General features: G+C 44.9%; 1 long non-coding RNA gene across 1 annotated transcript; it reads right to left on the reverse strand.

The window, feature by feature from the left end:
* Positions 1-16,636: 16,636 nt before the first annotated feature.
* Positions 16,637-21,211, reverse strand: LOC133213381 (uncharacterized). Its single transcript, XR_009725799.1, has 3 exons — positions 20,935-21,211; positions 17,584-17,684; positions 16,637-16,867 (listed from the first exon to the last, which is right to left on the reverse strand). It is a non-coding gene; the product is annotated as an uncharacterized LOC133213381 (long non-coding RNA).
* Positions 21,212-72,089: the final 50,878 nt, after the last annotated feature.

A 72,089-nucleotide genomic window follows, 5' to 3' on the forward strand; every position in this document is an offset into this window, starting at 1 on the left:
AGAAGAGGGGAAGCTGCCTGCCTGGTTACACCACTTCCCAACCCTCCAGCTCCTCTCTCTGCAAACCACCAACCCCAAATGCCTTTTGACAGAGCAGGGAAAACACCTCGATCCCTGTAAAGATCGGCAAGCCTACAGTTGCTTGGCATTGGCTATATTCAGGTGTACCCAGTGTTTTTCCAGCTCCAGAAAGCCAGTAAGTGCCAGGCAAGCGGTAGTGCTGAAGGCTCTGTTTTTATTATGTTTCCTAGTTTCATTTTTCTCCTGTGGGAGACAGAAAAGGAAATTGTTTTGGTGACCATTTAAGCCAGTGGAGCTCCATAAATACTTTTCCACTGTGTTTATTTTTCTTATGCTGCTATGAATGTTTTTCTAGCGTCACACTAATGCCCTTGGAAGTTGTATGTCACATCCATCTCCTCATCAATTTTCCTTTTAAATCCTGTCACTTAGGGAAAATCAGAGAAGTCAGCTGCTGCTTGAACATTATCTGCTTTTGGACAGTTCACTTTTCAGTTTGATAAGGGATTTGGAGTACAGATGCTCAGTCACTGTAGTAGAAGGTTTTGATACTGAAGTACTGCAGCTCTACAGCACTTGCACACCTCTGCACAGCTGCTGTCACCCTCCTCTGCAGCCTTCTAGATGTTCACTGCTCCTCCCCACCCCAGTTCAAACAGCTCCCCTGACATACACACACACTAATTAACATTAGAGACAAAGCTCTGAGCCTAGACATGACCTATATGGAATGGCTTCAGGCCAGAAACAGCATTTTTGGCAATTTAGGACCCTAAACTGAGTGTTTTAAAAGGTTGGTCTTAGATGTGGGTTGTCAGCACTTGAAAATCCATTCTTGTGGCCTTTTAGGAGAACATCAGGCTCAAGTGGTAGCCACAGGGACCAATGGGAAGCAGTGTTTGTGGCTTCCAAAATGGGACAAACAGCTAAAAACTGAAAGCTGAGAGAAGACCAGTTGAGACTCATGGACACTCGGTGCAAACACGGCCCCGAGGAAAGCCAGGGTAATATATGGGAACACAAACCCCCCCTCCACCTTGACTGCCTTTGCATCAAAGACTCGCTTGCTTCTGGTAAGGCAGCCCCTGGAGCTTCAGCAGCTCTTCCCAATCTTTCCCTAGCTACGAACTGGAGAAAACAACATGTTCATTCTGGAAGCAAGAACCCTCCAGTGACGAGGAATAAGCAATGTTTGGTGCATTCATAATATAGATATTATTTGGCAAACTAGTTAAACAAATTGTTTCCTTTCAGGATCCCAGTGATGTGTGTGGTTGGCAAATCTTCCTCCCTGCTGCTCGGCCACCTGCTCTCCCTACTGCTAAGCTAGTTCCATCCCCAGCCCCAGCTGGCTGCTGCTCTGGCTGCAGCCCTGTAAGAACCTGCTTTGCTTCAGCCAGCAACACTGGGCCTGCTCTATATCCATGGGGCAAAGGTCTACTCCATGTATGTCATGGGCATCTTTTGACTAACCCATTACAGACTTGGCAATGGTCACTGTCTCCCTCTGGGAGCCTGGCTGTATGGATGGGCTGGTGTTGGCATCACACCAGACTGGTTCGTGCTAGTGAGATCCAGTGGAGATGGACCAGCCACAGCACTGCTCCACCAAAGTCCTGCCCATGCTGCAGGGCTGGGGGCAGCCACAGCTCACACTGAGCTGGAAGTGGGTTGGTTCAGACAGACCATCTGACACAGGAGCACTCCTGCCAGTGCCAGGGACAGGGTGAACGTCTCCCACTGGCACAAACCTCCCTCAAACCATTTCCCACTCTCTGCTGTATCTACTGGATTATTTGTCATCCTCATTTCTTGTAATGATAACATCCTCTGAAGACCTTTGGCAAACAAGACAGCATAGTCCTTATCCTGAAGATCTGCTGTGTTTGCATAGCAAGACTGAAACACACAGGGCTGAAAAGCATGGACTTTGGTCTTCCGCCTACAGGAGAGAAGTCCCACTGCCTAGGAGTTTAAATTAAATCACTTCCATGATAACGCTTCCTCACCAAGTGCATCTTTGTCCCCCTCCTGTGGCTGGATCTCATCATACATGTGTTGGCATGGTGGCCAGCGTTTGATGGATCTTCCACAGTGAAGAAAACAAATAGCTTCCACTAACACTAATGATGTTTGCAGGCTGCTCCTGCCTATCGTCTTCTCCAGAAAGCATGGACCTGAAGAACTGGAGTGGCTGATCTCTGCTGTGAAAACAAATTATTGCTCTCCCCCAAATCCTAACTTCAGTCCCTTTGACTCTCTCAGCCCCTGTTCCTCTGCAGCGATAACCCAGAAGAGTCCAGCCCACCCTGGCTTCTGCACTGGACTTGCAACAACCGCACTCTGCCACTTTAAAATAATCCTTCTGGCACCTCTGAAGAGGAGATCAGCCTTGAAAATGAAGTTAGAGCTGGCTGCCTGTAGGGATGACTACAGCCACATTTGGAAACTCTTTAAAGTGTCTCTGGAGTTTGGGGAAATAAATAAATAAAAGGATGGCTCACATGGATGTATCTGCTCCGGGTTCCCACCATTCCCTGGGTGCAGCCGTTGTGTGAACTCTTCTGTAATGGGACAGGAACAGAGACATCCCAGGAGGATCTACCATGACCCCGCCGCTGCCCTGCCTGACCCACCTTTGCCCTGTGCAGAGATTCTGGCAGCCAGTGCTTGAAAAACAGCCTTTTATGTTCATACTTTCCCCCTCTTTTATTAATTTGCAGTCACAACCATTGCCATTTGATACATGCAGCTAAAAATGGCCAGCTTCATTATTCACACTGCAGCTGAACAGACCAGAAAGCCAAGTGCACACACACAAGCTCTGCAGACCTCTAGGCAAGCCACACATTTGAAGTTTAACAACCAATTGCCTCAGGATGTTTTGTACCTTTTGCAAATGCCTATTTTTCTGCAGTTTCTGGGCCATTTGTGCTAAACTTCACTTCCTAAAGGGTTTTATCATGTGACATTTTGTTACAAGAAGGCTGTGTAAGGACAGGGAATTAAATCTGTGTCTCCCAAATCCAGATCAGTACCACAACCTTTGGCTCATCTTCTCGCCCCAATTGTCTAGCAAAGGGAACTGTACAAAGGTACACAAGAATACATTATACCCCAAGGTCAAGAGCTTCAGATGAAAAGGATGAATATATACAAGCCCATGTCCTAGAAATCTGCTCTGTACCCTCATGGGTTTGCAAATAGCACTACTTAGCAGCAGAAATTAAATTCACAGCCTTTCAGCAAGGCAGGAACAGCACGTTGCTACTGCTGCTATTCTACGAACCTCAGAGGGTAACACGTCCAACATCACCGCCTGCGCTAGGAGGGATGTGTTAGCTCTCTGAATATCCCTGATTAACACAGCTTTAGCCCAGCATTTTGTAGCATCTACAAACGCACTGCAACAAGGCTTCTGCAGACTAATAATATCCTGAACCAACACAGCAGCGGTTTGAGTAATGGCTAATTCAAGTGGGTCTGCTGCCAGGCAGCAAGGCTGAGACCACCAGGAATCCCTTGTGTCACAGCCAGGCCAAGAACAAGGTCCTGTGCTGCACCTTGCAGGACCCCTGGGGGTGCATCAGGCTTTGGGCAGCCTGGGGAGCTGCTTTAACACACTACAGTTTCCCTCAAGTATTTCTGTAACCCCCCACTGCAGGGGAGCTGGTGTGAGGCCGAATCCAGGCACTCCACCTTGCCTAAAAAATAAAGGGTGTACTGGATAATAATTCCTCTCTAAGGAAAGGCTGAAATAGGAGGTTGTATCCACTGTGGTACCCAACACAGGTCGGTTGGATACCACTCATTCTTACCTACACACCTTCCTCGCTTAATCTCTTCCCTCTCAGCACACCAACCTACTCCTTAAACAAGCACATCCTTGCTCTACAAGGCAGGCGATTCTTTAAAATGCAGAGAGAAGCCAGGCTCCTTCTCCATGCAGGGAAATCCTTCAGCAGAGGTAAAGCCCCAGGATGCTAACCTGAATCACCAACTCGGATATTAAAAATAGACACGCAGCAGGATAATGGAGCCAGCCCTGCAGCTCACTGCTGGTTCGGCTGCTGCGTCTTCTCCTTGTGCAGAGCCTGCCCTGCCAGGAAACCTCCCTCCAGCTCTGCTGCGAGGGCTGTATATATGGATATCACCACTGAAACAGCCTTCTTTCATGAGCTCACATTGAGTGGGCACCATGAGTATTAATTAATCATAGAACCAGAGAGTGGTTTGTGTTGGAAGGGAGCTTAGAGCTCATCCAGTTCCAACCCCTGCCACGGGCAGGGACACCTTCCACTGGAGCAGCTTGCTCCAAGCCCCTGTGTCCAACCTGGCCTTGAACACTGCCAGGGATGGGGCTGCCACAGCTTCTCCATGGCCTCTTCTGGACTCACTCCAACAGCTCCATGTCCCTTTTGTGTTGCTGCCCCACAGCTGGATCAGGACTGCAGGGGGGGGTCCCCCAGAGCACAGTAGAGGGGGATAATCCCCTCCCTGAGTTGCTGCTCATGCTCCTTTTGATGCAGATCACTGTGTGTGGGAGAGCTGCTGGGTCTGCAGCAGTGAGTCAGTACAATGAGTGTTCAGTCTGAAGGAGAGGCCCTGGCCCACTAGGTAAATCATGATGGGACTGGAGGCTGGATCTTGCTCTTTTCAGTGGTGGCAGCTTTTGGTTTTTGTAGCTGTTTCTAACACCTTTCCTTTGTGTGTCTCATACAGAAATACCATCTCCCTTTCCTCAGATGAGAATGTGCTGCTGAGGAGGTTGTCCCAGCATGTAACCCTGTACTTTCAAGACATATAAGAACAGGGTGCTGTGCATTGCGTGGCTGTGTACCCATGTGTTGATGTCCCTGCTGTGACTTTGCCAGCTCATGGCTGCCTGCAATGTTGTGGGAGCAGGGCAAACCTTGGGGAGGGCTGGGAATGAAGGGCTAAATGAGAGAAGAGGAAGGTCAGGGGGTGAAAAAGGCTCGTGAGATGTCTACAGCCTGTGGGTTCCTTCTGAAAACCTGCAGCGCAGACTTCAGGGTTTGGTGAAAGACCTGCCCCACCAGGACTGCACAAAGAGAACCTTGGAAGCACACTGAAACTTTGACAAAGCGATGCTGGAAGAGTCCCGAGAGGATTGATGGGGTTTTCAAAAGGCCTTGGCATCTGTCTGATTCTCTCCCACCTCCAATGGATGGGTGTTTTATCACTGCCTCTTGCAGGAGCAGCAGTATAGAAGGTCTCTGAGTCATGCTGGTCCTCACCCACATGGCACAGCCTCACCTCTTCAGTGCCTGCAGCAGTTTCCCTTCTTGCTGCTATCAGCAAGGTGCACTTCCTGAAATGCTACCCCTTTCCTGCACTGTATCACGCTCCATTATGCTGGGAAGCAACCTCTATATTGCTCTGTTACTGAATCAAGCAATTCCCCTGTATGCAGAATGAGAGCTCAAACAGCCTCTTTCATACAACTGCTAACCCTTCCTACCCTGCCTGCTCTGGAAAATCACTCCCATGCTGGGCACTGTGTGCTACAGGTCTTTTTTCTGCAAAACGTTATTAATCCTCTTTCTGTGAGCATGCTGCCTCCAGAATCCTTCCTTCAGCATTAGCTGTTGGCTTCGGCCTGCAGCACTCCCTGTGTCTAGTGCTGGCATTCGGTACCAGCAGGAATGAGACAGAACAAACCAAACCAAAACCGTATTTGCTTCTCAAGATGGCTGCATTGGGAGCATGGCACAACACACAGCCCTAGGGGGGAGCATTTGGTTCACTCAGCCTCAGGCTGGCGGACTGTGAATGTGGGCACAGTTTCACATAAAGGTCATCAGATTGTTGGCACAGCTCCTGTCCACTTTCTTCTGCTCTAAAATCTGCAGCACAGTGTGAGACGAGGGTTTGCACTCCCGGGACACACCATCAAGCTGCCAAGATGGCCCTGAGAAATGGAAGTCTCCAAGCACACAGCTGAGTAGCAATAGTGGAGCACTTGCCTTTGGTTTACCTGGGAATTTGGGGATCCTCAGCCTGGAACTCCTGGCACTGAGCATACAGCATGGGTCATGCTGAACTGCTTCAAAAAGCCTGGTTTAAGGAATACAGGGAAACAAGGTATACTGAGACCTGCAACTGTAGCTGTGCTCTGTGTTTGGCCACAGTAAGGGCTGGCTTCCTTCTCAAGTCAATCTCACCCATGATGGTCCCAACATTGCAGTGATGAGGCTTCTCAACTCTTCCCGCTCCAGGGGATCTTCAGGACGTCCTATCCCACGTCATGGCAAGATTGCCTGCTGAATTCAGCGGGGAAGAATTAGGAGAAGGAGCTTAGCCCAGAGAAGACAGATGTGAGCTCAACAGAGAGAGCACTTGCATTTTCTGCCATTGGGAGCAGCTCAGTCTGGCTCGGCAAGAAAGGGCAGTGGCAATGTCTCTTTAAAAGAAGACATCAGTATCACTCAGAAAACTTAGGTTTCATTTAGCCTAGTTAAAACTAATACTCTCTGTTATGTTCTACAGCAATCATTTAAAACAAAGCAGTTCATCAACACTTTAATTCTCCAGGTCTCGACATCACAGTGTCTGGGAATGGGAATAAGCCAGTAGCTTTTTGTTTAAACACCAAAAGAGTGTCAGAAAAGATTAAGTGAATTTCTACAGAGGAAAGCACGCCCGGATGCAAGTGTCAGCTGAGCTGATGCTGTTTGCCACTATAACAAATGAACAATGGCACCTCTCCATGCCCTGAACTTGCCATAGTCAAAACCGAACCGCTAAAGCAAGGACGGGGTATTCTCATGTGTCTCCATGCAGCAGACTCTAAAACAAGCCAGCAGAACAGAGAGATCATTTGAGGGTAAAAGCAGGCTGGTGCAGGCATGAGCATTTACTTGGCTATTTTACAGCTGCAGCACACGAGCATTCTCTGAGGTTGTAATAATCGGGGTTATTGGTGAGGGAGGCAGCGGACCAGAAGCCTAGCTTGAACAGTCAGCGGACCAGGGAAACTTCTACAACCCAATTTGAGATGTCCATACCAGCAAAGTGCCAACGCACAGCCCACCAGATGCAGAGATGAGATGCTGAGTTTCTTACCCAAGTTTCTTCACTGAACAAACATGCCTCTTTCCTCCAGCTACCACAAGATTCAGATACCACCACTCAAACCTGCCTTGAATACCCTGAGCTAATATGACCTTCCCAATCCAAAAGCAGAGGTAATAGAACAGGAAAAAAAGGACAATGAAAGGTATAGATCAGCTTTACAAAAGCTGCACTATCAGGGACACAAATGCAACCTCCAGTTCCTGCAAGCTCGGAGGGTGGAGGTGGAAAGGGGTGCTCTGTACGCATATGGCCTGTGCACTCTTCCTGACTTTCAGGCTAAACTAAAGGCAGCCACTCACACAGCATTACAGCATATGTGAATGACAAGTACTTCTTCCCCTGATATGAGTCACTTTTCTGATCTTCATGCAGAGAGTGCCTGTATCTCAGCCCAGTTCCCAGGATCTAGGGACCAGATGATTAAAAGCACCTAACTGAGATGAAGTTCAGGCACCCAGACTCCTCTGAGCATTTGGGTCGAGTTGTTTCCATGTGCTGCTAAAAGCTCTGTCACATTCAGGGTAAACCTGAAGGCTGCAGCACAACCACATCTGTGGTGCCACTGGGGCAGGACCAAAGGACTTTCCAAATCTTATCATGTTATATTCCACTCAGAGAACAAAATGGGGAATTTCAGACTTTACTTTGTCATTTTACATGTAAATTAAGTGTTGGATATTTTCACAAGTGAATTCAGCCACTGTTTTTCATAAAGGAAATGTGCTGCTTGGATTTGCCTGTGCTTCCCTGCACGAGCTGTCTCATTTTAGCTTTTCTGTGCTCTCTCTTTGAGACTGCCTTGAAGAGTTTCTGGAGGGGGGAAGAAGGAATGAGAGAAAACAAGAACAAGAAATCACTGTCAGGATTACTCAGCAGGATTGCTGCACATTCTGTCCCTCTTTTTAGTGGGCAGAGCTATTACAACGCTTAAAATTAAGCACATGCTGGAGTGTTTTGCTGATCTGAAGCCAGAATACTCAAACTGTACCTGATTAAGCCCTCCTGAGCTGCCCCAAAGCCCATTAAAACAGTTACAAAACTTCATAATGCCTAAAATGTGCTAAAATGCCCCAAACATCACCTGAGATCACTTGGTGCAACCAGAGCCCTTCCTCAACAACAAGACTGATTACATTTAGTCCCCTGGAAACCAGGGGAGGAAAAGTTATGCATGCTGATGTTCTCTTTCAAGAACTAAGGAATTGGAAAAATAAAGCATCCATCAGGAAACGATGCCTTTCAGGAACCTAGAAAGACAATATTCCTACCTCATCTTTCCCTTCTGTCTCAGGATTTCATTGTTATGGGGCTATAAAGCCACTTGGGAAGCTCAGTGTATAAAGCCTCATGAATTACAATACATGGAGATTGACTGGGTTGTAACCTGTAAGATCTTACTTATTTTCTATTTTAATTGCAAGCAGTCTCTGAAACATTACAGAGCATATAGTGCTAGACACAGCAGAAGTAATTAAAACGAGAGGGCCACATGCAGTCGGCAGTAAAACACCAAATGTAGGCAGCTTAGGAAAAATGTCATTGACTGAGCATCAGAGAGGCCGGGAGAAGAAGAGGCAGGATTGAGGCTGTCAGCAACAGACCCTCCTCAAAATGCCACAGCCGTTTAAAGCAAAAGCAGTCAAGGGATGTATTGCCAGAGAGCTGCAAGAGTCTCGGAGAGGGATGGCAATGTCAGCTCCTGAAGGTGGTGTCACAGAAACAAGCCAAGCCTAAACAAGCTGCTCTCCTCCCATCTCCACGAGGAACAATCTGGGTCATGATTTCTCCTGCAGGAAAAGTGAAATGCTTTCACAGCATACTAAAAATGGTAATAATGAACTAAAGGAGGTAGAAGAATCCACAGCTGCTTGTTTGAGGTGGATGTACAGCAATACAAATGCAGTTTGATTAAATGCAAGGCCAGCAAGCTCATTTGAGGTGAGCAAACAACTGTTTTGTTCCACTGGCTTGTCCTCCAGGACAGACCCAGGGTGAAAATTACTTCAAAGCAGTAACTTACCCACGGTCCTACACACCCTAACAGGGTGTCACCCTGACTTGTGTTAAATGGCATTGACCGCTCCTAATGTAATTGGCTACAGCAAAGGTTAATGATCATTTCTACCTTTAAATAGTTTATGAAGATGTTTGATGTCTTCTAACAAGGCAGCTATTGGAACTTGCTGCTCTTTCCACTGACATGCATATCATTGATCTTTCTTCTTGAAATGATTATCCTCGGGCAACCCATAAATCTCACTTACTCTGGCTCAAAAATACTGGACAATATAATGAACTGTTATGAGGGCAGACAGTGGGCAGGGTCACCTCTTAGGAGTTAGCAGCGTATATGCTTAGGCTGCATGCTTGAACCTGCACAGCTTTATGTATGTGTCAGAGAAGCAAAGAAGGAAACAGAAACCTTAAGGCAGATTTTATAATTAAAGAGCATGAATTAGTTCTAAGTATATCCCTGTATGACAGCTTTACATGCTGCTAAATACAATAGGCTTGGTAGCAATCTGGGGTATAACATCACAGCCCACCATTTAATTCCAAAGCTCTCCTGCTACAAAAGTATGTGCAAAGGCAATTCCTTCCCTCTTGCTTCACTTGCAATGAGCATCCTACAGGTCTTTAGCGGAGATCCAGAACTGAGAAATGAAAAGCTGCAAATGTCCACAGCAGTCACAACTCTCCGAGCCCCAAGACACAGTGCACGAGTGCTTGAGAATTTTACAATGAAGGGGTTCGATGGTTATAAGATCTGTGAAGTTCTGTGTGAAAACCAACCAAAGATGACAAAAGGTCATGCAGTCCTACCCCCATGGTTGTTCTGGTTTGGGGGTTTTTGGCCCATAGAAAAGCTGTTTATCTCCACATACCTTGGGAACAGCTCACCAGCAAGTCACTTCTTACTGCAGGAAGCATTGCTTGCATTTCCTATATTGGGAGGACATCTTAAAAGAACTCCAAATCTTTGAACTCTAAACTTGAGACATGTTTGCCCTTGGAAGTTTGAAGTACCAGGTCCATCACCTAAGCTACCTACATGCTTAACCCTTTGCTCCTAGGTTAGAAGGAAACTGAGAGTAGCATTTCACAGGTACCAGTAGAAATGACCTCTGTTTTTATCTCATTTTTTAGTTAGAATTGTCCACAATTGAGGAAAATTATTGAAGCAGATGTTTGTCCACACCATCATTTTTAATAGGTCCACAAAAAAACCCATGGGCAGTTCTTAAACACCAGGCAGTGAACACAAACACAACTCTCCCTAGGCAAAGCAGGGTAAAGCCCTGATGCACTTTACAAGCTGTAAATGCTGCTTTTATTAGCCATTTATAGGCCACTTTTCACAACACAGCCTTAATATTAAACAATAAAGCTCACGATACACTTACAAAATAAAACAGACTCCCTCATTTACTCCTGAATTGGAAGTGTGGCATCTCCTGATCACAGTATATCAGCAGAAATAAGTTATTCAGTTTAGGCAGCATATTTTTCATGCTTGATGCCCCACACCTTGCATACTGTGCAATGAGACACAGATATCTGGAAGCCACTGGAGACCACTGTAATGAACTTTTGGAAGTGTTGAGCAGCCTTGTTACCCACATCAGTATGCACACAGACTTCAAGGAAACATGTCCTTGTGGCTATGGGTGTTTATCATTTATAATCTGATACATCAGATGTCTTGTGTAAGGTAAGGCCTGACTGCACCAGGGACTGCATGCAAAATGCATGTAGTTTATACACAAAATAAGAGTGATTTCTTATGTTGAGCCTACAGTGAGAATGGGAAAGGGAAGTACTGCTAATCCGGACTACAAATGGAAAACAGGCTCAGGAGTGAAGCAAGCTGACCAAGATTACACAGGAAACAGGAGTATGGACATCAGCGTCTCAACCACACAAAACCCATGTAAAACATTTGCTGTCCCTCAGCAGAGCTGATGTGAAGGTCACCTTGTGCCTCTACAGGATTTCACTGGACCTGGCCATGTGCCACCCAAATCACAAAGGCCCAGAGCTGCTGGTGCAAGCAAGAGGACTTTTAACCCCACTGCACCAGCTTTAGCCCTCCACAGGCCCTGATCTGCTCAAGCTTGACTTCAAGAAGGCCAAAGAAAATCCAGCTCTTCTTTTTTTCATTGGCAGCCACAGATACACGTACATTTGGCCACCCTTCAACCCAAACCATGCCAGGCTGGTCAGCAAGGATTAGGGCTTGTGAGAAGAACCTAAACCAGATTCACCAAGTCTCTCTGCATCTGGTACTTGCTAGAGATGGCTCAGTTAACCAAAGCACAGGGACTGAGATTCCGTCACTAAGTAGATGACTGCTGAAGCAAACCCAAGCTCCCATGAGCTTACCCCACCACACTGCTCTGCACAGGCATGCATTAGGAATAACCCAAACTAAGGAGCAAATTTTAGTGTGGACTAAGCCTGGTTCATCCAGCTGGAGAGGAAAACAGAAGTATGATGTTGAAGATTCGATCTGTGGAGACAACTGCTCTACAGGGACACTCTCCATGGGGTCCCGCAAGTCTAGTATTGGGGTCTCCAAAGCCCAGCTCAACCAACTTGCCTTCAAACTGACCTCAACCCCCTGAACTGGTGTAGAGGGTTTAATGAGGCAATGAAACAAGTCTGTTCTTCCTTAAGATGCTTAAGGAACATCTCTGTTTGGAAAGCAGACTGCCCAATTGTTTGTAAACTAATTTGAAATCCTTTAACGTAGAATGTTCTAACCATTTATAAGAGAAGTGAACTTAATGATGAAAAACAGGCCTCGACAGTGTGCTGATCCAAGTGTTCTGAAGCGTGGCAGGGAGCGTGATGCTGCACATGGACCACAGCCTGGGTCTGTGAGCTCCATGAGCAGAGCACACACACAGAGCAGTGCCAAAGCACAGGCGAGATCAGAGCTTTGCCTATTGACTCATTTAACATGTTTATTAAATCACATCAATACTAATTATTATGGAAAACTCCAATGATTTTATAAGGAACCATTTCCGTGAAAAATGCTACTAAAATCCAGATAGCTCTGGAAGGGAGAACACAAGTTGAGCCAAGCCCCAGCTTCCCTGTGGTGACACACACTTAACTGCTCATGCACCACTCTGCACAAGCTGTAGAAGCAGCACTCAAGTCACACTTATCTGTAGAGCATATTCCTGAACAACTCTGCCATAAAAAGTGGCTTTTGGCTACGATGCCTCTAAATCTCTTACTTTCCACTTAGCTGACTGCATTCAGGTTGGGTTACCTAGTGCACAAGGATGGCTCAGTGCATGCTTACCTCCAGCACTGCGGATGCTACAACTCTTCCAAAGGCAGATGGCTGGCATGAACCCATCTGTCACTTCAACATCCCTCACCTTAAAAGCAGCAGTGGGATCTGCCAATATGCTGCAAATATGCCCACCTGCAGTGCTGTGTCCAGCTCTGGAGTCCTCAGCACAGGAAAGACATGGACCTGTTGGAAAGAGTCAGGAGAAGGGCTACAAAACTGATGCGAGGGATGGAGCACCTCTCCTATGATGGAGCACCTCTCCTATGAGGAAAGGCTGAGAGAGGTGGGGTTGTTTAGCCTGGAGAAGACTCTGGGGAAACTATTCCGACCTTTCAGTTCTGTCGCTTCTGCTCTAACTGAAGATGCCCCTGCTCATTGCAGGGAGGTTGGACTAGATGAGCTTTGAGGGTCCCTTATAACCCAACCTATTCTGTGATCCTCAGTGCCAACCTACAACCAAACCAAGAGTGCAAACTGATGGTGTCTGGCATGGCCATGTCCTGTTTGCACAGCATCACCAAACAGTCACTGAGCTGTGACCACACACCCAGGAGCTTTGTGTTGTCTTAGTGACCAGAGAACAGAGACTGCTGTTTTCTCAGCAGAGTGACTGCGGCAAGCAGCTTGTTTTACATGGATTAAACAATCATTGACACTGTCACAGAAAGGGGCTTTTGGATGGAGCCTGCTACAAGGATAATACAGTGAATGGATTTATTTTTTTTACCCTGAGCTCTCAGAATGTTTAGGAAATGCTGGTTATTAAAGGGGCCTAAAAAAAACACTGGGGGGAAGGGAGAAGGGGTCATGCAATTAAAACTGTGCCATTCCTAAATGTAGCCACAAATCAGTAACTAGAGGAAGAGGAAACTTACCATTTAAAGACAAACTGATCCTATTAGGAAGCCCAGGAGCTTGAAGCAGCAATTGTCAAGAAGAGAATAAGGAGTATTACCCTTGAAAATATATACAAATTTTAATTACAGCTGGCAATTTTGAGACTGGTGCTGAGGACTGCCATCAGATGGCAAATTGCTGTCATCTTCTTCCCCTTGGGGACATGAATGCTCAGTGGAAACAACTGTAACTGTAAACCAGGCTCCAACCTGTTCTGATACTGGCTTTTCAGTTGGAAAGGAAACCTTAAGCTGTCATACTTAGATAAGCCAGTGTCAACTGAGCAAGGCCTCTCCACAACATGACAGGGGATGGTAAAACCTTCCAGCTATTAGCACACAGGTCAAGTCTGACCATGTGGGGTGAGAGGTTCCCTTCAGCTCTGCTTCTCCACAGCCCTGGCAGCAGCAACCACTGCAGAGCAGGGCCTGTAAAGCAAACCCTGTCTTCCCCATGGATTCATCCGCATTGGGCTGCCTTTGCCTTCAGAGGATCCCTGCTCATTCCAGGTGTTTGGAGTTAGGCTCTACCAGGATCATGAGTCAGTGCTTCCCACTGCTCAGAGCAAACCTCCCACCTAACACAGGAAAATCATGGAAAATCAAAGCCTGATTTTTCTGAGTTTGGGCAACCAAAAGCCAGCAAAGTTCTGCTAAAGAAGCCCAGGCTGTGCTGGAGCACCACTACGCAGATCCGCTCTCAGCTCTCTTATACATGGCTGTGATGGCAAATTCAGTTCTCCATCGCTCACAAGCTGATGTATGGAGAGCACAGGCAGGCATCTGAGGAAGAAGAGGCAGCTACAAGACACTGTCCTTTGAAAATAGGCACAAACTGCAGACTTCAGCTTCTGAAATAAGGACCTGGACTCCAGTCCTCTTGCCCTGCTCTTTCCAGTTCTCTGCAAGCTTGGAAGGGGGTAATGCTAGAGAAAAATGGATCCCAATCCAGTGTTTAACAAAGACAAAGATGGCATTTCTATGAGCTGACTTACAAAACTGCCCACTGAACCAAAGACTGAAAAATAGCAAATATCTTCTCCAAACAGGAGGTGGGTTTAAAAGAGCCATTTCTTATTTAACAGAAGGAAGTGAAAGAAAGCAGCAGCATTTTAAAACCAACACAAAAGAAGTAAGGGGCTTTGATATTGATAACAGAGTTAAAGAAGCGTGTGCTGTCAGTCAGCTCATCCTTCTGACCCACAAGACACCTTGCCTGCTTTTTGGCTCTGTCTCTGGGCAGCGTACCAAAGATCTAACACAAAATAATTGTCAGTTCCTTGTGACTTTGAGTGGAAACCCCAGCGCCAAGAGGGAAATCTGCTGAGCTTTGATGTAGACATTTTGGTAGCATCTATGCCTTCCCACCTCCGAACACTCATTTGATGTATTGTTGAGTAAGGTATTTGTTATCTTCTCAGAGAACATGCATGTAGCTTGGTAAATCTATTTCCTGACTGCCTTCCAAGACAGATAGTACACGGGTTGTTTCTGAGACATGAGTTTATCTGATACAGGGAACAAGGCTGGAGACAAATGGAGAGACCTCCAAAGTGCTGGCATTACCTGTCACTCTGAGGTCCTCCTCTGCTTTCTTCCAGGTACACTGCACAAAAAAGCAGGTTCCCTGCATGTAAACTGTGCTGTAATTTCATTTTCATCTAACACATCAAGGGTTTAGGAGATAGCCTCCCCTAGATCAGGAACACACATCGGCAGCAGCAGGGATGGCATTGTTTCCCTCCAAGACTATGCACTGTCCATCAGCACAGGTTCAACCGTTCCTGCATTGGGATGGACTTTTCCCACTGCCAGTGCCCCAGCACACTCCAATCCAGCCATTACAGCATGAGGCTGGTTATTCTCCTGCCAGCATTAAATTGTGATAGGTTTTTCTCAGCCTCTGCCAGGCTCTCCCTTTGATGAGCATGGAAAGGGCCACACTTGACACTTTATTCCACAGCCTCAGGAAGCTGGGGCTCTCCAAAGATGTTTTGGGATTTTGCCATGAGCCTCTTAGGAGTATTAAAGCATCCTGGATGAGCAGCACTGCAGCATGGCCATACCAGTATTAGTGGCAGGTCCTTTCCACACTGTTCCTGTGTTTCTATATATGCCAGATACACCAGTAGCTTTTGCAATGACCCTTTATAACTGCACCAAATTCCTTATGGAAAACAAAACTGAGGGCGTTTCTATAAGACAGGGAAGGGTACCAACATACTGGCCTGGCTGTGGGGTCAGCAGCACACCCTCAGTGCTCCCCCCTCTTCCTTGCTGAGGCCTTAACCTAATCCTTTTATACAGGATTGCTGTGAGGCTGTAATTCCCTGGGTCATCCCTTTATCTCTTCTGAATTATCCTGGCAAGCCTCTAATCTTAGAATTTTCTTCTTATTTCCCAGGATTTGATTTACTAAGTTTCACCCCCAGAGCTCCCCATTAGCTGGTGTAAGGTTTGGCTGGGCTTTGCTTCTTGTTGTTCCTGTGAAGTTTTAGGAATGCCTTTCTCTGTCCTGTAGCACTTCAGTTATTTGTAGCACACACGTATTTCTACCCTGCCTTACCATGTGAGAATGATGCATAAATACGCACCAAAGAATGATTTATAAATGAGAAGCTCAAGTTCTTTCACAAGTGCTGATTACCAGTTTAACCACACAGGTATGTTGATCATTACATCCAGTGCACAAAAGGTAACTGAAGCCCTGGCAAAGCACGACACCCCCCTCTAGAAAGAGCAACTCACATCCATCACTTGGAAGTGATCAAAATGCCCTTTCCCAGCAAATTATACAGTCACCAGTGTCCACGATTTGAACAATTCCTGCTTGCAGCAGACCTGGGTTGCCCTCCCTGCCATGCCAGCACATCCAGAAACAACCAACCCAGCCTTGCACAGGAGATAAGGACCTCTTACAAAGGTACAAAGAACTGAGCGTGTTTAACATCTCGCTGGATCAGCCTCCTAATGTGTCTAAAACAATGGAAGAGGAAAGCATGTGTTCTTTTCAGCACAATCTGTGCCTTATAATCAAGTCTAAACATTCACAACCTGCTCAGATCCTAATGAGGAGAATGACTTAAATGGCAGAATGTTCTGCTCTTTCTACAGGTTTACAGAAATGAAATCAAACATAGGCTTTCTATTACAAAACAATAGGCAAATTGAAGACCAATTACGCAAACCCATCAGAGAACCTGGTGAACTGTGGAGAATTTTGCATTTCTGAGGCAGAACGACTTCTTAGATGAAAAAAACAACCCTCTACTCGAAGAAATTGAGAACATCTGTGCCATCAAAGAAAGAATGCAGTGAATAATTGGACAATCATAGGCAGGCAGGCATTTGAATATGAAGCCGTTTGTAATGGCGCAGTGGAAGGGGAGCTGCAGCCCGCCAGCACTGCTTGGCTCTCAGACACCCGTGTTCTTCCCTTTGTGCCTACTATGGCACGCTCTGTGCTCACTTTACAAGAGGCTGTGGGTCAACAGCGGGGTCTCTGGGGTTATCTGCTTCCATTATTTTGCACATCAGGCACCTGAGGAAAAAGGAGCAGGCAGAGAGGTCCTTGAGCATTTCCTTCCTCCAGCATCCAAGTTCAAGTCCACCTTTAACCTCTCCCTGACAGACAGCTCAACCTGCAGTCATCCCCCCAGCCAGCTGACACATAGCATAGAGCAAATATCCTCTCTCTGTCAGCAGACAAACTTCTCTGACTCCTTGCCTCCAGCAATGATGATATCCTCATTTCCAGCCTGCAAATCCCATACAGACACTCCTGAAGGGGAGACACACTAAGACACCTCGCAGCCTGAAACCTTGCAGATGTGACCCTTCACTGCACCAGTTGATGGCACCTAACTGCAGGCTGGCCTGCTCTGACACACAGGCACAGCAGCCAAGGAGATCCAAGCTACTGAGGCCACAGTCCAGCTCTGACTGGGGAGATTTAGGTTAGATGTAAGGCAGAAGCTCTTCCCTGTGAGGGTGCTGGGGCGCTGGCACAGGGTGCCCAGAGAAGCTGTGGCTGCCCCATCCCTGGCAGTGTTCAAGGCCAGGTTGGACACAGGGTCTTGGAGCAAGCTGCTCTAGTGGAAGGGGTCCCTGCCCGTGGCAGGCAGTTGGAATTAGATGAGCTTTAAGGTCCCTTCCAACCCAAACTATTCTAAGACTCTATAACTGCAGCATCCAATATTACTTTTTCCCAGGAAGAAGAGACTGAGCTGGACGTATATTGCTTCCAGCATCACATACCACTGTACCAGCTCCAAACCGTTCCACAACCTCTCTTGCAACACAAAATGCTCTGCTATGTGTTGTGAAGCCACAATATGAGGGCAAATGTTTCAGGCCATCTTCCAGGACAAAAAAAAAGGGGGACAATAAAAGTGAGCAACTTAGTTGTGATTTCATGGCTAGTTGCACAGATATTCACATGTTACTTTGCACAGTCAGTCTAATAACCAGCTTTCAGAAGGACAGACAGCGTAATGAATGGGTTGTAAAACAGGCTCATAAAAACCATTATAGCATGTCTTGGAGCATTTGTTGGCTGTTTGTGATTTACTGGATTCCCTGTTTTACATTTTCTTATAATTTGCACATTTCCTATGAAAAATAAGCATTCAATGTGCATGCAATTTATTTTAATCACCCTCCCCCCTCACAAGATGATAAAACTTTTACAGTCAGGCAAGAATGGCAATGTTGTAGTCACGAGGTTCATTATACAGTAATTAATACATGTTAGTATCCTGTAAATATTATGTTATAATGGCTTTAAGTAAATACATACTGTACATTAGCAGTACCTATTAAGTCAGTGCCACTTAGAATGAAATGGGACTAATTAATCTGTTTAAAAACTCTAATGTCAACTTGGATATTCTTTCAAAATCACAGTACAATGTTGCAAGCACGAGTGGTGAGTCAGTCAGCTTTTCACTATGGAACTTTGACATTAATGGCTACTTTCCTGGTTTATTTAAGTGGATTGGACACATGAGCCAGCACTTAAGAAGCAAGAGGGGTAGAAGGAAGGTTTCATTGTTACCAGAAGCTAGAAAGATGGAATAATATATCCCATTACAGAATAATATATCCCATTACCCTTACTGTGGAATGGCTGCAAACTTGCACGTGGATTATTACCGCGGCATCTCACTGCAGAAAGCCCAGCCTCTCAGCACCTGATACTGCTCCGCACGGACAATGCAGCCAAGCAAAGCTGCCATCCTCTGGGAGGAACTGTGGGGACTCCACTGTGGTTTGTCCCTTTTAGGCATTGTATCACTTTATGAAGGGCTGGTGCCTGCCACAGCCACACAGTAACAGAAGCAGAGGCTTTGTTCTCTTCTCAGCTAGACGGTTAGACGCTGCCTTTGTCCTGCACAGTGTTTTCCTTCCCTTCCTGAACGGCAGCCCCTCACAAGCCTATCGGCCTTTTAATGATTTCAGTCACTCTCCACTGTCCTAAATACACAAAAGGAAAAAACCCCACAATCAGATTCCCCCAGTTCTTTCACTTTTTTTTTTTTCTTATGCTCTGCCATGAAGCACAAATGCAAGACAAGGTGAAACATGCTGAATGTGGGACCCAGGAAAGGTCACCTTTCCCTCACCTATGCACTCAGTGAGAATAGACAGCAGAAGGCAAAGTTTTTTCCAACGTATCTTTATGTATTCATTTTCCATAGAAGTCTTCATCTTAGGACACAATTGTCTAATGAATGCCTTACTCTAATGATGAGACATTCTCATTCGCTGCTGGATATGCGTAGGCAGCTATCTCCAGTGTTACAGATACCAAAAGATAAATAATACAGCTCTCCTGATTGCAGCCATAATCTTTACCCAGAGTGGGGGACAGACATTTCATAAACACACAGTGGGGCTGTCACAGAGCAAGAGATCAGAGCCAGTTCTCCCAAGTTCTTCATCAACATCTGTGGTCCCAAAGGTAACTTCACTGGTAACTTCAAAGGTAACTGTGCTCTCCAAAGGTAACTGCACTGAAACATAATTGCATTAATAGAGTTCCACCACAAAGTTTCAAGATTAAGAAGCTTGCTTTTAACTAATGGAAACTGTTAAAGTCCTCCTTCCAGATACTCAAACATAACGCCAGGGCCACAGATACAAGAGGTCTTGGGCTCTTTCCATTTTCCACAGTCAGTTCCTTCAGGCTTTACCATCAAACACAACCTGAATACGCTTTCTTTGGAAGACTGATTTCTCTAGGCACTTATGTAGCCCATTCCTTGAGATAATGGTTTTGGTAATACATTTTGTGGGGTATCCACAGCCTTCAAGGTAATGCTGGAACCAACACATCCTCCCTGGGTGGCTGGGGAAGCACAGCCGAGACAGAACTCTTAATGCTGGAAGGAATTTCAAGATGATGGGGATAAATAACAAGAGCTCAAGAAAGACCAAAAACATATGTGTAAACAGCAAACTGGTCTAGAAGCTGTGGTCTGGCTGAGCAATGCTGAACTACACTGAAGACAAGAAAATTTAAGGTCTATTTTCCTTCCCTTCCTCCTGAGGTCAGCAGCTGCTGCCTGGTCTCTAGCAAATCAGGGCAGTGTGAAACTGCAAACCCTTGCCTCAAGCAATTACCCATCAAAAGAGATCACTTCAGGTGTGAAGCACAACCTCTGGCTTTTCGGCTACTCTGCAGAGAGAAAGGGAACAGGAGAGCTCCGAAACGTGGCTCCTCTGTGTTACAGAAGCCCCTGAATTCTTGCTTTCTTTCTAATGCAGTGGGTTTAGAAATAAAGAACAGCATTCCATGGCTTGCTGGTGAATACAAATGCATGGCTAAATAGCACAGCAAAGAGGCAGAGCTACTGGCTGGAGGCGGGAGATCTGCATCCCATGATGGGATCTCCCATAGCTTTCTTCAAAGGTAAATCACTTAACAACCCGGTGCCTCAGTCTCCCTACTGCTAAATCACTGTAATGTTTGGCTGCCTCCTAAGATGTTGCTGGGCTCATCTAATTAATATTCACAAGGCATCCAGAGATAAAGCAGTTTTGTAAGTGTATTGTGTGGCTTGTAATCTTTTGATGCTGCCATGCAAAGGAGACGTCACAGAGCATGGGAATACCCCGGGAGAGCTCCGGGTCTGCTTTTTGCTTCCGAGAGCTCTTTTCTTGCAGTGACCCCTTCTTTCAGCAGCACATTCACCTTGGCCTCTCATGAGTGGGAGCAGTGTGCAGCATCTCTGCTATAGACCTCCATAAGCCATGAAAACCTGCTGTTATGACCAGAGAGAAGTAAGCAGCACCATTATTTGTATTATTTGCTGAGGTTTGTAACCTAGAATTAATTTTCAAATCGAGTCCAGCTGCTGCCTATTTCACCCATATCTGGGTAGCAGACAAGAACCCTTTTAGCAACAGAAGCAAAAAGAGCTCCAATCAAGCAGCTTAAGGCACAACCCTCTAATAGTTCAGTAATCAGTAATAATCAACCCTTCTCTTTATGCTCAGGGAGACCTAATAGAACCCAGCTACTCTACAGCGAATACATTTTCATTTCTAAGACTAAATGCAAGCATACGTTATCTACTTAATTAAAATCTAAATTCTCTAACTAACCATTTGTTGTTTCTCCTGGGTGCACGTTACATACATTACTGGTGTTTTCCTGAAATCCATTGCTAATGGATTAAAGTAACTCAAGGAAGTGTTTCATCTGCTGCATGCGGTTAGGAAAGAGCACAACATCCTCTGTAGGGAACTTCTGCACTGTTATCCCAGGACTGCAGCTCTCACTTCTCTGTGCTAGGAACCCCAATCCTTCCTGCAGGTCCCTCTTGTCTTTGGGGACAAGGAAAACAGGACTCTCCCAAACACCAGCAGAACCGCTCAGACTTGGAACTCAGCTTTTGAGTGCTCAGTCCAGAAAACTTCCACAGTACAGCCCTGATGGGGTCACAGAGTCATAGGGGCTGAAGTGGAGGTGGGGAGGGGGAGTGTGACTGGTGGGTGTGAGCGGAATTATTAGCTACAGAAGGGGAGAGACTAGAGATCCTAAAGGTACAAGTCTACTGTCAGGCTTGACAGACGTGACACAGACCCTGCACCCTCTGAAGTAACAGCTCAAATTTCTCCTGTAAGGATTTGAACATCATTGCACCCCTGGTGATGAAACATCCCTTTCCTTGCTCAGGAAGCAGGGCATTTTTCATGCCTCTCTTTCCCAGGTGAGCAGAGAACCTCCATCCACCCTCTGTGGGAGGAGAGCTGCTCCCTTCTCCCATGAGAGCCTGGGCTTTATGTACAAATTATGACTGTATTCAAAGGGTCACAATCTTTACCACTGGTGCAAAACCTGCCTTGTTCCCTGGCTCTCGAAGGTTATGTTTTCTTGTTCCTGCAGCTCCTTTGCATAGATGTTAAATACCAGTAACTGTTTTGAGTATCATGAAGAAATGTCTTCAGGAAACAGGAAAGCAGGGAGTGGGAGAAGAGGGGTATAATATCAAATCAAGACTCATGGCTACTGCTCTTGAATGGAAGGAACCTCCTGACAGCCTCACATCATTACTGCAAATCACAATATTTAGAGAGATGCCACCAGGAATTCTGCTTTGCTTCCAGCAGACACAGAGTAAAAGGGCACCTCCTTCAAGCTATTCAGTCTATTGTGCATATAATTAAAAACGATTTCTATCCTCAATAGGGTTTTGATTCAGGTAACTCATTACCCCCAAGAGCCATTTGTGAGACTAAATTGCAAATGCAAATTAACACCAGCTTTAACAATGATGCTTTTTTTCTTCCTCCTTTCTGTCTCTTTTACTAAATCCCTTTTATTTTTTAAGTTCTCTTTCCTTTGCTCTCAGGCAGGTGTCCAGATAGATGCAGGTGTACCTGCCAGGGGACAAAGAAGGGCTTGTGCTCCTCTGATTAGATATGATTTTGTGCTCCCTTGCTGCGTGCAGTATGGTCATGCCGGCCAATCCCAGTGCAGTGCTAGAGCTGCAGTCCAACACAGAAGAACCTGCCTCTTCCCACTGCAGCCCCACACCAGGGCTCTTCTGTCAGCCCAGAGAGATGAGCTACTTGCTGAGGATAAAGGCAGGAATTCCCCCAGATGTCTCTGCACACACAACAAGCAATTGTTCTGATTATTACTGCAATAGGAGTAAAAGCATCCATGCATCCTCTGCAGGGAAACCAAACCTCTCTTGTTCACCTGTACTTGACGTGCTTTGCTCTCTAACAAGCCATCATTTTGTTTTATCATGTCATTCTAATTGTGTTGCACGCAGCTCTTCACCTCCTGGCTGTACATCCAGTCTGACGCTGCCTCAGATGAGGCAGAGCCTAAGGACGCCTGCTATTCTGCACAAAGAGGAGAGCAGTAAATACAAGAACTGAGAGGCTTTGCTTCTGTTCCTTGCTTAGACAATACGTGACCACAGCAGCAGCGTGGAGTGACAGGAGTTTTTGGATTTGGTTTGAAAGGGCAGAAGTGCGTGCACAGCGAGGCTGCATTCATCAAACACCACTTACCCACATGCTCACATCAAAAGCAGAGGCAGAGTCCCTTGTGCTTCCCATCAAACACACACAAAAGGCCAAACAGGTAAAACTGACCAAATAATTATTGGTAAAAGCTAGAAGCAAGCCAGAAATCCAGACCCCAGGGGATGCCTGAGATGCAGAGACAGTTGCTGCTGTGGGTCCCTGCTGGTATAGTAACAAAAAGGCAAAGGTGTTATTTATTGCCCTTTATCCCTGTAGCATTTGATGTCTTTAATGCAGTCTGCACACAGGAGTGTGCTGAAGTGCTCTTACTTCCATTTCCAGTGTGAGGAAAGACAGACAGCCTCATATACTCAAAAGGTACTTGAGCACCTAATGCCCTTGGAAATCAGTTGTAGTGGAGCTCTGAAACACCTCAGAAAAGCACACACACCTGAGGGGCTTGTCCAGATTCCCAGTGCTGTGAGCTGTACATTGGCACCTCATCAAAAGCCCCGAGGTGGCACTGAGGGGAGAGCACCTCCCAAGGGCTAGGCTCTGCCACTGTGGTACCCACAGGCCCAGCTGGCCTTATCCACCCAGCAAGGATGCCTGGCAAAAGGAAAGCTGCATCTCAAGCATGGAGAGCACCAGTGTGTCCAGAGTCAGAGCACCAAGGCTGGAGGACGTGTTTTAGAGCACCCCTTCTCCACAGTGTAAATTTAGTGGGGGTCCCAAGGATTATTTCCTGTTTTACAGCAAGTGGAAGGATTCTGAGGATCCTCTAACTCCTACGTGAGAATCCCAGCTCTGCTCCTTGTTTTTCCCATGGCCTTCAGCAAGTGATTCTTAATCTTTCCATGTTCCCATCTGGAAGAGCCAGCTACTGGCTCCAGCCTTAGATTTGATGGATTAACTTGCTACTAATTCCAACGTGTTCGACAAGTGCTGAGTATCTCTTACTAATCAGCAGAAACTTATTAATTCTCATTATGAGTGCTTCTCATGTCCTTTCTGATAAAGCTCACTGGGAGATACAATAGTTCTAAAGAACAGAGGCACAGTCCCTTGGAAAATCAGCAGGAAAAGAAACAATCAGCCTATTTCTCTGCAAAAATAACTGCATATCATTATGGGAATTTGCCCCACATTAGATTTCCAAAGGAATTTTCCACTCACTCAATTTCTTAATATTAGAGCTTTTTTTCCCCACAGAGAAACTGCCTTTTTAACCCACATTTTCTGGGTAATTGGACTGGAAATGGGTTTTCCATGGCAGAGGATGGAGCTGGCCCCTCACAGATGCCAGCCCAGACCCCAGAGGCTCTTCAGTTTCTCCCCTGAACATGAAGCTGATGCCAGCCTTCCCAGTGGGTTGCCAGATGCTCCTCACCACTCCATTCCCTCCCAAGACAAAGTGCCAGAAAGCATCCCACAAAGCAGAGCTCCTCAGGAAACTCTGTCCTGCAGAGCAATACAGCTGCTTGCATTTGGGATGAAGGGAAGCATCTCCCACTTGTGAGGGTTATTCATCACAGCTATGAAGGATACCATGTATAAGGCTAAATTCACAAAGTGCTCTCAGGACTGAAGTCAAACTCCCACGTCCAAATGAATTTGAACAGAGACAATCCCCTTGTGATGGTATTTGCAGGACTCTGGCTGGGATGCAGGTGGTGCCATGAACCACACAGGGAGCTCCCATTCCAGATACTTCTCTTGAAATGCAAATTCATGACAACCATAGTCCTTGCTGACACATTGGTCACCTCTGGAGCTACAACACTGAACCACTACAACCTGGGGCAGCAGCAGGCTCCCATGCTCTACCTGTTGAGACACCAGAATAAGTAATCTTAAAGCCAAGAGGCCACTTTTCCATACTAGAGATGGAGTTTTCAGTTTGACCAACCAGTCATGGAAGAGTCTGGAGGTATAGGGCAGGGAGGAAATCCCATAATTTCCTTTCTAGCAGGCAGATGCTCCCTTCCCAAACAGCACACAACAAAAATAAGAACTTCCTTCAGACGTTTTCCTATCAATGGAGCAACCTGCCTAGACACCCAATACCACCAGTGAATGCTGAGGGTGGCAATTGCGATGGCTGGACAGGACAGGAGGAGATCCCAGCATGGGGAGGTGTCCAGTCTTGCCACCTCCAGGCTGTACAGAGCTACTCTTTTAAGAGCTGCCTGGATTTGGAGCCTCCCAAAACAGAGTCATTTCCACATCACCTTACTGAGCTTATTTGCAGCCGCAGGCTCACTGCAGCAGCAGTATTTTGCTTGCAAGCCAATGCACAGCAATGTTAATAGGGTATCTGAAGAGACATTTTAGTTGTGAGCTGTTGTCTTTCTTAGCTGAAAGTACACCAGTGCACCCATAAAAGTAATATAATCTCAGAAGCAGGAGTACTGCTGCAAGGATTGGTTAGAGCCAGGCTTATGTTGCTGTATGTTCCCAGGAAAATCCCCAGGATGACTGTGCAAGAGCCACTGAGCCAGGTAAAGGGCTCAGCATGGCTCTCACTGAGGGTCTCCTGAGTCCCCTCTGCTCTCACAAGCACTTCTGAGGTTCTGCTCAGTGCCACCTAAGGCCAGAGAGCTGAGTCCTGCTGTATTATTAGATCCACCACCTTAACCATATGTCCATGCTGGTTAAAGCACAGCTCTGGTCCCGAGACAATCTTTCTGCATAACCCTTGGCAGGAGATTAAACATTGGTGAACTCCAGTTCTCCTTCTGCTAAACAAGGAGCACACGGACTGGCAGTGCAGTGACCCAGAGACTGGGCAGGGCTGGACACATCAGACACACTGATGGATGTGCATACACTGAGTAAATAACAGTGTGACCCTCTAAATGCCACTGCCATGCAACTGAACGTTATACTTTGGGGGCATCAGATGGATGTTTTAGGCAACCCAGCCACTGCTTAGCCTAAACATTCTGTGTACTTGTCTGTAGCCTCACAATTCCTGTGGTATCTTTTACAGTCTACATAAAAGCAAGCAGAAAGAACATCCCGCCTTGCTAATACATCCAAGCAAAGCCATTAAGGTATCCCCAGCTGCAATCTAAAACCATGGGAACAGGCTGACAGCCCAGTGTTGCTGTTTCCTCTATGTCTAGACCTCCTGTGCCTTACTCTCTCCCCTGTGAGACCCATTGCAGGAACAAGAGTATTAGTTATGGTCACCTAGCAATATAACTAGGTCTTAAGGGAGTCTGCAGTCTGCCTATCATGTAGAGCTCTAGCCTGGAGGATCTGCTAATCCACCCGTGCTGCTCAGCAGAGTGTGAGAGAAGCTTACACACAGGGAATGGAAGGCAGCTCAGCCCCAGAGGTTGAGTCCTCTGACCCTGGCTGAATCATTTCACTCACTATTAAAACAGCTACGTGCACAAAACCCAGACACTGGCCAGGGAAAGCTCAGAACTGTGCTGCAGGACAAATTAGGACAAAAATGAAAGCATTTGTCCACAGCAAAAGTGTCAGGCTCCATCAGGCAAGATTCAGTTCCACACGAGTGTTAAATAACACCGTTGCTTAAGCTATCCATCATCATGCTGAAACCAGGAGGTGCCTCCAATGTCAGTTTGAGCTGGTAATGCCCATTTCTGACTAGACAGATGGGACACAAGGACCCCTTAGAATGAGCTGGGAAAGCTGTAGGACCTGTCCCTAGACAGACTCACAGCTGCAGACACTCGTATGTCTCCACTAACTACAATGGAGTTACTCCAGGTTGTATCAGATGAGAATCTGACTCAGAACTGCATTTTTCTACTCTCAGCTCATAACATTTGGATGGGATCTTACAACAGGAACACAAACAGCTCGAGTCACTCAAACCTCAAAACAAACATCCCCTATCCTAAAGTATTTTTCTTCTGCATTTGGGGTAGCTCAGGAGCACTGGTGGGGAACCAAAGCCCCCAAGTCTAGACAAGGTGAATAAATCCACAGCTTGTTGAGCTGGCAAGGCAAAAAGGCCTATTTGTTTTCTGAATGAATAAAGTTCAGTTCAACCTTTGTTCCACTACACTGCAATTCTGCAGTGTGGCAAATTCTTGCAATGGGAGCAGAAGGCATCCAGCAGGCCCCAAAGCTGTACTTTTGGATGAATTAACAAAAAATCAGTGTTCTGTGCAAACCTCGTCTGACTGTAAGCTGAGCTTCCTAACTGAGAAGCCCCTTTTTCCCCCCTCAACTAGAGAACCTTCAGAATCCAGCTCCAAAGCCCTCATTCTGAAGGACAATTAGCCCCATTTCCAGGATATATCTAGCCCAGGTGCCACACTGCCTCCACTCTCTGTTGTCATCAGCTGTAGTGATAAGGGGCTCCCAGGGAGTGGGATGGCCATGGAAGATTCAGGTTTCAACACTACCAGCACTCAAGGCTTGTCCCAGCTTTCTGCCCACGTGCAGCTCTAAATCTTCCTCTATGATTAACCAAGCAAGCCCAAGTCACGCAGATTCTCCCACCCCCAGCATCTCCTTCTCCCATTTACTGTACACTGGAAGCACGTATATTCCTCACATCAGATTACAGTCACTGAGCTCACTTGAAGATCGCAGAATTGGTTAGTTTGGAAAAGACCCTTAAGACCATGGAGTCCAACTGTTACCCCAGCACTGCCAAGGCCACCACTAAACCACATCCCTCAGCCACGTCTGTTAAATCCCTCCAAGGATGGTGACTCCACCACTGCCCTGGGCAGCCCGTTCCAATGCCTGACAACCTTTTGGTGAACATATTTTTCCTAACATCCAGTCTAAACCTCCCCTGGTGCAGCTTGAGACTGTTTAGTCTCGTCCTATATAGCTTGTTACCTGGGAGACGAGACCAACTCCCACCTTGCTACAACCTCGTTTCTGGTAGTTCATAGAAAGTGATAAGGTCCCCCTGAGCCTCCTTTCCTCCAGGCCAAACCACCCCAGTTTGTTCCAATTATGGTACATGAGGTAGCATGAGGTTATATCCCTGAAATCAGCTCCTGGACTAACCACACATCCTTCAGAGCAGCAGTGAACACTGATGTCAGTATTCTGTGGGATGTAATTGCATTGTAGGTGCTCCTACTGCTAGCAAACGAACTCCTTAGTTTGAGCACTTTCGGGTTTTGTGGGGAAAAGGCTGCAAAGGCAAACACACCATCACCTGCAAGCTGTGCAACCTACATGGATTTGTTCCTTCTCTTCCTACTCATCCCAGCCCTGCGTCCTGGGGGGAAACCAGCAGAGCAGGACACTATGAAGAAATATGCAGAGATGAGGAGTTACCATTCTCCTCTCCCAAGGATGAAGGAAAGCTTTCTACTATACACTAGTAAGGCCAGAAGGAAAGACTGGTCTCAAGCTATGTATGAGATGGACATACCGGAGGGAAATGGTTACAGAAGCAGAAAGGTTTGTGTGCTTAAGAGGTTGTGAAGCTCATTACTTTTGTTAGAGTGTTATCTGAGTGCCATTACTGGGATTATGCTCTATAAAGAATTAGATGCTCTTCTGCTGTGCTTCACAGTGGCTATTAAGAGATACATTGCAGGCTGCCAATTCGTTGTATGAAGCTATTTTAGTTTTCTTCAGAGGAAACCAATGCCTTTTCAACAAATAAAGGAAAAGAGAAAAGGAAGAGTTCTCTTTTCTTTCTGCCATTGTTGCTAGTGAAGACAAGGACCTCTAGCTCTCCTCCAGGCTGGATCGTCAAGCACTGTATACATGATCAGGTCATTGCCTTCAAAGCCTACCTACCTTATGCCAGCTTGTGATTTGGCCCTGTATATTCAAGCCCACTTCAGCTCTCCCCACAACCTCACTTGCTATTAACTCTGCTGAGCTGTGGCCCATATCACTGTTTGCTTTGATTTTCCTTCATGTTTCATCTCTCTGACCTGCTTTGGAAGACATCATAACAGCTTGCCTCCTTGAAAGTCAATAGTTTCCTTCACATCAAAGTAAAAAGCAAGGTCAAGATCCAGCTGCTACTAACTGATAGCTTTAAAACAATAGCTTTTGGTGGAGACCAAATTAATCTGCTCTGAGCTCTTCTTGGGGATAGGTGGGAGGAGTGGGTTGAGAATGGGTCTTTACACCTTCTACTCAAAGCAGGCAGCCTGCTTTGGTGACAAACTGGGATAAACAGGAGAGTGCTGATAAAAGAGACCAAGGGGCTGATCACAGAGAGCACAGAGACAACCCGCTGTTTCCCACAGGAACTGATCCAATACAAACATTTCTTTAGAGACTAAATGCTTTACTTCTGCAAGAAAAAAACCCCTTCAAAATCTACATATGACACAGCCATTGTCACAACACTATGTTTTGTTACTTTGATAAGGCTGCAAAAGGATGCAGCCTAAAAAAAGCCTGGGAGACCATAATGTAGCGTGTAGAGTCCTACAAACTGATGGCTTCCAACACTATCAAGATATAGGTGTGCGATGTGGGCTAAATCACATATAAGCATATGATGTGACCAAGTTACACTCTCAGGGATTTAATCAATTCATTGTGCTTTAAAGCTAGTGTAAAAACACCCAGGAGAAATACCTGGACCAGGAAAAGAGCAGCAGAGCCATGAAGGGACCCCAGAAGCCATCACTCCTGCTGAGAGCAGCCCAGTCTGGTGTCTCAAACCAGCTCACCCAGCAGGCAGAATGACATGGTGTGACTGGCAAGAGCTCCTCAGAAAGCACTCATACAACCTTCATCACAAATAAGCCTGCAGAGCTGTCAGAATACACACACCACATGGGGCTGTTTGTTATGTGCTGCTCCCCATTAAATCTGTTCCTCCAACACCCTCCCAGCAGCTGCAGCTCCTGTGGGCTGGAGCATCCTCCCCATTCCCCACCGGTGCCTTCTGATACCTGCCCAGGTGCAGAGCTGGCTCCTGCTCCCTCCAACCTTGGAAACGAGCCTGAACACTTCAATAGGGTGCCCATGGAGAATAAAGCAACACATGACTCTGGCCCTCAGTACGGAGGGTTGAGCAGCATGTCTCTCATCAAGTCCCTGTCTGAGGGGTTTCACTGGTCCACCCTCTCAACTTGCAAGGTTGCCTCCTGAGCTGCTGCTGAAAGGCAGCTGTCTACCATTTATATCATGAATTCATTAAAGGCAGTTCTTTATCCTCTCAGGAATCAGTCCTGCTTCCTGGCAGACAGTAACACGCGAGAGCTGCAATCGCTGACAGTATCAATTATTTAGTTTTCTGCCAATTCCTATTAGACTTTTCAGGCTGGAAAATTTACACTGTGTTATTGAATTAAAAACCAGCTAAAAGCTTTAGGGAATCCAAACTAATTAGCCAATGTTTGTAAACCCCTTTGTTCATGGTAATTTGTTTACAAGAGTAGCTCAACCTTTTAATTCTGGGCACACTGATAGGCCACGTTCTGTACCATTACAGGCAGGAGATTTTGTTTGGTGTAAGAAGGGCAAGTGTGGGGAAGGTAATTTTGCTTTAATGAGCTGTGATGACCCTGCTTGGCACTGAATGACCTTAAAATATGTGTGTCTATAATTATAACAAGAAAAAAAAAACACACTCCAGATGCTTTGAGTGGGAAAGAGATCATCAGCATCCAATTGTGTCAGCAACACAGCTCCACAGCCCTGACTCTCACTCTTCAGCCTCTTCTAAAGTTCTCAAGATAGCTCTTCACCCTCTTGCCTATTCCTGTCTTATTTTTCTCCTTCTGCTTTAGACCTGAAAGATGAATGCTTTAGTTACAGTAGAGCAAGAGACATCCACACCTGTGATGACAATCCTCTCATGCTAATTTGCACTCATCTCTCTCCACAACTCTGCTCCACAAACTTCTCCCCCTCTGCTGTGCTCTGGGGCTTTGAACAGGGGGCTGTAGCAGTAGGACAAGGGGAATGGCTTAACTTGCCAGAGGAGAGACTGAGATGAGCTCTTAGGCAGAAGCTCTTCCCTGTGAGGGTGCTGAGGCGCTGGCACAGGGTGCCCAGAGAAGCTGTGGCTGCCCCATCCCTGCAGTGTTCAAGGCCAGGTTGGACACAGGGGCTTGGAGGAAGCTGCTCTAGTGGAAGGGGTCCCTCCCCGTGGCAGGGGGATGGAACTGGATGAGCTTTAAGGTCCCCTCCAACCCAAATCAGTCTGGGATTCTGTAAAACCACTGCTTGGCAGGAGCACCATCAACATTTTACAGGTCCTTTCCCTTTAACACAAGAGCAAGGTTTTCATTTTGGAAGAAACACCACGGTTCTGATTGATGCAGCTGAAGCACACTGTTTGCATTCTCTTTTGATCACTTTACCAGACAGAGCTATTGGGCAGAGCTGTTCCATGGGAACTGGGCAGAAGTGTTTGGGCTGAGATCCCAGGAGTAGGTGGCTTCCTGCCTGCAGTCTGTGACTGTCTCTCCTTATGCAGCAATGCATGGACATGTAAATAAAGAAAGTAGCCAAAGAATGTTTCCCAGCTGCATCTTGTTTCTTCAGTGAAAAGCTGATGGCCAAGGCTCCAGAGCAGAGCTACCCAAAATCAACAGCGAACATCTTGACATTTGTCTTGATGTTGAATAGAAATTCTGAGTATGTTCATTTCTGGGGTAAGAGAAGGGAAGACTTGCAACAGGAAGAGTGCAATAAATTCCTAGTTTCTTTTGAACTCAGTCCCAGTGACAGCTACAGCCTTATGGCAGCCTGCACTGCTTCCTCACACCAGCAACACCAGTTCAGGTGAGTTACAGACACACCTGGGTATCCCGTGCACAGCATGGTCTAACCAGAGGATAGATCAGACCACTGTTTTCTCCCAGTCTCTGGCACTGGTTTGCTGGGTCTGGACAAGGTTGATTTTCCACTCTTTTGTTCTGTTTTCCAACCTGGAAACTGCTCCCAGCTCATCTTCTATCCTATGTCTTACAGGCACTTTATGGTCTGCACGGGGAGCACATAGCTGGCTGGGGCTCGGCATGGCATCTGACAGCATTGCATTCAGCTCTGCTTTAAGGGCAGCTGAACATTATGTTTCAGTAGAGTGGCTGATTTAATCTCTTTAGGAATTTTGTTATGAGGCTCAAATAGCATCCATAAAAATGGAGATGGGCACAACTGTCCCTCAAACATCCAGGTCTTCCAGATCACATTTAGTTAAAATATCATTAACTGTGCAGCATGTCTGACAAGAATGTATGACAGCACTAGCCATATGGAAAGCATAAATATTAAATGCTGGATATTGCAGCCATTTGCAAGAAACTGCATTAATCCCTTGAAGGTTAATGAGAATTATTCATGTGCATCTGAGGGAGAGAAGTACTTCACTTTAGAAACTGAACAGCTTGACATGCCTGATTTTTCACTTACTGATAAATAGGGAAATGGGAAATGGATGGACATCTCAGCACTGGGCCGGAGCGAGCGGCTCAGGAAACAGCTCCCAGGTTTGTTTTCTCAAATCAATATTTTACATCATTAATATCTGCAGTTCCAGGAATGAGAGAAACAATAAATCCTGCCTCATCACAGACATTTGCCACTGTGCAGATATCACTGCAAGAGGGGAAACAGACATCAAGGAGTCAAAACAAACCTGGTTTGTTTAGTAAGTCCTGAGTGAAGTAAGGAGGAATCAAAATGTGAGTAGGGCTTGGTCTGAGACCACATGTAAGAACAAAAGACAAGTGAGGCAGAATTATCCTTGATGGGCAAGATCTCCAACTGATATATATGGAGACAACTGATCACACTATTGAAGCATCTCCCCAGAAAATATTGATAGATTTCTGCAAAGAGTGACTCATAAACTTGATTTCTTGGAATCACTGTTAAAACTATTTGAGATGGTTTTAAAACAGTCTTGTTTTGTGCAATGCAAGTGCTGGGAAGCTGCTGAGATAAAACCTGGGAGCATCCTGCCCTATCTCTGCATCAGAGCAGCCCCGTGCTGGCATGTAGTGATGTGTGTGGGTCAGGAACAATCGCACACACAGCCAGCCTCCAGTCCCAGCAAAACCTTGTGGAATCGTGTACAGATCCACAGGCGAATTCAGTCTTATGCTTATCATTAGCTGGGCTTCTGAGGAATTAATGCACCTGATTCCTCTTGCACTGCCCAAGGTCAGGAAAGCAGCTGAGTGAGTGTTTTGCATTCCAGGTATATTTATAAACAGCATCTGAGGGGTTAGTTAAAGGGTGTAGTTAATCAGTTTGCATGAGTATTATAAGGCCAGCAGATGCACAGGTTGCTAATGAATGCCTTACAATATCAACTACTGATATGCATGCAACCATTTGATATAACACATATTATTAACCACCTCTGTAGCAGCTATGCCTAAGCATTTATAAAACCAGCACTAATGTGAATACTCTCACAAAACCAGCTAATCCATATGACTGGGGCTCACTGACCCAAACCAGGCTGCTTAGGAGAAGACAGGCAGGAGGCCTCTCTCTGCCCTGGCCAAAGGGTAGTTTCTCTTTCAAGACTGTCTCATCACTCAGAAATTTGGCAACCTGTGAACTCCAGCAGAAGAGTTGTGCTCTGTTTTCACTATCAGACACAGCACACAATCCCTGTTAGACCCTACAAAGGAAAACACAGCTGGTGATTCTGGACTAAGTTGTATTTTTATTCTGAGTCATTTACCACCTCCTTTAAATAATCCCAAAAGCCTCCATGGGGATTTCCTGCTACAGCTCTGGATTGCTCAGGAGTGTGTCTGTCTCTGGCCTTTTCCTCCTGCTTTTCAATTTCTGTTCTGGCCTGTGTCCATCAGAGCAGAGGATGTGCTCAAAGTCACTCAGAGGAACATTTTTAGGCTCTGGGGATGATCCACCACTGATACAAAGCAGAGAAGCCATGCAGAGGGCCATTGGGTTGTAAAGTTACAATGGGGAATATCCCACTTTTTTCTTTGTGCAGATATGGATGGTTTGGAATATCAATGTTCTTAAAGACCACACTTAAAGAGAATAGGTGCTACTGTTGTGTAAAGGTATTTCATGTGAGACACACCAGCTCTTACTGTATCCCGCTTTACCTTATGTTTTGGTGTTCCATGAGGCCAGAAGACTCACTTTGCCTAAAATTCCTTTGGAAACTCACAGATAGGGGGAAAACCAACAAGAAATGGAAGTAAAACCAATCCACCCCTTCCTCTGCTTTGCTGTAAAATATTCACTTGACAGGTTCACAAGGTGAACCCACTGTGAGCTCCAAGATCAGAGCCGCAGGAGGAGAGGAATTTTCCAGAGCTGTTTAATATCCATAGTGGGAATAACCTGCCAGGAAACCATGTTCCTTACCTCGGATCTGTTACGACCTCTTTGGTAGAAAGGGGGCAAACAGAAAGTCATCGGATCATTCCCTCCCTTACTGGCTTTTGGAGGGGCTGCCCAGCTGTGAGGAACTGCAAAGCTCTGCTAAAGGCTGCATGCTTTATAGACTGAGGATTTGTCTTGTAGCTCTTTGGCCTCAAAATTAGAGATACTGATCAGTTGTAAGTTTTTAAGCAAGTTCACCTTGTAAGTCATGAGAGAAATACCCCTTTTAGTCAATCTGAAGGCTGTATCTTCCCTCAGCTTTTGTGTCCATACCCAAATGCCATCCTCTAATTTTCCAGATGATTAAAGCTTTCATTTAACTTTGGGGAGAAAAGAACCTGTGCAGTTAAAATTCAAGAAAGCACAGCTCTTCTCTGGGAGACATTTTGTGTGCTGCCCACAATCAGAGCAATTGGTCCCTCTCCACGAGGAAAGCAATTCTTTATGGCAAATTAGCTTCTTCTTAATGAAGACTTGTTATTTTCATTAAGTCAGCACTTTTGGTGGGGAGATTTAATAAACTTTATTCTTCTTCCTCTTACTGTGATAAGGAAATTTAATTTTACTCGTATTATTAATAATAATTTGAAGCATCTCTTGAACATGTATAGTAGGCAATCTGAAGCAGTTTGGTCAGGAGGAAAATCCTCTTCTTTGACAGAACATTTGGGTAAATGGAAAACATTCCATCTCAGCCATGCGTGTTGAGACAGAGTGAAGATAAACGAAGCAGGGAATACTGACCCTCTGAAGGTGGCCAATGGCCCACTCATATCTAAGAACTTTGCTGACATTCCCCTTGCCTCCAACAAGGTAACCACTGAATAAAAGGGCTGCTGCCCTGAATCCACAAAGGTTATTTTTAAGCACTTCTTTCCTGCCTGCCTCAGCCAGGGAGAGGTCACCTCAAAGCCCCTGTGCTCACCCTCCTGCAGCCTGGCTCCGGGCTTCGGTTGCAACCCTTCCTTTCCCAACAAACCACTGCAACGCTGAACTTCGCAACATGATGTTAAGCCACAGTGTTCTGTAGCAGAGTGCAAAGCATTCAGTAAGGCATGGGACTAAGCCAGGCAGGTACAGAACATCATGCACCCACACAGAAGCACTCTCTCTCCACCTTTGCTCTGCACAGATAACCCACAAGTGATATCTGCCACCTACCCACAGTCTCCAGCACATTTCCTTTCCTGGCAAGTGCTTTCTGGGCTATCACATCTGTGTATCATCAGGCAGTGCATTCTCCAGGCTGGCAGACAAAATGAGGCTTAACACACATTGATGAAAGGGAATATTCATCTTATGCAAAAGGTGAATTGGGGATAAATTCAAAAGCTTTCTGTGGCATGACTACAGGAAAGTGCTCCAGAGTTTAATCATGTCTATAGAGAACTCAAAGAGATACAGAAACTACCCTAAAATAGGCTGTCTCCTATAGAGAATGAGACCTTTTCTGTGGGTGCCTCCACCTGGCCCTGCTGCATGGCTGGAAATTCTACAGGACTCTCACAAAGGAGCAATTTTATTCCCTTTTCTACAATGCATTAGTATAATGGCTTTATCAGCAGAGATTCTCCTTTTAACAGAACAACAATATTTACAGAGCCTGCGAAAATCATTTTCCCCCTCCCTTGCTGACCTAACTGTATCCTGGGGCTTCACATACATTCAAAGGCTTTTCAGTCACTTTGTATGAACGATGGAGGCTCTGAATGTATCATTTCTTCCCTCTTCAGAGAGGCTTTTCAACACAACACCTTTCATTTCTTTTGGACATACTCTTTTCTCTAAGTGTTACTGGCACAGAGCTGTTGTTCTCCTTACCTCAGTGTTACTAGTCATGCCTTACTGGCTCATTTGGTCCAAACATGATAAATCAATTTCCATCCAATTAGGCTACGCCTGAAGAATTAATTTGCTACACTTTAGACTGTAGCATTTGGTATGTTCCTCAACGCAATTAGAAAACTTTAATTTAATCTTACATGCCCAATATGATCAGCTGGTACATAAGACAATCCTGTTGCGGCTTGTTCAGCATGCAATGGTAGTTGTAATTGATTAAAATTGGTTTTGCAAGTGTGTCCTGATGTCATGCATAACTTGATTTGCTTTGGGTCTTACTCCTGCAAGTGTGTATGCACATTAGAAACTTTCTCTGTGTGGGCAGCTCATCAAACCCTGCAGCATTTAGGAGCAGAGATAGGCCTTTTCTCCTCAAATAGCATTAAGGGCTAGATGGTAAAGATGCTAGATTGGAAACATGTTCAAGGGCAAGTTGGACAGAGCCTTGTGCAACATGGTCTAGTGTGAGGTGTCCCTGCCCATGGCAGCAGGTTGGAACTACATGATCTTAAGGTCCTTTCCAATCCAAACCATTCCATGGTTCTGTGCTAGATGGTGAAGATGCTAGATGGATTTTCAAAACAAAGGAGGTGCTCAGGCCGACATCCACAGAGGCAGCAGCAGGGAGGATGTATCCTCCTTGCTTTCAAGATCCACTCAAAGTGCTGGGCTCAAGAGCTTGGCTCACAGCACAGGGTTTCAGTTTGCAATTTCCTCCTCTATTTGTGGTAACAAGAGTTTAGGGTGACTTGTCAAAACAAAGCCTGGTGCTTTGTGAGGTATATGGGGATCCCATCAATCCATGCCTTGCTCCCCAGAGTGGTGCACAGTGACCACAACCTTTAAAGTGCTGTGGGCAATGGGTACAGGAGAGGTTGATGCTTGTGTGAGATCGGGCCAGGTCAGGAGTGAGCAGCCGGCCCAGGTGGGCTCTGGCAGAGGACGAGACCCCAGCTGCTGCTCTAGCTCCAGCCTGGGCTGTGCTGGCTCTGGGGACACATCCAGAGACTGGCTGCAACCCCTGGCAGGGGCAGAACACACAGATATGGTCCTCAGCACTCCCATCACCTCAGCCTTGCTGACTGAAGTACTGAAAATAAAGTCACAGAAATCCCATTCCATCACCGATGAATACTCTTGAGAAAACAGGCCCTAATTCCACCAGAGACACCGAATCCATTCCCAGGTATCCAGCCACTATAACTGGACCTTAACTGAAGATCTAGCATTTTATTAAGAGATCTGGGAGGATATTTCACTCCTGGAAAACACTGTGCAAAAAAAGCCATTTCTTTGAAACATATCAACAACAAACCAGCTGCTTCCCTGAGCCAAAAATGACTGGATCAAGCCCCACAGCTTCTTATTTTCAGCAGCAGGCAACAGTGTGGAGGTTGACTGTAACCGGACATGACAGAATCCTAATGCCTTCAATTTTACTTACCCACTTCTGAGAAGTGTTTATATTTGAAATCATGGTGAGTTAACATGAGTTAAAGGCACATGCTCTCACCTCTTGATATAGAAGTAATGGATTGTTCCCTGGATAATACCAGGGCTTGTCAGAAATATATAACATAGACACTGTGATTTTTCACAGCATGTAGTTCTCACTATGTCAGTAGGTAAGAGAATTTCAGAGAGGTGGCAAAAAAGCAGAAGATACAACATGGAACTATTTCATCCCTTGAAAGATACGGTGCCTGTAAGTTTGCTTCTGATTTATTTTCTCTGTTGTGTTAAGAACAGAAGCTAGAAGAGAATTTCCATTGCATATGTATGATATACTTTAAAAGATAGGAGGCTTACAAAGTAGTAGACAGCACAATGAGACATAAAATGACATAACAAATGCTTCTGCTTTGGAAGACAGGTTGGTAGAGCCTGGGAAAGAGGATGAAAACCTCACCCAAACCTCAAAATGACTGAGAACCGGGGCCTCTGCTAACCATGCTGCTACTTATAGGAAAACATACCTGCCATGTTTCTGTAACTACTACCCCACATATTGAAAAAGGAAAAAGCAGATGTTAAAATGGCAATGATTTTCTGTCCAAGGCTTCATATGTTCTTTCTTCAAATGAAAGCCAGCATTTCAAGCCTCACTGTGTCCCTGCCCATGGCAGGGGTTTGGAACTGGATGATCTTTAAGCTCCCTTCCAACCCAAACCATGTTGTGATTCTGCGATTCATTCTCTGCTGGTCTGTCTTTAATGGGCAGACTGGCAGGGTGAATACCCAAAAAGGAAGGTTCTTTCAAAATCATTAGCATTGACATTAAATTGGCAACACTTGCACCAGTCCTGGTGAAGACCATGCTGCCACCTTTAGATTTCTGATGACACTGAAGAATAACATACAGCCATGAAAACGGAGGTGCCAGCAGTTCTTTTCTCAGGCCAAGATATAACTGCTGCTCCCACAACATCCAGAAACACTGTATAAGTCTTTTTCCTCCCTGCTCACAGCTTGGGAACCTCCCCATCCTACAATCTGTCTCCACTTCACCCTTCAGCCACTTGTAGCAAACTAGTGCCCCAGGCAATGCAAAGAACCTTGGGCTGGCCAGAGCTAGGGCTGACTAGGCTTGGAGTGATTAACTTCAGCATCATTACTTTCAGCATCATGTGCCTGTGGGTCCATTCTCCTGGGATTGCAGGAAGCAACCCTCTCCAACAAACCTTTCCAGAAACAGAGCAGCTTTGCTATAAAAGTGGGGAAGTTTGCATCCTACACTCCTGCTATACAGAGCTGCTCCAGAACTTACTTCCTGTGATAGCTTGAGGTTTCCAGTTTACTGATTGCCTGTCTATACCTATTTGTTCTGTTCAACAGCTCTTCGCCATCCAGCATAAACTCCCTTCCTCCCTCTGGGCTTAGAAAGAGCAACCATATCTCTGCTCAGCCACGCTACCAAAGCTTTCTGCTTGACAGAAGCTCTTCATCTTCCTGATCACCCTTAACAGCCCATCTCTGAAGCTACTCCAGCACAGGTTCATCCCTCTGTAGCTGCCTAACCTAAATGTACTACTGAAAGCCAGTGTATCTACTACAGGTAGAGACATGTCACATTTCTTTCTTTCTCTCCATATCGTTAACCTTCAAAGCATGCTTGAAGTTATCCCGAGCAGCTCTGGATGTGTCTCTCCACACTGCAACCAGATGCCTAGGGTGCAGAGTAAGTCAGTCCTGGGTGGGTGTTCTGTATCAGAGCTGTATTCAGTCACACAGTCCCTGCTGCTACCACTTAAAACTTCTGCACCAGACTTCCCACCTCTGAGAAATCATACCACTAAAAAAACCCCATTTACTTTTATTTTTAAACAGATACCACAGGATAAAAAGAGACAATAGATGAGGCCAGTGCTCCCACATACAGGTACTCAGATGGTGGGTATGCTGGGGAAAATAAAGGGAAACCCCAGGTGTAGTATTGTAGCAGTTTTCAAGGCTCCTACCCAGCGAAGTGTATAAGCACAGGCTTCATGCTGAGCCCTGCACACCAGTAACTTCACTAAAGCATCTTGTTGGAATGTCCATAGGCAAGCCAGCCCGGTGATGCTCGAGTATGAGTCAGGCCAGGTTCCTGGAGCCAAAAGACTGAGTTACTGCTCTGGATGTTCTGCAGGTCTGGACCACCTCTTTGCTGTCCCTTTTTAATACAGCAGTTAATAGATCAGGTGCTTCAAACCGTACCTCTAAAATATTCATTTTCCTGAATATTGCATTTCTAGTCATATTATTTAAATGTATCAGGAAAGCTTCAACTAAATCTTTTAATCCCATTTGATCTACAAACAGAGCTGCAACATGACAGGTTGGATTAATGCATTTGGCATTTGTGAAATTATAAACCTCACACAGCAAACAGACAGCAACTGCTGCTGCTCTTTCCCTGCCACTTCTGTAACACCAGGCTAAACTAAAATAAACCCTTTCCCTACATCTACATTTGACTGAAAGACAGACATGCAGGAAAGGGTGAAGTATCCTAAGTGATGGGCTCAGTGGGATATTGAATTTATGTCTACGCTTTGATGCTTCTGGGTTTCGTTTTCTGCTCCTGAGTAGAATTAATTCTGTTCCCCACAGGAATTGATTTGGTATTCTACATAAAACGTTCCGTTTTATTGTTTTAAATCCAACTTCCAGGGAAAGGCAAGAGGTCAAGGGGAGACCGAAGGAATGAAAAGTGGAGAGGGGACCTTTTACAACCCAAATTCCATTAAGACCCTTTTTAATATACTAAGCTCCGTTTTGTCTGTCTCGGTTTCAAAAAAGACAAGAGCTCTTTTAAAGGGGCCCCTGAATCCTCATTTCCAATTCCACGTTCTCCCTGACAACCCTTTACCTTGTGTTCTTGACAGTTACACAACTGACAGCACTACTTTTCCCCTTATGCTCCACAGCGAGAGCCAGAGAGAGCCAGCTCCCCACAGCATCACATCCAGCATCCCCCAAGCCAGTGGGGAAAACCCCCTTAGCTCGAACCCTGTGCTGCCCTGGCCAGTGAGCTCTCCTGAAGAGCCCTGATCCAGCAAAACACTGCCCAGAGATGCTCATCAGCATTCCCAGCAGCTGTCTCCATGGCGTGGAGGACACTTTCAAAGAGCATAAAAGCAAAAGTATACATGGAACAAAGCAATGAAAGGGAACAAAACAGGGAGGAAGGAAAGGACAAGGCTGTAACTCAAAGGGCTTTGTCTGAAAGTTTGCTTCTGACAGCCTGTGCCCAGGTTGCAACATGAGGTTGCTCTGGATTTCTCACTGGTCTGAATCCTAAATTGATGGTCGTGTAATACACTAAATATCCAAGTTCCCAAATACAGCAAAACCATTCCTCACCCAGCAATTACACAAAACCTAAGCTAACCTCACTGACAAGCAGCTGACAAGAGGTGTATGCATGTGGTGTGAAGGGCTGTTTCACACATCTATCTGTTTTCTTACCAACACTGTTCCAACAGACAAGTCCCTGGACAACCTGAAGCACCCAGGGCTCATGTCAGAAAGGTGCTGAGCCCCTTGGCCCCAGTACAGTGCTCTTGCCTAACTCCATAGCAACGGGCCCATGCAAAGATGTTCCCCACCTTTCAAAAGCCAGAGTAGAGAGGCCCAAAGAGCAGAGCCATGCTCAGGATCTCAAATCTGGGTCAAGTTCTCACCTCCTAAGACCAACTGTCAGTTCAGAATGATACAAGTGATGCTTGAAAACGAAAGACCCAAATATAACCAATATTTCTCTTTGGCTGAGTCTGCAGATAGCTTGACACAAACCCTATGACCTGTACCAAATTCAGACTGCGTGTTCCTTTGAAATCCACTGTTCTGCTGAAATTTCATCAGCAAAGGCCTCCTTTGGAGGAGGATAAATCCTTTGTCAGAAGTCATGAAGAAACCCTGTGAAGAGGCAGCAGATCTGTACAGGACACAGCATCAGGCAGGCACTAACTGACCCTTCTTACCCCAGATATGCACCTATGATTGTGGCAGTCAGGGATGTTCATATTGTCCCCAGATCTGTTTAATTCTTCATTAAAGCCTTGGATAGCTTTAATTCAGTCCTCCTTATAGCCTGCAATGTGGGAATGACTCTCTCCTGTTCTGGCACTAATAGTGTCAAATGGCATTCATTCAAACAAATCACTTCTAAACTTCTAAACCAAATCACTTCTGGATTCATATAGACTGGGCTGGGTTTATATCAACTGGGCTGGATTCAGCAACAATAAGTGAGGAGAAATTTCCCCCCCCTTTTTTTTTCTGGAATTTTAATGAATAAACAGCAATTCCTATTCATTATTTATCTACTTCTGAATTTTAATGAATAGTTCCCAGCGCTCATTAACAAATCTCTGTATTTATGGAAAACTGGCACTTCATAAATATCAAATTGTGCTATTTTATGTGCTGGTTTTATATAAATATAGAAATTCTGTAATTATCACTCGAACTGATCATTAAAATTCAAAAGCAGATAAATAAGCGAAAGCTTTCTGCCTTATTATTCAGATAAAACATCTTTCTTTTCTTTTCTAAATGACTCCCTGTCCCTACCCTGCATCAGGCCCTGTCCTTAGGGCGGCATGCAGTCACTGCTTACCTTGCAGGTACTGACTTTCTGCTGTGCTACCCAGGCTTTCTGCTCTGTGCCAGCAGCAAGAGACTCTTGTTGATGTGTACTGGCTTTCTCCCAGCTTCGTCTCTCTCTGTCATGAGATTCCTGGTTGGCATTTTTATTCTACACTGATCAATCCTTATTCTACACTGATCCATCCTTCCCCCTGCCCCAACACTGTTCCTGACTTTTGTATTATCACAGCAGAACTATTAATCAGCTATTTTATGCAAATCCGTGTGTGGAATGAAATCCTTGTCAAGTCCATAAAATCAAATTCCAAGTTGCCATGTGATGTAAGCTATAGAGCTGCCTTTGTTACAAACACCTGGGAGGAAAACCCATCTCATCCCATCCAAAGCAAAGCAATACAACCTGCTTGCCATCTCATCACGCTCCTCTCTGGAACACAGAACAACCCATAGCCTCATCTCAGTAGTGTACGGAGAAAGCTGAAGCATGACTGCTGCTATCCAGGAAGCTGCCTTGGGTGTACAGCACTTCATTACTGACCAGCAATTGTTCTAGCATCAATTATCTATGTGAAGAAAAAGAGCACTAACATTAAAGTAACACTTGAACAACACATTGGTTACCTGTGCTTTAGCTGGGCTTACTACAAGTTGTTTGTACAAGCCTAATCCATAGAGTACACCAACAGTTTCTGATGTATGGAGGTACTCCTATCCCACAGGACAAGAGGTGATAAAGAAGGCAGACAAACCTTACAAAGCAGAATGGATATGTACCTAAAAGCCCAGGAGATGCTGCAGGCACATATATTATCAGGGCACTGCCGCAGTCGTGTTGTGTTAAAGGTTAACCCCTTTAAATATCAGCCATTGCACTTAAGGTCAGGAAAATGTGTCTGTTCCCTGATCACATCAGGCCATGAAACCAAAGGCTGCCTAGGCTTCAGGTCTCTTTAGTGAAGCCTGTGGGCTAGACTTTCCCCAGGTTTTTGTAAGTCCTTGTCACAGTGCTGGAGGTATTTGTGACAACTGCTAACCAAGTTAAACAAGGTGTGATTAGCAAAGGGAACAGCAATGTCTCCTTTGAATTTACATTCTTCTTTTGTTCCAAACATCCCAATCTCCTGGAGTTTTGCATGTCAACGCACCTGCAATGAAAGAGACTTTAGATCTCAAAGACTATGGCTCCATCTGAGCATCACATTATTTCTCAGGTTTGCCACGGGAAAATTCCTTTCCAGTCTCCTGACTAGGCTTAAGTGGTTCATAAGAGCTTTGTCCAAAACTTCCTGTGTGCACTCACTGGTATTTATTTATTCCCCAGAGCTGAATCAGACCAACACTGCTCCAAATTGCAGTCAACTGAGTCAATGCTCCCTATGTCATTTGTGAGAAGAAGTGACTCTTTTCTCCTTTTTTAATCCATTTTAGCTGTAGAACAGTGGAGTTCAGAGAAAGTGTTGAGTTTGATGTGTTGTAAGTCTGGCTTTCCCAGAGCTCTTGACAGTAAGGAGGCCAGGCAATACGCCTCCTTTCTTCCTCATGCTTTCCTTTGCTTTACATAAACTTTGCCTCTTCTCTTACACCCAAACTGTAACAATCCTGGAGCAGCAGGAGTGTGTTTAGTTTGTGGCTGGTATGGCACCTTGCATGATGAGACTCCACTGCATCACGGCAGGCCAACAAACAAAGGTAAGACAAAAGGAAGATGGATTAACTGTGGCACTTCCCTGGGGCTGTTAAAGGCTGCAGAACTGCTGGCCAGTTCCTGGGAGAAATCACTGAAAACCCCACAAAGCCCATCTCCCATATGGATGCAGTTCCTGACAAGGAATGCTGCAGGCAGCTGTTCCCAAAGGAAAAAAAAGCAACTTTTTCTCTTACACACTTATTTTCCCCTTTTCTCCTTGCTACTTTTTCACTCCAGCTCCGCTTTTTCGGTCTGACCCTTTCTGTATTGTGCTGAGCTTCTCCACAGTGCTGGCAGCTGCTATTCAGAGTCTGGAGGCAGCAGGTTTCATTACAGCAAAGCTCTCCTAACATTGTGCACTATGCCTGGTTCAGCAGTGCAGCATTAATCCTCTCCCACTGCCCCTACCACCCCTGGGGGAGGTTCTCCTGCAGGATACACACCCTTTGCCTGTCACAAGCCAGAAGCTCCCGAAATAGTCTTGATTTTATTGGCACAGTTGCAGCAACAGAAACATTTGACTTGTCTAAATCAATACAGGGTTTCTTCCTCTGTTTTTATTGTAAAGGACATATGCCTACACAGCTGCTTCACTGCCAGGCTCTTCAAAAGCACAAGCAGAGGAAGAGATGTGGAATCATTCTGGATGTCATTTCAGCACATTCTTTCAGTTGCCCATCCACAAGCGGGTCAGTCTTGTACTTTCTGACCACATTTCCCCTCTGTCCCAGGGTTGATGATGACCTACTTTCCCACGGCAGAACTCACTAATATTCCCCTTAGCATCCAGATAATAAAGTGAGAGGAAAAATCCAAATCTGACTTGCACCAAGCAATTATTTTCACGTCCATCTGTATTCGCTGCGCTAGTGCCAGGGTTTTGTTAATGCACAATAGAGGATAATGAGATCACTTTTGAATTCCTCATCTTCTTCTCTCTGAAGCTCTGAAAGCATCAGGGAAAGACAAAAGCTGTCATGTTTTACCAGGGTGGCGCTTCAACCGGCAGTGTGCCTCGCAGTGATTACAGCCATGTGTTTACAGGAAGGTGCAAAAACCAAGTGGATGAATAAACACAGGAATGAAAATCCTTAGACGTTTGACATGGATTCAGTAACACTTCAGGCAGTCGTCTCCCTTTACAAATACTGATTCTTTAAGTCCCCAGGTAACCCCCCAGACAAAACCAGATGTAAAGGTGGGGAGATGAAGCAAGTCAGCTGTGTAAGAGACAGAGGGCTTATACTGCAAATAGCCTGAGCTGGACATGTGAAAACATAGCACTGAAAAACATGATGCTACAGAAAATCTCTGCTTCAGGACTGTGCCTAGGAGAAGGAAGCGTAGGTCCAAACCCTCCCCTACACCTGATGTGTGAGCTACATGGCACGATGTCCTCATCAGGGCAAGCTCACTCCTGTATTTACTGCTGAGCCAGGGCTCCAAAAGCTGTGCAGAACTGCCAACCCTAGGGCAAAGCCAACCCAAAAGCTGTGCCAAGGCTCAGAGCAGCCTCTGTGCTGAGAGTGGACAGGGATTGATAGGCCTTGGGGCCAGAAGGGGCTGTGGTGATCATCCAAACAGACTCCACACGCACCATATGCTGCAAACACTTCACAGATGTGTTATGTACCACCCAGCATTTTGGGAAGCTTGAACCCAACAGCTCTGTGTATCCTGGGAGCCTGCTGCCTACAAGAGGGTGTATGAATGTTTATTACATGTTGGAGCAAACCAACCAAGACCACAATGCAAAACAATGCCGTCCGAGCACAGCACACATGGAGAATGGAGTGTGCTAGTAGTTCTCTTGTTTTTCTGCCTTTCAGGGGTTGTTCTATTCCACAGCTAGCTTTCGTCTGCTCTCCCTGCAATGTCCTCACCATCTGCTGCATGGAAATCTGTCTACCCCCCTTGCCTGCAGGATTTTGCATGCCTGTGCATTTTCTGTCCTGTGTCTGGACCTGCAGCAGCCATTCCAAGGAAGCACATTCTGCTGGTGAAAGAGGAAGCAGGGGGTGTTGAAATCTCATGATCAGACCCACACTTAGGAGGGAAATGGGTTTGGGATTTTGCGGCAAAGACTGCCCAGGACTCTAGTGTGACAAATACCAACAGGCAGGATACACATGTTCTCCTCTGTGTCAGCTCACACATGAGGATATTCTGAAACAACCTCAGAGCATGGTCTGACTAATACCAGAAGCCATGGCATAGAAGCAGAAATTTTCCAAGCTCTGCTTTTTTTTTTAACCTGATAGATTATGGCTAATAAAACCATAGTACATTCAGAGAATACAAAAATATGTGTAACATAAGGCAGAAACGATTAGATGGACTTTCAGATCAGATGTTTTCTCATATTCTTGAAATAATACTCTTGATCTACAACAAAAATTACCAAAGCTGTGAGCAAACATAAGTGAAGCGACTCTACTGCCCTCAGTAGAACGGGGCCAGTGTTTACATCAGGATTAAACCTGGTGCATGCATTTACACTGTTCTCAAAGTTCTGTTTTGGTGGAACAACTTGTGCCTTCCTCAACCTTCAGGAAATTCCCCAGAGCACAAACTCCAGGGCAGGCAGAGGGACACTACTTCAGAACAGTTTGAGTGTGTAAGTAGCTAAAAACAAGGGAAGAAATACTAGGGAAGATTTACTAGAGCACACAAGTGTGAGATGTACAGAGAAATCTCTCAGAGTATGCAGCCTCCTCCAGATGTATTTAGTGACAATAACCCCAGCTCCCAAACTATGGTCCAAGTTCACAGCTCAATTTGTTTCTTACCTTTCAACCACATCTAAACGCAGCAAAACATAACCTCTCAAATGCTGGGGGATGAGGAGATCCATCCTCAGCTGCACCCACAACCACACCAGGGCTGAACTCAGCTGAGATCTGTGGCTTTCATCAGCCTTGCTCGTGGTCATCCCAACCCACCTTCTGAGCCCAGCAAGTGGCTGTGGGCAGCTGGAATAAATGTCCTTGGCTTCACCACAGCATTTCCTCCTAACACAAGCCCATGGTCATAACTGGGAAGTACTAGAGAGCATGGACAGGCAGCCAGCCCAAACCTAGGATGGCCAGAGATGCCCCCTGACCAGCTGGAATGTTTCAAGCATGATGTTAAAAAGTGACCATAGGAGCCAGAACCCCAAATCTCATTAACTGTGTCCACACTGTACTTGACCGAGTGGCTCTGGGGTCCTGGCACTTGACTCCTGTGCCAGCCCCCACTGGCAGCCTCTGCTCAGCTTGATTTCAGCTTTGCTTTTGTTGCCTCTAAATCCCTTCTGCTGCAGCAAAGACAGAATCCTCTGGGAAAGTCATTTTTTCTGTCTGACATGATCTCCATGAGGGAGATCAAACAGCTGGAGACTGAGCAAGTGATGGCCCATGCCAATGAAACCTGTTTTCAGGATACTGTAACCAGTGGATGTACCTTGGAAATGAGGTTTTCCCTCAGGAATGTAAACTGCAACCTGCCAGACTAACAGGATACATATAGAAGGCTAATAAGCAATGAGAGAAATAGGTATAAACTGGAGGCAGAGACAACCCACCACCACCAGTATATGGCTGTGCCCCTACTAATATTCCTTAGCTATTCAGTTGCTTATTAGCACATGAGTACATAGTACAATTACACACCCAAAGACACATGAACTATAAACACAAATCAAAGCAGGATGGTTGAAGGAAGAAGATACTCTTTGAGAGAGTGTGCACATCTCCCAGTAACAGGACAGCCCCCACAGTGCTTTGCACATCTATTTGGAAACACAAACCTTTATGGAAAGAGTTCAGTTGCAGCTTGAGCCCTCTAACAGCCACCCCAGGCAGGTGCAGATCTTCACTGAATTTCTGCAGTTTCAACTAGGCTGCAAGTGGATTAAGCTGGATAAATGCACAAACCTGCACAGGCTGATTGACAAGGCAGGAGGTGGAATCAAGGGCTATCAGCTGCTGCTGAATCACTAAGGCTGAGAACCCTCCTGTGAAGTTTTATGTGAGGCTTCACTGTGCTTACGGCTGTTTTCTCACCTTTCTTCTCAGGAACAACTGAATAGCTCAGGAATATTGTTAACCTAGTACAAAGTGAAAATATATCCTGCTTAATGTATGATTTTGCAGACCCAGGATGTTCCACTGTTTCTATAAATTTGGCAATTTTGCTGTCTGGTCACATTTTCCTCCCTATCAACCTGAGCACTATGATTTGTTGCCCTGCAAGAAAATCACTGTTATGTTAGCAGTACACAGCAGCAACAGCTCTAACATCTGACACAACAGTAGTAAGTTCCTGACCTGACATTTAGAAGAGCCTCTTTTTGACTCCAGTGTGCTTTGGAATAAGCCCTAAAGACCTTGCCCATGCTTTACACTAGTGGTGCTGCTTGTGATCAGCACTTGAACCTTCATCTGCTGTGGCTCCTGGGGTCTTTTTGTTCTTTCCAACCATTCAGCTTACAGTCAAATGTCAGCTCCTCAAAAATAAGTGCCTGGCTTGTGGTTAAAGAACAGGAATAAGAACGCTCAGTTAATTCCCAGCTCAACCACAGACATTGGGATGTCTCACCTGGGAGTGAGATTGACCAGACTGCTCTGATTTATTCCAGAAGCACTAAGCTCCCCTGAACCGAGTTGCTACCTAGTGGAGTTCTTATGTGCTTGGCATATTTGTAAATCATCTTAACACCTCTGCTAACATCAACAGCTGTAGGGTAGGGACCATCCTCCTGCTTTCCTTTCACTGTAAGCTGAAAGCCCATTAAGAGGCACTGCTCACTGAAGCATGTGTACAGCTCCGAGCACATGGAGATCCAGTGGGTTTAACACAGCAGCAAGAAGAGACAGTTGAGGAACAGAGACCCTGCCTATGAGAGAGTTAGCACAAGGGGGTTCTCCCACATCCTGGAAAGCTGATCCGAGTATGCCAGAGGGAAAAAGAGATGATAATTCTCTCAAAAGTACTTGGAAGATTACACAAGCTGACTCATGGGCATATTTAATGGGTTTCTGGCAGAGTAACTGTACCTCCTCATCTGAACTGCTCCAAACGAAGGCAGAATTTTAGTCACACAGAAATTCCATCAAAAGGAAAAGCCAGATGTTTTGTGAATCCCACCACTAATGAGCTACAAGTGCTGTTTTTTCCATTGTACAAGAAAACTATGAATTTTTAAATATATACAAAACAAATTGTTTGTGATTACATTAGACCTTCAAAAGCAAGTGGGAACATAAATTCAGAGATGAATAGCATAATATTGGATGCTTGCCTCACTGCTTGACTTCAATAACTTATCTCAATAAATCCCCCAGCAGAAAGCATCTTATGTACTTCAAGCCTGCAGAAGATGAGACGTGAATGCTGGAGGAATTACAAGACAGAGGGGCTTTCTTGCAACAGTGAACAAGCTGAAAATTACAAGGTAATGGAAACTCAGCAGGAGGCCCTGTACCCTGCCATTAGCTAACTCCTACAATGATTGCTGCCGGAATCGCTTGGCTTCTGTAAGCACCGTGCACTGCTTCTGCACTTTGCATCTCTCCCCGCCTAAGCACACAGACAATTTAATTAGGCAAGAGCAGATACCTGAGCAACAGGGACGTGGGCTTGCAGGTGGAGCGAAGCTGCCTTCTCGAGCAAACAGCAGCTCTCAGTCCCCACACGCCTGTCTGTTCTCTGTGGCACTTCACACCGGCTCTACAGATCAGTTTATTAAAGTGTTCACCATCTTTAAGCCAATATAGACTTACTGACATAGAACAGTTTGGGTTTAAAGGGACCTTCAAAGATCATTCAGTTCCATCCCCCCTGCAATGAGCAAGGACATCTTCAACTAGATCAGGCTGCCCAAAACCACATCCAGCCTGGCCTTGATGTCTCCAGGGACAGGGCATCCACCACCTCTCTGGGCAGCCAGTGTTTTACCATCCTCATTGTACAAAATCTCTTCCTCACATACAGCCTGAATCTCCCTCTTTTACTTTAAAACCATCACCCCTCATCCTACCATAATAGGCCCGGCTAAAAAGTTTCTCCCCACCTCTCTTATAAGTGTGGCCCTATCAAGAACTGAAAGGTTGCAATAAGGTCTCCTCAGTCTTTCTGTTCCCCAGGTTGAACAATCTCAACTCTCTCAGCCTTTCCTCATAGGAGAGGTGCTTCATCCCTCTCATCAGCTTTGGGGCCTCCTCTGGACCAACACAGCGCCGACTTCCTCAAACCATGTTATTACCATAACTGTGAAGCTCAATAAAATGAAGAACTAACAGGAGGAGAGTATTAGGCTTGAGTTGTTTAAAAGGCCAATTAGTGCCTGTCCCTTGTGCTTCTCATCCCATAGTAATTCTTGTTATTCCAGTCTTGGATAAGAAGTCAGCTTCATATAAATGCCCCCGAGCTGTGGCTCCTATTTTACCAACCAGAAGGTTAATGAAGGTGATACTTTTCCAGTACTAAAAGGGAGAAGAAAGCCAACCCAGCAGGTGCAGTATGTTAGAGCAGAGGGGAAAGCACACTTACAAGGAGGTACAAGAAAGTGGGCAAGAAGAAAACACTTCCCTCAAGAAGATACAACACATAAACTGACAAAATCCTCTACTGAGAGAACTGGGAGATAGAGGAGGAATCATGTTCAGCTTTTCCAGGGAGGTGGGGAAGGAGAGAGCAGTAGTAATGGCTAATGGAGTGTCACTTCAGATTTAGAAGATGACACTGGTGCTGTAAGTGGACTTCAAATGCTGAGATGAGGAGGCACAGTGCTAGGATTGTGGAGCAGGGGCCTTGATCACTGGCTCTGCACACTGCAGAAAGACCCTCCAAGACAAGAGGCTACCTATAGAACAACACTGTCCCCTAGATTTTACCCTCCAAGAACTGCTCTCTCCTACCCTCCTTTATGCTACCACATCACAAAGCCATCAGCAGCAATCTGCCCTCAACCCTGAGGATTAGGGGTTGTTTGGTTTCAGAGAAGCCAAGTGAATGAGATGTCCATGCCAGCCTCACCTTCCTATTTCTTAACCCCTGCTATGAAATTCAACCCTGCAAGACCCTGGGCTCTGTGCCGCTGGCCAGGTCTGGACCTACGTCAATTGAGTTTTAGACACGGAGAAGAAAGCTTCTCCTCCAGAGACCACAGTGGCCACAGAGAGAGGTTTCACTCATCACAGCAGAGAGGAAACACAAGCCAGGAGAGATCAAACTTGCAGTCTGATTTTTTTATCTTAGGTGCTTAAAAGATAGGCATCTAAATCCATATCTAGGTACTTACACATCTCAGTGAAGTATTTGGGGGCATGACAGGGGAAAGCTTGACTCTAAGGAACTTCAAGCTGGATATAAGTTGACACTTTTGATAGCCGTGACCTCGTGTACCTGCATGCCAGTCAGGCCTAGCTGGCCTGATGTCCATCACAGCATCCTCTGGAGATAGGTCAGCCTCAGGCTGGAGCTAGTTTAAAGCATGCTTTAATGGAAACTCTTGCACTGCATGTGTAATTCTTTGGCGCTGTCTCAGCTCTCAAAGAGAGGGCTGGGAGTTATTTCCTCAGAGGTAATGCCCTGCATGGAAGCCCCTTCCAAGCTATCAGCATGTGTTAGAACCATCAGCAACTCCTTTGATGTACACTGCTTGCTTTTAAACTCAAGCCTCCTCCAGCATTTTCCAATCAATACTCTGCCAGGATTTCTGAGATACCTTGGTATTTTCCAGTAACTATGACAGAAAATTTGAGATCTATTGCAAATGCCACAGGAGCCACTAGATGACATTTATTCCTGTGCAGGGCTTCAAATTCAGTGGGACAGACTGTGTTCTGAGCTGGAAGAGGGATGGATTTCAGCCTGTGTGTCTCAGAGTGGTGATTGTTACATCCCCTGGTATGAAATAGGCAATTATAAAACCTTGTCTCTCACTCAATTCTAAAAGAATTGTTCCTCTGAAATTGGAACCTGGCTATTAACTGTTAAATATTCCTGTCTTTCTTCTGCATCCTCCTGTTTGGAAGCACTGGTGCTCTACGTGTGAATCTCACATCCCAGAACGTGCTTTGGTTTTTATGGGTTTCATTTCAGAAGCTGGTTGAATTTTTAACTCAGATCAATCAAATGCACGGGTGCATTTCAACACTCATCCAGCTTTCCTGGACATGTTAGGAGATTACCAAGCTTGCCTGATTCTAATTAAAAACAGGCCAGTGGGCAATCAATTTCACTTGTACCAACTTGTAATTACAGTGTTTGCTCCACAGCTCTACAAAAAAAGAGGTGGCAGAAGAGGAGGGGGTTCTGAGGGACTTTGTGGTGCTGCCCTGAAGAACATCAGAGTGAATCGCTTGTGATAAGTCATAGTGTGAGAGCTGCACTGTTTTAAAATCATCTCAACACTACTTCATACTACAGTAAAATGGAAAATCTGGAAAAGTAAAATCTGTAATATTCTCTATGGACTGCCACTCAGTCTACTCCTGCCATTGGAGCAGGTTACTCGCATGAGGAGCCGTCTCTGTGTCTCGTTCAGCTACGGTAGGTGTTTCTATGGGCAGATCTCTCATTACTGGTGCTTGACGATTTAAAAGTGGAGTTTCATCCTCTTCTGCCTTTCCTCTTTCCCCATCACTATTCCGGCTCTAATGAGGCCAAAAATACAATCAAGTTTTATAGTTCCATACCCACCTTTCCCTTCTGAACTGATTTTTTATTAAAAGGATTCCTGAAGAGTTATCCTGCTGCTGCTCAAGCAGTACCTCAAATTCCATGGACTGTGCCTGATTTAACCCAACAAATAGACTGTTTCTCCCATGCCTTGGCACTTTGTACAACCAAGGTGGACCTGCAGCCTGAGCGTAACATTATGGCAAGACAATATTTCCTGTGCAATGGAGGCAACACAAAGCACTTCCTTATCATTCCATACCCCATCCCCAGCAGCAGAAATCCTTTGGCAATTGCTCCTAATTCAAGCTCTGTCAATTAAATGACAGCAAATAAATGACAACTTTAATGGCACTCTATAACTAAAATGACTGCAACAATTTTTGCTTTATTACTCACTTGTGTCATATCAAAGTATCACACAGTACTGAAAAACATGCCCAGAAGGAAGAAAAAAGAGAAATACTGGAATAAGGAAGCAAAACCAGTGAAAGAAGAGGCCAGAATCTGCTTTCTGTTGTTGGGTTTACACAGTTCATCCCTCCTTTAAGACGGGGCACAGTTCAATGCAGCTGGTGAGGTGACTGGTAGATGCTTGCGGTGAAGCTGGTCTTTCCCAGCAATTCACATTTCTATCTTTGTTTGTACTGCCGGGACATGCAGCTACTGACAGAGAAAAATGTACAGAGTTCAAACCTGTGATTTAATAATGGGAAGTACAGCACTGCCTCTGCTCCCTTGGAGATACCTGATGCACAGGGAAACCAAATCACTTACTGGTGACACTGACTTGTTTCATTCAGGATTCTGATTTGTTCTGAGTTATCTTCAAGCACTGGAGAGTGTTAAATGCACACCACCAACCAGAAAATGCTTTTAAGGATAGTTATTTGTCATATGTTCTCTCATCACTGAATGCTACAGGATGGATGTGGGACCAGGTAAGAAACAGAACCGCTGAATTATCTGGGTTGGAAGGGACCTTTGGAGGGCTTTAGGCCAACTCCAAGCTGTCCCAACCAGACCAGAGTGTCAAGGACTTCACTGGTTTAAGTATCTGCACTGGTAAATAACCCATAACCTCTGCTCATGTCTGATCATTCTCATAATGAAATTCTTTTCTTTATATCTGGAGAACTATATCCAAAAGGGTTTTATGTCTGGAAATGCCTCCTTACTCCTTTTCTCTTGTACCACTGCAATTCCCTGCACGAACACTGTATATGTCACCTCTTCCCCTAACAGAAGTAAAGCTAGAATCAGGCTCTGTGGAAACTGTTGACAGCATCAGTATTTTGCAGTACCCTATAATAAGCAGGTCCTGTGCTCATATTCGGGAATGTGAACTCGTACCTGGATCGAAGGTGTGACTCTGAAGTTACTGAAGTTAAAGAGAGTTTTTCCATTAGTGACACTGAACATCCCTTGATGTCAGTGACAATTTGTAAATGCTCAACAACATTTTTAAATTATTAAACAAGGGCTCAGGTGAAATCACTACAAGCTGGGATTCTGCTGCAGTAACTCGCACTGTCAACCAAATCCATGCTTTCACAAAAATAACACAGTGAATTTACTAGAAGGCCTGAAGCATGCCAGCACAAGAGCCATGACAGCAAAAGAGCCACCATCACCAGCTGAGGCATTGAGTTCAGTGGTCTGAAAGGAGCTCTGGCTGCTACTTTGCTTATCATTAAGGAGGAAGCCGTTTGGTTTCTCTCCCAATATTTGCTGCCGTAGACTTCAAACAGAATCCTTTCTGAACAGGAAAGCACTCCACAGATGTATCAGCCCCATTCACCACAAAGGCAAACTGGTCTGCTTCATAATTGATTTTCCACAGACAATTGATTTAAACTTTTCAAACCCCTCATGATGGCAGGATTAGATCTGAGTCTTCCTAGTGCCCTACAGTTTGCAGGGCAAGCTCTGAGCTCTGTTTCTCTTTCACAGAGTTCTGCTTAATTGGATGAAGGGGAAGGTTCAAGGGCAAGCCAACAGAAGGCGTTTCATTTAAACACAGCCCTCAAGTACCTGTAATGAGCAAGTGTGTCTCTCACTCCCCTGCATAAATGACAGAAGCGATGTTTCAATTCCATTTACCTCTCTTGGCAAGGTGGTTAACACAGAAACCTGAGCTATTTTATACTTACAGCATTAGTGCAGGGAAATGTGTTTATTATGAGTTCCATTATAATACACTTAGCACAGTCCTTTCAAGTGATGACTGGAGGTTTATTTAGGAACTAGTTCAGCACCAGCTACAGATAAAAAGAAGCTTTCATATGTCAGTGGAAACTGCATTGGATCTTTACTGGCTATTATGGTTAAAAACAATCAGAAAGAGCTGAGGAAAAGAGATTAAACATTTTTACATGCAGCTTATTGGCATAAACGGCATTACTTCTTTCAGTGCACTAGTGTTTCCAATTAAGGTTTTCACTAGGATAGGTAGGAAATACCAAAGCCCCATGGCTTCTCTGTAAATATGCTTCCTTTTCATAAAAGTTCAGTTTGCCATTTCAGAACTGGGAGCTCCTAATAGAACCTAGAAATGTTTTCAGCCCCATTAGGATTTTCAAGCAGCAATAGTAAGGAGCCCTCTGCTCCTGGACCACCCAGCACAGCCACCTTTACTTTGTGGGGGGATAAAAAGACTAAAGATTACCTCAAGTTACAGAATATTCTATTTTTCACAGTCCAGTTGAGGACTCATTGGTTCTACTGTCCTCCAAGGGAGGCCTGGCTGCCTCCATTTGTGTACTGGCTGGACCAGAAAGGAACAACTGCTCACAGCGAAGATGTTTTAGTGCATGCTATAGATTAGTTAATAATGTCTGAGGCTCTCAGGGTAAGAAAAAAAAGGAGCTTTGCTACCTGGCAAAGCTGACAACCATGAATATACACTGTATTTAAAACACTAGATGTGACGCCCTGGGACATGGTTTACTGGTTGCCTTGGCAGTGCTGGGTTAATGGCTGGACTTGATCTTACAGGTCTTTTCCAGCCTAAACAAACGTGTGATTCTATGATTTCAGATTAGAACAGCAAGGTTTTTCATGGAGTGTAAATGTCTTTAATCACCCAGGCTAAACAGCACTAAGCACAAGTTCAAGGTGACTCTAACAGCTCCTATTAAAAATCTGCATTTTCATCTTCCTTAGATTAACTCTTATTTTAATTGCTCCTCTCACTGATTGAAGCACTGGTGAAGGGAGTACTCTCATTCCTTTGATCTCCTGCTTTCACTACACATAGGGGAGGCTGGACATCAGGCAAAGCTACACAATTGCTTTGCTCCAGGGCAGAGTGTGTGGTCCAAGTGTGGAATGGCTGATAGCACACAGCAGAGTGGCAGCAGGGCCTGGGGACAGGCTGCCTCCTGTTTCTCCTGCTACCCCGTCCATTTCATTGCTTACCCCACTCCCAAACCAAGGACTCCATCGATTTGATGAACCTGGAAGATACTCAGAGAATCCTTTTTTTTTTGCAGTAAGCTTGAGAATTTCCACCCCAGGGTCAGAGCAACCTGCTCCCCATCCCTTGCAATGGGTGGCCATGGCCCTGAATCTCCCATCTTTCACATAGAGCTAAACCAACCAACAACATACCTCTTCATATACAAAGACCTGTCAGTAAACCACTGCTTCCCAAAGGGGACAAACAAGAACACTGTGACAAATGAAGGCAACATCACCAGCAGGTTGAGGAGGGACCATGAGACCTTTTGTTCTTGCCAGCACATCACTGAGGAGCTTTTAGAGAAGCTGAAAGGAGAAAACTTTGAAGGCAGCAAAAGGAAGCATTTTTATACTGTGATTAGCCTACAGCACTCATTGCCATGGGATGTTCCTGAAGCAAGAGCAACAAAGATCTGGAAAGGCACTGGAAATACACAGGCCTATCATGGCTGTCAGAAGTCGATGGCTGTCAAAACGGAGGAAAGGGTATTAATGTTTTTTTCTTTCAGTGTGGGTTCTTGTGAGGTGTTTGTTCCTCATCTGTCTGTTGGGGTTTCAACACTTTCAGGCTAAAGTATCTGCTTCTGATACCTGGCACAAAGAAGACCATCAGTCCTCTACTGCTGTGAGTACTGACATCCTTTTTTCCTGCTGTTGTTCTGGCTGCCCAGGTAATGCAGGATCCCTGAGCGGCTTCCACTGAGGACATGAGCACACCCTTGGCAAGTGACGCCTGACCAATTCTGAAAACTACATTCATAGTTCAAATCTTGGTCTCTGTTAACAGAGGAAGCTTTGCACAAAGCACTGCATGCACAGGCTGTTTCTGCACACCTTAAAGTCCCAGTGAAGTTGTACATACCAGCAAGAGCACTCTCTCAGGCTCTAGTCATGAGGACTGCAGTGAAGCCACAGTCTGTCCCTGCACTGTGAGCAATTCCTTGGGTGAGGAGTTGCTGATGCCCCTGGGAATTCCCTCTGCCTCCTTTCAGCTGGCAGGAAGGTGACAGGCTGGTATGAAAGACCTTCTCCCAGCCAGACTAGTTTGCCCAACTTCAGATCTGCACTTCCTCCTTTAATATGATTAGTGACAGCTGCTGTTATCTGAGGAAATCTAAATTGCCTCTTCCTGTGCTAATGAATCACTGCACTATGTGTGTGGGGATTAGAGAACAAGATGGATTTATTAATACACTTCTCATTAAAGGGAAAGTTCCACTGTTCCAGTGGCTTTGGTGAAGGGGTTGTAGCAGGTTTTGGAGGTGGAGAGGACAGCCATGAGTTGTCACTTCTAATTACAAGTCACACTTGTACCTATAGGTCTTCTCAGACTGCGACTAGTGAGTGGAGGTACTAATGTATGTACACAGAGTGGGGCAGCTTCTCAGTGGGATGTTACATTAAACTCTCCTGTCTGCAGGTCCCAGTTTGGGTCCAGCATGGAGCTGCTGAGCCTGCACTGCCTGCTCCAGCAGCAAGAACAACTTTAAAGCACCAATTGCCTGGAGGTGGGAGGATGTTGCAAGGAAAGGGGTCATCCTAAATTGACTTCTCTCCCACACTCCTTCTTAAGCATCCTTTATTATCTGTCAGATGATAAATCACAGCTATCTGTCTGATTAGATTTCAGGTCTGACTGAGGCTAACCACTCATCTCAGATTTTTAAGGTACAGTTGCTCAGCCTCTAACATAAGAGACTTTAATGATTTTGTTTTCAAGGTAACTGGGAACTTAAAACCTCACCAGTCAGTTTGTAAAATGCTAGTGAAGGATTTTGTAAACTAAGCCTAATTACAGCAACAGCAGACCTGTTTGCAGGCAGATGTGATATGAACAGTGATATCCCAAAGAATTACTGTCATTTAGTCTGCTTGGGAGAGCGCAAATTGAAAAAAGTGCTTGTCTCTGTTGTTCTTCTCTCGTATCTAATGCCAGGAACTCAGAGAGATGTCTCCCAGCCTCCCCATACAAAATACAATGGAGCAACCCATCTCCTGCTGTGCAGCAAGAAAATGGGAATGGTCAGGAGTGGCACTGCACCGTGTCTTAACAACACAGCACAAGGCAGCATCCTCAAAACCCACTGAGACAAAGCACAGGGAAAAAGAAAGTCAAAGTGTCATGTCTCACTCCTCAACCCATGTATCTGGAGAAGAGAATGTCTAATGTGGTGTGGCCATTCTTACACTATTCCATTTATGCAAGAAATCTTAACTTCTCCATGGGATGAGCCAATAAGGAACCCTATCAGAGGGAAATGAGGAAGATCTTCCTTCCTGGACCCACCTTTTGTGCTAATTATTTTGGTGCTGATTTAACTAAATATCAATGCAGTATCAGTGGGATTAAGACAGAACCTGTTGTGACAAAGCACATCCAGGAAGGTGCTGAGCTGTTCTAAGATGTTTCCTGCAGCCTTAACTGCTCAGAGGAGCAATATTCTATTGAGGCAGTACTGTTTGTGTGGCAAGGCTTAGGTGGCGGCACAGCATGAATTTATATATTAATAATCTTCACCCACTGAAAGCACCAGAATGGACTTCATCTTTGGCTCTGGATCAGACCCTGGTCCTCAGCAGACGTAAATCCCTGCATCCCCACTGAAGGCACCACAGCCATGCCAGGTTAGGTCAGCCAATGCTCCTGCCCTTTCTCTCCACTGCAATTCAACATGTATAATTACCTGCAAAAGCATTCTGCTGACAACAGTCTTCTCTTCTCAAATGAACTATTTTCACTGTGTTCCCAGGCCCTACATCTTCTCTAATAACGTCGTACTCCAGGTGGATTATCCATCACCGTAAAATCATTCCTTCTTTCATATACAGTTAATTTTAATGAGGCTGGCATGGCCTAACAAGCCATTGATTCACATTTATGGATACAGTAAACAACTCTTCATTTCTTTCAATCTCTACACTCGAGTGTGCTAAATAGTTTTAACCAAAGCTGCACTCTGGACACACACCCTCCTTATTAATGGGAGACATCCAGACATATCCTACAAGGTTATCACTGTGCACTTTGCCACAGAGGAAGAGAAATTAAAAGCATATTGGTATGAACAGACCTGCAGGATAACATGATTTCCTGTAGTCATTTGAAATAAATGAACAAGATTCAGTTTTCAGTTACCACTTTGCAAAGCTGACTCATAGCTCCAGGAGAAGCCTAAAGAAGCAGAAATGCTTTTCATCGTGGATTCTGTCTTTTATTGGAGGTTAAAAGATTAGGGGTACCCAGCCTGCTGTTATAATTGAGGAAGAGATAGTCCCCAGCTTGACCTCAGCTAATTTTGCTGTTGGGGAGATCAGTGCTGTGCTCAGTAGTAGCTCACACTGACAGAAGCAGAAGCAGATGGAGAATCCCAAACCCCAAATTGCTATTCAAACCATAAAGAGAAAAAAAAATAAATCAAACCTTCAAACACATCTGAGCTACGTGGCCCAAACCACTGTGCTCTATGCTCCTGTCATTTAGATGCCTGAACTCAGCCTGTCTGAATCACCCTATGATAAATCTCTGCCCACACTTGATCTATAAATTATGCACTTTTCAGCATGTGAAAAGGGCAAATCCTGGGATTAGAAGCTGACCTGGGACTCAAAGCATGAGTGATCCCGGCAGCTTTGTATTACAGGGCCAGAAAGGTCTTCCAGGCAACAGATAACCTTATCCCCTCACTTACTTGCTTGTATCTCAGTGGTGTGTTTCAGAGACAGCCCCTTGCCCGCTGCAGGGCCTCCCAAGGCTGTCTGTTCCAGTCCTCACCTTATATTTCATGAACAGCCTTCCATAGCAGGCAATCTGAATCTCCTTGGCTGCAGTATATGTCTAAATGTCCTTGTTCTATCTACCACAGATAACAAGGACAAATTACTCTCTTCCCCTTTTTAAGTGTTATAAAGATGCAACCTCTTGCCTTAGCTCTGCTCGTCTTAAGTACACGCTCTTCCACAGGCTCCTCGTTCTGCTCTCCACCAGTAAGTATGGGATGACAGCACTGTGCCACCCTTCCTCAGAGGGACAAACACATTAAGAAGATGCTGAGTTTCAGATATTACTGAGGGCAGCATGAGTTTTTCCAAGGTACTCTGAAGTGATGGATAGCACTGTCAAGTGCAGAGTTAGCTCAAGCTTTGGAAAACAAGAGCCCTTCCCTCACAACAAAGTCAAGTGGTCTTTAGTACCACCTCAAAGTCATCCTAGAAACCACCCCATGGGCTGCTGCTAACTACTACACTGTGCCACCATCTTCACCTGAAGTCAGGAGGCCAGACCACGACATGAAGTAATGGGAAACTTTATGAGAATAAGCCACTTGGCTGGGTATCTCCTGCTTTTTACGTGCTGCACTAAGAAGACAGAGCAGCAGACATGCCTTATGCACAAACCTCAACTGGATGTACAGTGACATTGACATGAAAGGAGGCTGAGCAGCTGCAACCACAGGGACAGCACAGTCCATGTGCTGAACCATGCCAAGTATCAGAGGAGCTGCAGCTCCTGCCTCCTATCAACATGTGCCTAATTCTGACATGCAATACAAACAATTTCTCCATTGCCTCATTAAGAGATGTTACTCTCAGTGTGGGTTCAGTGGTTGCCTCAAGAAGCACAGTTGCTGCTGCTTTCATAGCATCAAATAAAAATCTCAACTAAGCTCCAAAGACAGGGCCTTGGGTTTGGGGTCACTGAACAAACAAACTGGCTTTGACTTCCTGGCTTCACAGATCATCAAAACCTACTGCTTGTTATGCTCCTATATGACACATTCTCAAGTCACAGGGGAACATCTACTAAACAGTACTTCAGCTCCTGCTCTCACCTCCAACAGTAAGTGGATGTATGCACAGATCAGAGCAAACAGATCTTAGACAGCTAAACAATTCAGATGCCCACATTTTCAGAAGGTGCAGAGCAAGAAAATGGATGCTCAGGGTTTTTTTAAGCATTTAAGTGAAGCACTTAAATTAGAGCAACGTTGCTCCCACAAAGCTATGCAAGCAAGAGGTCCTTGCTAAGGTCTGGACTGTCCTCCTCCTTCCTCAGACTATGGAAGGACCTCAACGGTAGAATATTCTTAACTCAGCTGCTCCAGTTCTGAGTAGAACAACCTGCTTGCAATTACAGCCAAGACGCGAAGAAACCTGGGGGATGCGTCTCTGTTCCCCAAATCCATTCAGTTCCAAGGGAAAAGGAATTACTACAAGGACTACTTGCATTGCTTGAGAATACATCTAGAAAAGGTGAGTAGCTGTCATACACGATACATGGATTTGCAAAACAAGGCTTAAAGATACACTAGGGAAGCATTTGAAAGGACACAAGCCCAGAGATTTAAGTCTCCAGCTGCTGTTCCTTCTTCCTCACTCCTTTATGCTACAAGGCATGAAAAGGAGAAAATAAGGATCTTTCTACACTCAGTAAGTGGAGTCTCCAAGTAAATATGGAGTTGGTACTCAGCAGAGCTGTCACAAGAGCTATGGATACACATATACCCCATCACACCTACAGTGCTGCTGTGCCTGGGTGGTTTGGGGGTGCCCTAAGAACAGCTCATGAGCACCAGTGGGATGCTGAGCCTGAAGCTCCCTCCTGCAGTTTGCACAGGGGGGACCTGCCAGGGCAACATCCCACAGTGTTAAACAGGCTCCTTAATCAACATAGGATTGTTTTCTGTTCTATTCTAAAATAGGAAGGAAAACAGGATGAGACACAGACTAATTTACATGCAGAGCTCCAATAAACCAACACTGTAGGATATATCCCTATCAGAAGGTAAGGAAAGGGAGAAAGTAGCTAAACCTTGGAATTATTAAATGCAAACTGTAAAAACATTTTAAGTGACACCTTCATGAAGAGAGCTTTTAAATTATTCACAGTCAATGCAATACAATCCACAGCTAATTACAGTCTATACATGCAAATGAAAGTAATGATAATCATAATGACTTTGCACTTACATACTGTAGCAATTTTCGTCTGAAGACCTCCAAGTCTTTATAAACATTAATTAATCCTCCCATTACATGTGCCACATAACTCTTACCATAATTCTTCTTTTAGAGGCAGGTAAACTGGGGTTCAAAGGTGAAGTGATGTGCTCATTGTCATGTCCTGGTGCTGCAGGAGGGACGGTGATGTCTCCTTGGAGGGCAGCCACTACAACCACTGCCTGGGCGCAGCTGGGGGCTAAGGGAGGAGAGGAGAGCGACATATGGAGACGGGGCAGGTGAAGGGATGATTCTGGAGCTGAGGAACAAGAGTTTGACAACAACACCTCACTTGTACTACAAAGACAGCACTGTAGCACACCACAGTGCAGCAGTTCTGCTGCTGAGATCCATATATTGACCCTAAAGAGCTGACACTGATTTGAAGGTTTGATTTCTGCCTTTGTAGAGCTGTTTTATTTTGTTCTTTTGGTTTGTTTCTTCAAAGCACACAGTATTGTAAAAGTCTGTCTAGGAGACAGGCTTGTGGAGAAACAGCAAATACCAGAATCACTGCTGGTAGCAGCTTTGCCTTTAACTAACCAAGACCTTTTATCTGGAGTTTAGAAATGCAAAGTGAGAGGATATGGTGCATTGCTGGGAAACAGGGCTGAATTTACAAAAGGTTCTGGCACATGGACTCAAATTAAATCGACCAAGTCAGTCTTGTGCCTTCTGGTTTCTCTTCACGGGCTCTAGGCTCTCAAGAAAGCTAAGCTTCTGTGCTTATGCTAAGCACAGAAGTTAAGGCAGTTTGGGCTAGATGCATCTGGCAAGCAGACTATAGGCTTCACAAGTTAGGTATCTATTTCCCAATGCCATCCCATTACATTTAGAGGCCCTTCTGCAGCACCCACTCTAGGGCAATAACCTGCTAGGTGCTACCACAACAAAAGTGATTGCTCTAATACAAGGCAAACCCTGCAGGGCAGTTTCCTGGTTCTTTCTTGGGCTAATGATCAGATGCAAAAGATGAATGGACTTGTGAAATCCCCTTGGCAGAATACCTGACAGTCCAACAGACACCAGAACCTAACTTCAAACCCCTCTCATCTGGAATTACTTTCCTACATCTGCATCCCATGGCTCAGCAAAAGTCCTTACCCATGTTTCTAAAGGCTGTTTTGTGTTAATCATTGTCTGGTACCATAAAACACAACAGCCATCAATATCAAGCCTGCCAACTTAACAGACTCTTGTAATGGGAACATTTCTATAGACCTACACAATAAGACTAATTGCATGGGCTTGCTGTAAAAGCCAGAGGTCATTTGATTACTAGCTGTTTTGTACCATGAAAGTGCACATTAATTATTTAAAAGATGGACTTATAATTATTGTAAGCTCTAAGTAATTACCTCTAATTCTGGCAAGTGTTAGAAAAACTGATAGTCGAGCAAATTCAGGTTTTAGTCATTAGTAAGCTCATAATTACATTTAAATTGTAAAATGAGAATTATGCAATTTATCTCCCCAATAATGCATAAACATTACAGTGATTGTAGGTTTTAATGGACTATATTATTACTATAAAAAGCAGAGCAGTGATGGGCAGTAAGGGCCAATTTGAGTTCATTGCTGTTATTTTACATTATAATTGCCGATCAGTGATTGCACCGTGATAGTTCTTCTCCTTGATTAACATGGGGTGAGTCCATTCCACCCATCCAACTGTACTGCAAAGTAACAAAACAGAGTCAATAAAAAGAAGGGATTATTTTTTTATCAAGCCAGGACTAATTGCTGTAGGGAAACAATCCAGAAATCACATATTTACCCTTGCTCTATCCCTTAAGAAAAGCAGAATTCCCAAGTCTTGCTGGTTTGGGTAGGGCTGTGTTTTCATTCAGACTTTTCAGGATCTGTTCCCATACGCTCCTCACCCCTGTCTGAAGCTACTCAGTGTGACTGCACCACCTAGAAAGAACAAGAATGAATAAAAAATGCTACCAACTAATACCTACACAAGAGCATTTTTCAAATGCTGCTATTCCAGCACATCAATGGCAAAATCCATTTCAACATGAGAAAAGCAGTATAATTGCTAGACACAACTTACTAACCAACAGAAGTGGTCTGGAACAATGAATTGTTCAGCATCATTCTAGAAAGAGGAACTTTCTAGAGGTAATAAATGCAAGCCATCAAATGTGATCAGGTAACTATGGATGTGTATGCTCCGATGCTTACAGATCACCATCTGCCTCCTCTTCAGCAGCAGCTGTTCACAAGAGATTTCATCCCTGCTTAGCCAGGTCCCCAAAGTCTTCTTCACACTGGCAGTAGAGAGTAAATAGGAAAAGAGGAGTGAGACTTGTGTGAGGCTGGGACACATTAAACTGGAGCATGGGACAGTAGTTTCCAAATCACACAGTGACATCCTAACAACACGGCCACTGGAGTCAAAGGACATTTCCCCATATAAAGTCACAAGGGCAGGGAGCTTCTTTCAATTTAATAATGAAATTCCTTTGGTTTCAGATGACAGGTAAAGTGATTTCTGTGTGTGGAATAAGCACTTCACCTGTCAAACAAAGGTGTCAATCACACAAGATCTGGAAAAGAGATCAGGACAGAAGTGTAGAATATTTTATCCAACTGAAAATGCTTGCAATTAAACCACATTGCAAACGAGGTGAGGCAGACAGGATTCTATCCAAACGCAGCATTTTCAGCCAACAGCACTTGTCTCCACAACCAACCAGTGATACCAGAGTTCAATACTTCCTGAAAAGAAAAGGCAACACCAACCACTGTGAGTCACTCCTGCAATTCCCTGACGGATTTTCACCTTCCCTATTACATAGACTTCTCAGAAAACTGACCACAGACACTGGTAGAGGTGAAGACCATGCCATTAGCCTGAAATCAGCATTGCCCATGCAGTTAACTGTTGCCTGATTTCAGTATGACACTTCCCTGCAACAGTACTTACTGTCCATAAAAACTCATCCCCTTATAATGCAGGAGGAATGAAGTTCTGGAACTGTAATTCCAGGCTTGCCTGCAGGGAGACACTCACACTGTATGCACCTTCGAGGCTGGAGGCTTGCCAGTACAACTGGCTTGGTTTGACACCGGGGAAATTTAAGAGCTGCTTTGTATTGTTATTTTACAAGCCCTTCTACAGTGTTTGTTTTAAATGATGTGCTGTGTGATTTAATGGTGTTTGCTGAAATGATGAAAGCCAGCGCTTGATGTGCTGTGCTGTGTGACTGTTGTCTTCTCTTCGAAATAAGATATTACTTTGCACAGGAGTTTCCCAAAAGGAAACAGCAGCTTTAGCCTCTGGGGCACCGGATCTGCTCAGAAATTCCAAAATTAAAATCCAAGGAAATGAACATGCCTTTGGAGCAGCTCTGGATGCCCTTTAGAAGAGCAGCTCTTCTGGGTGGTGGGTGGATGGCAGGCAGGAAACTAGTGCCAGAGAGAGGTTTGTTACTTGCTCTGGGAGCACAGAGTCAGGCCTTTATTAGCTATATGTTTTGAGGCCACAGTCAAATCATTTTTGGTATCAGTACTCAGACTGACCCCTACTCCCCTGTCTATGAGCTATGTCACGCAGGGCCTTCTGCCTGAAAAGGGCTGTTGAACCAGGCATATCTGCCTGGTGTGTATTTCTGTAGTGGTGACAACTAAAGTCCCTGCCCCAGAGGGCAGAGGGGAAAAGAAAGAACTACTTGTCAAATGAAATGTTCTACCTTCCTCAAGAGCAATACGGAATCATCCCTTGGAACTCAAGAGCTGATGACAGTCCTGCCCTGTGTAACTTGCAGGCTGCTACACAGTGAAAAGAGTTTGAAATAACAGGACTCTGGAGACTTCTATGCTGCTCAAGAAACCTAATCCAAAACTTCCTCTCTCACAATGCCCAGTATCAGGTACTGCAGAGAGGATGCACTAAACTTTATGAGAGCTAAGCAAGAGGTGATGTTAACGCATAGCATCTACTAAAAGCTTCAGCCTAATCCCCATTTAGCAGAGTTTCACCTATACACTTGAGCATAAGAATTTATATACCCCTTCCAAGGCTTTTTATTAAGTAGCTTAATTCTGCACAGATACATCCAATGCCTCTTTGCACCTTCCTAAATTCCAGTTCTTTGTAGGAACTGCCAATTTGTATTACAGACACATCAAGGCTTTGAAAACACTTCCTTTCTCTAGCAAGTGTTCTCTGCCCTCTGGTTCAAAGGTGTGTCTGGTCACAGGTCAGTGAGTAACCAGAAGGCATCTTATGAGAAACAACTTTCCAGCCAGTGCACATTTCCTCTGGGATGATAATAGCGATGGCTACATGGGAACATGGGATCCCTGGGCTGGCAGAGACTGGATGGGTCACCGAGTACAGTGCTCTGATAGCAGAGGCCACTACATCACATAATCTCCTTCATACAGGCTTCAAGCTGCATCTTTAAACACACAGTATTTTTGCCTCTGTTATTCTGGCACCAACACTGCTCTCTTCCAGAATCTTGTTGCTTTAATGGTTAAATGCTGCCTTATTTCCAGCCTAAATTACTGCCTGGTTAATGTATATGTTTTGCTCTTAGCCAGTACATTATTCTCTCTGCTCTTTAATCCCGTACGGTATTTTTAGACAGCAATCAGATTGTCTCTTGTTCTGTGATCTGCTAGACTAAACAAGTCAAACTCTTCAAGCCCCCTCTTACAGTACATTCCCCTCTCCCTTAAGCACTGAGTTCAAGTTCACCTTTCCTGGATATGACTCACTGGAGGGGTACTGCTCCAGACACAGACTTGCATGGGTAATTCGTTACCCTTCAGAGATGGCCTTCATCTGACAAACCCCAACACCATACTGCCACCTCCATAGCAGCAGGTCTAAGGTCTCCCCTGAGCCTTCTCTTCTCCAGGCTGAACCAGCCCAGCTCTCTCAGCCTGGCTCCAGAGCAGAGCTGCTCCAGCCCTCGCAGCAACTCCATGGCCTCCCCTGGATTGCTCCAACAGCTCCACGTCCCTCATGTTAATGACAAGGATATCACAGTGTTGTGAGTTGGCTGAGGCTGATTCTCACTTGTGCATTGTAAGAGTCCTTCCCTTCTCTGCAACTCTGCACATCTGATGTACGTGACTTATGTGCTTTGTGCATCTCGCCCAATGTCCCATTTAATCCCCTAGCCAATATCCAGTGCTCCCAAGTAACTGCAAAAGCACTACTGGAGTCTGGTAAGCAAAAACGACGCATAAAACCATATGATCATTTTACAGCCATATGAGAAGAACCCAGAGAGCTCTGTTCTGCATTAAAAGTCCCCAGCACACCACTAGCATTAGACAAATAATAATAACAATAACTACTTGCACCAAGGTGCCTCAACTGGAAAGAAGCCCACCTTAATCTGATGGCACAAAGCTGCCTACAGAAGAACAAACACAAATAGGTCCTGTGACACCTGACTGGGCATCAGAATGCATATTCCATCCAGATGGCTATCATCTGAGACCACGTCCTGGCCCGGCAAACAACAAACTCTGTGCTTATGTTCAGCCGATCTACATGACAGAGTGAACTCACATCTGCATGGCTGGGTATGGCAAGATAAATGGAGTAGTTGCATTTCTCAAGAGCAAGACATGAAAACCAGAAGCTCTCACTTCATAGTTTTTTCAATAAAGAATACAGATAGTCTTTTCTTATTTTAACAGATAGATACCAGTCCTACCTGGGAGAGAACATGCACTGCCTGCCTTTTGTAGCTGCATCAAAGTAAAGCTGAAGGATGAAATAAGCTCTGCCCAGCACAAAGTATGGCTTGCGCAAAGAAAACAAGTGGTAGATCAGAGGGTCCCAAGTTTGGTTCTAGCAAAGGAGAAACAGAGGAAGACTTGTTCTTAAGAAACATTTCAAGTCTCCTCAATACTGCAAACATGTGCCTTAGTACGTCCACTGGGATGTGCTCTGGCTGTTCAGCACCAATATTCTATTTCTTCTACCTACTGGATATACACAGTTCCCAGTGAGGAAAACTTGTTTTTGACCAAATGACCCTGAAGAACTTCAAAGCTTTACTAGTCTAAGGATTTGACACAGCTAAGATATGGCTGGATATTACAAAGAATCTGTGAAACATTCATTAATATTCTACACCATCCTTCTACTCTACTCCTACAAAGAAAACATTGTATACATATGTTGTCCTGCAGATATGCTGAGGCTGTCAAAGCTGCTACAGAATTTGGCATCCTAATTGCACCAAAGTTATCAAAATTAGACGTTCACATGTCCTAAGTAATTCTTTATAAATAGTGCTTAAAATAATACTAGAAATAAAACACCAGAAGATGGCCTTGTGGCATCAGCACCGGGATTCAGGCAATCGAGACACAACTGCTCCCTCTTGTACACATTTCCTGAGTAAAGAGCAAGTACACTGCAGCCTGTGTCCCCAGTCTAAAACAGGGATAATAATTTTTCTCCATCTATTCCTAGTTAAAAATAAGACATGTAATGAGGACTTGGACAGGGTCTTCTGATGTCAGTATGCAACATTTAACTCCATACCACAAGGATACTCTTTAGGTTTCCATATATTAATCACAGAGAGTTATAATCCCAGACATAACAGGCTGCTTGGCTTTATCTTTGTTAGATGAGTGCAGTAGATGATTAACTGAAAAGCACTACTGCTAAATCCTGCCTCACTCACATCCCAGATCATCACAGTGATAGGAACATTACCACTACTAAGAACTGCCTTTGCCTCAAACCCTCTTGATAGAATTACAAGTGCAATAAGAAACTTTTAACTGTGCAGATATTAAAATAAGCAGAAACAGATTTTAATATGAGATCATCTATACCTGATAAAGGAAAAAAATCCTGAAGACTTTTGAGACCTGCAATGCTGTTTCTTTGGTCTAATGTAGGTTCCCTTTCACATGGAATTTTCAGTGATTAAATCTCAGGGAGATCAAAAGAGGCTTTGAATTTAACCTGAGAATTTTCCCCTCCACATGGAAACACTTTTTGAACCTTCTTTTAAACATGAATCTCTGAGAAGGTGAACAAGGAAAAGATGGTCATCTGCACAGGCTGCAAGTAAACCAGAAACATACAGAAGCTAATGAAACATAAAGTGAAAATGTCCCCATCTTTGGCTACTTAATTCCTCGTATCTTGCTATTTGGAAGCAAAACATAAAGATAACAGGAATAAATCAACAGTTTTGAGCAGGTAACACTGAGGCAGCACTTCATGCAGATGGGTTCATCACTGTCTCCTCCTCAGTCATGACGATCTAATCTCAACATCTTCTGACCCTTTTCCATAGTTCATTACTTCCTAATCACTTGTGGCCCTTACTGAAGAATGCTCCGAGCTTCTCAGACTGAAACAAATCCATGAACCAAAGTCAATGGCTTTTTTGCTGTCTTTAGCAGCCTGTCTTTTCTTTATAATCACACCCATCTGTTGAATCTGCAATTCACTTTTTGTGTGCATATATATATGGGTAAAAAAAATAAAGAAGGGAAAATATTTTAGTCAGAATAAATTGTCCATTGACTTTCTGAGCTAGCGAGAGGCACCAGCCCCGGCAGCAATCCAGGGAACCAAGGCTGCCTCCTGCAATCTGCTATCTTGTTTTTCTTCAGTGGAGTTTCTCAGTATTCCTTTATTGATATATAGTTTCTTATCCATGAGCAGACAATAGGAAAAGGGAAGGCTAACAAAATAATGAAGTATTTTGATGCTTGCCTGTAGTTTGCACTGAACATTTTGCAATGCAAATAAAGACTACGTGCTTATTAGCCATCAATCTTTGTGTCAGCTTCTGAAAGGATATAACAATCTGATTTGATACTTACTTATTTTCTGGTTCCAAAGAGGGACTCTTCCTCCTAACACTCTGCAGTAAAATCATCCCTACTGAGCCACATTACTGACTTATAGATCAACTTCTGCTCTTTAAAGATGATTACATGAGTGACACTGATTCAAGTAGTGGTATCTCTTAAATCAGTAGAGAACAACATACTCAGATCCTTTGCAATGGAGCATCTCCCAGGGTTTAATGGATTTAACAAGGACTGAAACAACACCCAAGGCAAAGGGGATGAGAGGGGCTAATGCAAGCTAAGAAGATGAGAAGTGTTTCCTCTTCATTTCAGCTAGACAAACAGCCTATATTTTTCCACTCTCAGTAACAAACCTGCAGGGCTTGTCAAGCAGCAGGAGCAAAGCAGTCCAAACCACTGAAAAGATCTAATGTGCCCTCTGCTCACCTGGGCCTGGGAGGTGAGGGGTGCTCAGGTCTTCTTTTAGAAGAAAGTTTACTTTTGATGGAACTGAGACAGAACCTATCTAGTGAAGTATCTCAGGAGCCATTTGATGCAAATAGTCTTGCCCGTGTGCAAAACTGATATCAAGGCAGACAGTGGACAGGGCAGGGAAGAAGACTATGCAGAAGAGGACAGAGACAGGAAAATCTGGTTTTAAACCAACAGTTGCAAAGAAAGGAGATCTGAAAGGGGCTGTGAAAAGCTTGTCCTGCTCTAGTTTTCCTGGCCATCCTTCCCAAGCCTGGGCTGGTGAATGAGTAAGACAGACATACTTTCCAAAGCACACAGCAGCACAGGCCTAACACAGCAGAAAATTCCACAGTGCACACACACACCTCCTACTTTCTAATAACAGCTCTTGTGAGACTGGGAAATCACTAACGCAGGCGTATAAACCCTTTCAAAGTGGCATTTTGCTTCACCCCAGCTTGGGTTTGAGCCAGGTATGTTACCCTAGATGCATGCCTGAACAGAAATGCAGGACACAGTCCTGATGTGGAAGGTGATTTGACATATCAAAGACAAAACATCCACCCAGGGTTGAATTTACTGACTAAAAGCACTGGAAAGCAATAGGAATCCACAAAATCAAAGATAATACAGTTCTGGAATATAGATAAATATAAGACATATACTGTAAATGGATTTAAATTTCCAAGGCAACACAAAATGTACTATACCTCACCTCTGTGTTCACTTTACCCAGAAAACTTACCGGGATTTATTTGGAGCTGTCTAACATGCTGATGACATTCCAACATCATTTATCTCCCAATGCACAGTTGAAGTTGGCAGTGCTACTGGGGAGCTGAACAATCAAGGTATAAAAGCCAAGTTGTTTCTTAAGATCAGTCTCATTTGAAAGTATTCAGATAACTAATAGATGAGTTTACTCATTAAGTTCTTCTATGTTCTAAGCAAAACTGACAGTGAAATTAAGCCTACTTGTAGTAATAGCAAAGTAATAACTACAAATACTGTACCATACCCTTGGCACATTTCAGTTGCACCAACACATGAGCCTCAACAAGTGCCTGGTGTGAGTGAGTCTGGCTGGAGAGCTGCTCTGTGCCACCCCAACGAAGCTGCATTTCTCCACTGGGCAAGATAATACACAGCTCAAGTATGTTATAGTTTTGAGACCTCTCTAGATAAACAATGCTATAAAAGATGTGCCATGTTCTGTCCTCAGCAATTCATCTCACTGTCAACTGGTTACCATAAAAGAAGACTCCTGAGCAAGCGAAGAGTAAGGTAAAGAAAGCCTCTTAATAGGAGGGTGATGCTTAAAGCACAGCTTGCCATCTCCAGTGCTGGATTATTTGTAGAAGCTCTGTCCTCTCCAAGGACTTGGAGCTAGTACAGATATATCATGAAATAAATCAAACTCCTGTATCTTCCATCATGTCTTCTGACTACCTGTATGACTGTCATATTTCCCACCTTATCTTTTGTTGTGTTTTTCCATGGAAAGTCAATAAATAAGCTTTCATTTCTTTGCTTGTCAGCTGCACTTTTGGAACAGTGACAAAAACACAACCCACTTCAAGAAGCTTATTTCATAGAACATAACATCATACACAGACCATCTCAAGCACAAAAGCAAAAGACTGTCATGTCCAACTTCTGAAGAGTGTATGAAGGATGATGATTTCCTTTAAATGCTTTGTCTGACTCTCCTTCTGCTTTAAAAATGGTTTTCAAGTTTACTTCACAAAAATCATTCTCCCTGGCTGGAGAGAAACAGCACAGACTATCCTGAACAGTTACCATCAGAGTGCCAAGCTAAGCACAGACCGAAGGGACACAACATCACTGCACAGGCCGAGTCAAGTGAGGCTCCCATGTCTGAGCTGAGAATTTAGATGAGTTAAACAAAAGCACTGTGAAGGAAGAGATCACTTTCCAGACTGTTCCCAAA

Source organism: Neopsephotus bourkii, unplaced genomic scaffold, assembly GCF_033783945.1.
Source record: "Neopsephotus bourkii isolate Nb327-2 ecotype Australia unplaced genomic scaffold, CSIRO-AGI_Nbou_v1 NB_804, whole genome shotgun sequence".
NCBI lineage: Eukaryota > Metazoa > Chordata > Aves > Psittaciformes > Psittacidae > Neopsephotus > Neopsephotus bourkii.